The sequence below is a fragment of the Oncorhynchus masou genome, unplaced genomic scaffold (genome assembly GCF_036934945.1).
Source record: "Oncorhynchus masou masou isolate Uvic2021 unplaced genomic scaffold, UVic_Omas_1.1 unplaced_scaffold_949, whole genome shotgun sequence".
In the NCBI taxonomy this organism is placed as follows: Eukaryota; Metazoa; Chordata; class Actinopteri; order Salmoniformes; family Salmonidae; genus Oncorhynchus; species Oncorhynchus masou.
The window spans coordinates 73712-145800 of NW_027015986.1; the positions used below are offsets into that span (position 1 = coordinate 73712).

Here is a 72089-nt window from a genome sequence, read left to right on the forward strand (position 1 = left end):
CGGACAGAGAGAGCGAGAGGGGCGGACAGAGAGAGCGAGAGGGGCGGACAGAGAGAGAGAGGGGCGGACAGAGAGAGAGGGGGACGGACAGAGAGAGAGGGGGGCGGACAGAGAGAGAGGGGGACGGACAGAGAGAGAGGGGGACGGACAGAGAGAGAGAGGGGGGGACGGACAGAGAGAGAGAGGGGGACGGACAGAGAGAGAGAGGGGGACGGACAGAGAGAGAGAGGGCGGACAGAGAGAGAGAGAGGCGGACAGAGAGGGGGCGGACAGAGAGAGAGAGAGGGGGCGGACAGAGAGAGAGAGAGAGGGGGCGGACAGAGAGAGAGAGAGAGGGGGCGGACAGAGAGAGAGAGAGAGAGGGGCGGACAGAGAGAGAGAGAGAGGGGGCGGACAGAGAGAGAGAGAGAGGGGGCGGACAGAGAGAGAGAGGGGGGGACGGACAGAGGGGGCGGACAGAGAGAGAGAGAGGGGGACGGACAGAGAGAGAGAGAGAGGGGCGGACAGAGAGAGAGAGAGAGAGGGGGCGGACAGAGAGAGAGAGGGGGACGGACAGAGAGAGAGAGAGAGGGGGGCGGACAGAGAGAGAGAGAGGGGGACGGACAGAGAGAGAGAGAGGGGGACGGACAGAGAGAGCGAGAGGGGGACGGACAGAGAGCGAGAGGGGGACGGACAGAGAGCGAGAGGGGGACGGACAGAGAGCGAGAGGGGGACGGACAGAGCGAGAGGGGGACGGACAGAGAGAGCGAGAGGGGGACGGACAGAGAGCGAGAGGGGCGGAGAGAGAGAGAGAGAGGCAGAGAGAGAGAGAGAGAGGGGCAGAGAGAGAGAGAGAGAGGGGCAGAGAGAGAGAGAGAGAGAGAGAGAGAGGGGGACGGACAGAGAGAGAGAGGGGCAGAGAGAGAGAGAGAGAGAGAGAGAGAGAGAGAGGGGGCGTGAGAGAGAGAGAGAGAGAGGGGGACGGACAGAGAGAGGCGAGAGAGAGAGGGGCGGACAGAGAGAGCGAGAGGGGCGGACAGAGAGAGCGAGAGGGGCGGACAGAGAGAGCGAGAGGGGCGGACAGAGAGAGCGAGAGGGGCGGACAGAGAGAGCGAGAGGGGCGGACAGAGAGCGAGAGGGGCGGACAGAGAGAGCGAGAGGGGCGGACAGAGAGAGCGAGAGGGGCGGACAGAGAGAGCGAGAGGGGCGGACAGAGAGAGCGAGAGGGGCGGACAGAGAGAGCGAGAGAGGCGGACAGAGAGCGAGAGGGGCGGACAGAGAGCGAGAGGGGAGGACATAGAGGGAGAGGGGAGGACAGAGAGAGAGAGGGGAGGACAGAGAGAGAGAGAGGGGAGGACAGAGAGAGAGAGGGGCGGAAAGAGAGAGAGAAGGGCGGACAGAGAGAGAGGGGGGCGGACAGAGAGAGAGAGGGGCGGAAAGAGAGAGAGAAGGGCGGACAGAGAGAGAGGGGGCGGACAGAGAGAGAGAGAGAGGGGGACGGACAGAGAGAGAGAGAGAGGGGGACGGACAGAGAGAGAGAGAGGGGGACGGACAGAGAGAGAGAGAGAGAGAGAGAGAGAGGGGGACAGACAGACAGAGAGAGAGGGACGAACGGACAGAGAGAGAGGGGCGGACAGAGAGAGAGAGAAGGGGACAGACAGACAGAGAGAGAGGGACGAACGGACAGAGAGAGAGGGGCGGACAGAGAGAGAGAGAGAGAGAGAGAGAGAGAGAGAGGGGGACAGACAGAGAGAGCGAGAGGGGCGGACAGAGAGAGCGAGAGGGGCGGACAGAGAGAGCGAGAGGGGCGGACAGAGAGAGCGAGAGGGGCGGACAGAGAGAGCGAGAGGGGCGGACAGAGAGAGCGAGAGAGGAGGACAGAGAGCGAGAGGGGAGGACAGAGAGCGAGAGGGGAGGACATAGAGGGAGAGGGGGAGGACAGAGAGAGAGAGGGGAGGACAGAGAGAGAGAGAGGGGAGGACAGAGAGAGAGAGAGGGGCGGAAAAGAGAGAGAAGGGCGGACAGAGAGAGAGGGGGCGGACAGAGAGAGAGGGGGCGGACAGAGAGAGAGGGGGGCGGACAGAGAGAGAGAGGGGCGGAAAGAGAGAGAGAAGGGGCGGACAGAGAGAGAGGGGGCGGACAGAGAGAGAGAGAGAGGGGGACGGACAGAGAGAGAGAGAGGGGGACGGACAGAGAGAGAGAGAGGGGGACGGACAGAGAGAGAGAGAGAGAGAGAGAGAGAGAGAGGGGGACAGACAGACAGAGAGAGAGGGACGAACGGACAGAGAGAGAGGGGCGGACAGAGAGAGAGAGAGAGAGGGGCGGACAGAGAGAGCGAGAGGGGCGAACAGAGAGAGCGAGAGGGGCGGACAGAGAGAGCGAGAGGGGCGGACAGAGAGAGCGAGAGGGGCGGACAGAGAGAGCGAGAGGGGCGGACAGAGAGAGCGAGAGGGGCGAACAGAGAGAGCGAGAGGGCGGACAGAGAGAGCGAGAGGGGCGGACAGAGAGAGCGAGAGGGGCGGACAGAGAGAGCGAGAGGGGCGGACAGAGAGAGCGAGAGGGGCGGACAGAGAGAGCGAGAGGGGCGGACAGAGAGAGCGAGAGGGGCGGACAGAGAGAGCGAGAGGGGCGGACAGAGAGAGCGAGAGGGCGGACAGAGAGAGCGAGAGGGGCGGACAGAGAGAGCGAGAGGGGCGGACAGAGAGAGCGAGAGGGGCGGACAGAGAGAGCGAGAGGGGCGGACAGAGAGAGCGAGAGGGGCGGACAGAGAGAGCGAGAGGGGCGGACAGAGAGAGCGAGAGGGGCGGACAGAGAGAGCGAGAGGGGCGGACAGAGAGAGCGAGAGGGGCGGACAGAGAGAGCGAGAGGGGCGGACAGAGAGAGCGAGAGGGGCGGACAGAGAGAGCGAGAGGGGCGGACAGAGAGAGCGAGAGGGGCGGACAGAGAGAGCGAGAGGGGCGGACAGAGAGAGCGAGAGGGGCGGACAGAGAGAGCGAGAGAGAGAGAGAGAGAGAGAGAGAGAGAGAGAGAGAGGGGCGGACAGAGAGCGAGAGAGGCGGACAGAGAGAGAGAGGGGAGGACAGAGAGCGAGAGGGGAGGACATAGAGGGAGAGGGGAGGACAGAGAGAGAGAGGGGCGGACAGAGAGAGAGAGGGGCGGACAGAGAGAGAGAGGGCGGACAGAGAGAGAGAGGGGCGGACAGAGAGAGAGAGAGAGGGGGGGACAGAGAGAGAGAGAGAGGGGGACGGACAGAGAGAGAGAGAGGGGGACGGACAGAGAGAGAGAGAGGGGGACGGACAGAGAGAGAGAGAGGGGGACGGACAGAGAGAGAGAGAGAGAGAGAGAGAGAGGGGGACAGACAGACAGAGAGAGAGGGACGAACGGACAGAGAGAGAGGGGCGGACAGAGAGAGAGAGAGGGGGACAGACAGACAGAGAGAGAGGGACGAACGGACAGAGAGAGAGGGGCGGACAGAGAGAGAGAGAGAGAGAGAGAGAGGGACAGACAGAGAGAGCGAGAGAGGGGGACGGACAGAGAGAGAGAGAGAGGGGGACGGACAGAGAGAGAGAGAGAGAGAGAGAGAGAGAGAGAGAGGGGGACAGACAGAGAGAGCGAGAGGGGCGGACAGAGAGAGCGAGAGGGGCGGACAGAGAGAGCGACGGATAGAGAGAGCGAGAGGGGCGGACCGAGAGAGCGACGGACAGAGAGAGCGAGAGGGGCGGACAGAGAGAGCGAGAGGGGCGGACAGAGAGAGCGACGGACAGAGAGAGCGAGAGGGGCGGACAGAGAGAGCGACGGACAGAGAGAGCGAGAGGGGCGGACAGAGAGAGCAACGGACAGAGAGAGCGAGAGGGGCGGACAGAGAGAGCGACGGACAGAGAGAGCGAGAGGGGCGGACAGAGAGAGCGAGAGGGGCGGACAGAGAGAGAGAGGGAGGGACAGAGAGAGAGAGGGAGGGACAGAGAGAGAGAGGGAGGGACAGAGAGAGAGAGGGAGGGACGGACAGACAGAGAGAGAGAGAGAGGGACGGACAGACAGAGAGAGAGAGGGACGGACAGACAGACAGAGAGAGAGGGACGGACAGACAGAGAGAGAGAGGGACGGACAGACAGAGAGAGAGAGGGACGGACAGACAGAGAGAGAGCGCGAGAGAGAGAGAGGGAGGGAGAGAGAGAGAGAGAGAGAGAGAGAGAGAGAGAGAGAGGGGGACAGACAGACGAACGGACAGAGAGAGAGGGGCGGACAGAGAGAGAGGGACGGACGGACAGAGAGAGAGAGGGAGGGACGGACAGAGAGAGAGAGAGGGACGGACAGACAGACAGACAGAGAGAGAGAGAGAGGGATAGACAGACAGACAGAGAGAGGGACGGACAGACAGAGAGAGAGAGAGGGACGGACAGACAGACAGAGAGAGAGAGAGAGAGAGAGAGAGGGAGGGACAGAGAGAGAGAGAGAGAGAGAGAGAGAGAGGGGGACAGACAGATGAACGGACAGAGAGAGAGGGGCGGACAGAGAGAGAGGGACGGACGGACAGAGAGAGAGAGGGAGGGACGGACAGACAGAGAGAGAGAGGGACGGACAGAGAGAGAGAGAGCGCGAGAGAGAGAGAGAGGGAGGGACAGACAGAGAGAGAGAGAGAGAGAGGGGCGGACAGAGAGACAGGGACGGACAGACAGAGAGGGACGGACAGACAGACAGACAGACAGAGAGGGACGGACAGACAGACAGAGAGGGACGGACAGACAGACAGACAGAGAGGGACGGACAGACAGACAGAGAGAGAGGGACGGATAGACAGACAGAGAGGGACGGATAGACAGACAGAGAGGGACGGACAGGACAACATAATGATTGAGATGAATAGTTTCACATGAAGTTAATTTCATATCACATGTAACAAGACAGTTTAGTTACCTGGAGGAAATGGATGTGATCCTCTGTGTGTGAGAGCTGCTCCAGCTCAGTGCTTCTCTTCCTCAGCTCAGCGATCTCCTGCTTCAGTTGCTCCAGGAGTCCTTCAGCTTGACTCACTTGAGCCTTCTCTTGGGCTCTGATCAGCTCCTTCACCTCAGAGCTCCTTCTCTCAATGGAGCGGATCAGCTCAGTAAAGATCTGATCACTGTCCTCCACTGCTGACTGTGCAGAGCGCTGGAGAGAGAGAGAGAGAGACAGATTTGGCTAAAAATACTTGAATCAGTCATAGAGCCCATTGCCCTTTATGGTTGTGAGGTCTGGGGTCCGCTCACCAACCAAGATTTTACAAAATGGGACAAACACCAAATTGAGACTCTGCACGCAGAATTCTGCAAAAATATCCTCAGTGTACAACGTAGAACACCAAATAATGCATGCAGAGCAGAATTAGGCCGATACCCACTAATTATCAAAATCCAGAAAAGAGCTGTTAAATTCTATAACCACCTAAAAGGAAGCGATTCCCAAACCTTCCACAACAAAGCCATCACCTACAGAGAGATGAACCTGGAGAAGAGTCCCTAAGCAAGCTGGTCCTGGGGCTCTGTTCACAAACACACCCTACAGAGCCCCATGACAGCAGCACAATTAGACCCAACCAAATCATGAGAAAACAAAAAGATATTTACTTGACACACTGGAAAGAATTAACAAAAAAACAGAGCAAACTAGAATGCTATTTGGCCCTACACAGAGAGTACACAGCGGCAGAATACCTGACCACTGTGACTGACCCAAAATTAAGGAAAGCTTTGACTATGTACAGACTCAGTGAGCATAGCCTTGCTATTGAGAAAGGCCGCTGTAGGCAGACATGGCTCTCAAGGGAAGACAGGCTATGTGCTCACTGCCCACAAAATGAGGTGGAAACTGAGCTGCACTTCCTAACCTCCTGCCCAATGTATGACCATATTAGAGAGACATATTTCCCTCAGATTACACAGATCCACAAAGAATTCGAAAACAAATCCAATTTTGATGAACTCCCATACCTACTGGGTGAAATTCCACAGTGTTCAATCACAGCAGCAAGATTTGTGACCTGTTGCCACGAGAAAAGGACCACCAGTGAAGAACAAACACCTTTGTAAATACAACCCATATTTATGCTTATTTATTTTTCATTTTGTACGTGAACTATTTGCACATTGTTAAAACACTGTATATATATAATATGACATTTGTAATCTCTTCACTGTTTTAGAACTTGTGTGATATTTACTGTTTACTTCATATTTTAGTTTTTTTTAAATTGTTTTTTAAATTGTTTAATTCACTTTTGTTTTTTATCCTTTTAACTTGCTTTGGCAATGTTAAGATATGTTTCCCCAAGCCAATAAAGCCCCTTGAACTGAATTGAGAGACAGAGAGAGAGGGGGGGTTAGAGGAGAGGAGAGGGAGAGAGAGAGAGGTGGTGAGAGGTTTAGAGGAGAGGGAGAGAGAGGGGTGGGGAGAGGGAGAGAGGAGAGGGAGAGAGAGGGGGTGGGGGGAGAGAGAGAGGGAGAGAGAGAGGTGGTGAGAGGGTTAGATGAGAGGGAGAGATAGAGAGGTGGGGAGGTGGGGAGAGGGTTAGAGGAGAGGGGGAGAGAGGGGTGGGGAGAGGGAGAGAGGAGAGGGAGAGAGAGGGGGTGGGGGGAGAGAGAGAGGGAGAGAGAGAGGTGGTGAGAGGGTTAGATGAGAGGGAGAGATAGGGAGGTGGGGAGAGGGTTAGAGGAGAGGGGGAGAGAGGGGTGGGGAGAGGAGGAGGGGAGAGGGTTAGAGGAGAGGGGGAGAGAGGGGTGGGGAGAGGAGGAGAGGGAGAGAGAGGGTGGAGAGGGAGAGAGAGAGGGGGAGAGGGAGAGAGGAGAGGAGAGAGAGAGGGAGGGGGGGAGGGTTAGAGGAGAGAGAGAGAGAGGGGGAGAGGGTTAGAGAGGAGGAGAGAGAGGTGGGGAGAGAGTTAGAGGGGAGAGAGAGAGGGGTGGGGGGAGGGAGAGAGAGGGGGGAAAGGGTTAGAGGAGAGGGAGAGAGAGGTGGGGAGAGGGGGAGAGAGAGAGAGAGAGAGAGAGAGAGAGAGGGTGTGGAGAGGGGGAGAGTGAGAGGGGGGAGAGGAGAGGAGAGGGAGAGAGAGAGATAGGTGGGGAGAGGGTTAGATGAGAGAGGGGTGGGGGAGGTTTGGAGGAGAGGGAGGGAGAGAGAGAGATAGAGAGATAATATTACAATCTTTAAACTTTATGGAAAGAAATACTGATAAGGAGGAACTGTAATCGCAATAAAAAGGCACACGCTCACTTACTGTATGACCTTACTACACACAGATATTGGCACATGAAGTTGTTTTCAACCTCAGCTCACTACAGTCTGTTTTATATTAGGAGGGAATGTATTTTTGTCCTCCCCATTCTTCACAGTATTTCTTCCTGCCGCTCTCTCTCTCTCTCTCTCTCTCTCTCTCTCTCTGTTCTCTCTCTCTGTTCTCTCTCTCTCTGTTCTCTCTCTCTGTTCTCTCTCTCTGTTCTCTCTCTCTCTGTTCTCTCTCTCTGTTCTCTCTCTCTCTGTTCTCTCTCTCTCTGTTCTCTCTCTCTCTGTTCTCTCTCTCTCTGTTCTCTCTCTCTCTCTGTTCTCTCTCTCTGTTCTCTCTCTCTCTGTTCTCTCTCTCTCTGTTCTCTCTCTCTCTGTTCTCTCTCTCTCTGTTCTCTCTCTCTCTCTGTTCTCTCTCTCTGTTCTCTCTCTCTCTGTTCTCTCTCTCTGTTCTCTCTCTCTGTTCTCTCTCTCTCTGTCTCTCTCTCTCTGTTCTCTCTCTCTCTCTGTTCTCTCTCTCTCTCTGTTCTCTCTCTCTGTTCTCTCTCTCTCTGTTCTCTCTCTCTCTGTTCTCTCTCTCTGTTCTCTCTCTCTCTGTTCTCTCTCTCTCTCTGTTCTCTCTCTCTGTTCTCTCTCTCTCTGTTCTCTCTCTCTCTCTGTTCTCTCTCCCTGTTCTCTCTCTGTTCTCTCTCTCTCTGTTCTCTCTCTGTTCTCTCTCTGTTCTCTCTCTCTCTGTTCTCTCTCTGTTCTCTCTCTCTGCTCTCTCTCTCTATTCACTCTCTCTCTGTTCTCTCTCTTGCTGTTCTCTCTCTCTCTGTTCACTCTCTCTCTCTGTTCTCTCTCTCGCTGTTCTCTCTCTCTCTGTTCACTCTCTCTCTGTTCTCTCTCTCTGTTCTCTCTCTCTCCGTTCTCTCTCTCTCTGTTCTCTCTCTCTCTGTTCTCTCTTGCTCTCTGTTCACTCTGTCTGTTCACTCTGTCTGTTCTCTCTGTCTGTTCTCTCTGTTCTCTCTCTGTTCTCTCTCTCTCTCTCTGTTCTCTGTCTGTTCTCTGTCTCTGTTCTCTCTCTCTCTCTGTTCTCTCTCTCTCTCTGTTCTCTCTCTCTCTCTGTTCTCTCTCTCTCTGTTCTCACCCACCATAGTATTTTATTCTGTTACTCCCCCCCCTCTCTCTCTCTCTCTCTCTCTCTCTCCCACAGTATTTCTTCCTGCTACTCTGTATATTCTTGCTGGAGATTGTAGCTGGAGTCCTGGCCTATATCCAATATCAGGAGGTATGTACATACCAGCGTTTCCCAAACTGGGTCCTGGGGACCCAAGGGGTGCACATTTTTTGTTTGTTTTTTTGCACTACCACTACAAAGTTGATTCAAATGATGAACTCATCATCAAGCTTGATTCTTTGAATCAGCTGTGTAGAGCTAGCCAAAAACAACAATGTCCACCCGTTGGGTATGGAGCCGAGTTTGAGAAACGCTGTCTTATACCATATTACGAGACCTGGGTTCAAATACTATTTACAATATTTCCAAATACATTATCTGTGCTTGATTTGAACTTGCCTGTCCTAATGGAATCGATAGAAAAGTCCCCCTAGACACCTGGCACTCCGGGCAAGCTGAAGCACACTCTCAAAGTATCCAAAAGATGTCAAATAGTATTTGAACCCAGGTCTACACATTGCAACAACAACAACAACAACAAAAATGTACTAGTTACACATAGCTGCTGCAACCCGGCTGTGTACCAAACGGCACCCTATTCCTTACGTAGTGCACTACTGTTAACCAGAGCCCTGTGGGCGTGTGGCCAAAAAGTAGTGCACTATATAGGGGATAGGGTGCTATTTAGGGATGCTGGATGGGCCTATATCCAGTGTTAGGAGGTCCTAGAATACCGTGTTCTCCTCAGACATGCCAGGAATTCTGGTTGGCATCACCTGACCTCCTCTTACCAGACCTGGGTTCAAATGGTATTTCAAATCCTTCATGTATTTTTAGCGTTTGCTTTGGCCTGCGTGGAGAGCCTGGTTGACCCCAGGGGAGGAGTTTTCTTTCAGTTTCATCAAGCAGGTTCTGTGTTGGAAATGATTTCCCAGGTTGGATTTACCAGACTCACTACTCTACTAGATGTTTTGTTTCGTTTCTCGGGGGTAACAGTTTGGTTAAGGTTTATACCGTAACATGTAAAACTAATTCCCATTCAACATGTGGGCAACTCTGTGACTTGTTACAGTTGATTCCTGAAATGCCGTTCATAGGTATATTTAGATGACGACTATGGCAAGAAGGTCTATTTGAAGCACGATTAGTCATAGTTATGTCATGTAGGATACAGTTACATCCATCCTTGTGTAGTTATCAGACAAGTAAACCTACTGTATTCTAAGCTAATTCAGTCACTGACAGAAACCACGTTCTTGTATGATCTAAAACGTTCTGGCATGATCTAAAACGTTCTGGTATGATCTAAAATGTTCTGGCATGATCTAAAACGTTCTGGCATGATCTAAAACGTTCTGGTATGACCTAAAACGTTCTTGTATGATCTAAAACGTTCTGGTATGACCTAACACATTCTGGTATGATCTAAAACGTTCTGGTATGACCTAAAACGTTCTGGTGTGATCTAAAACGTTCTGGTTTGACGTAAAACGTTCTGGTATGACCTAACACATTCTGGTATGATCTAAAACGTTCTGGTATGACCTAAAACGTTCTGGTGTGATCTAAAACGTTCTGGTTTGACGTAAAACGTTCTGGTATGACCTAAAACATTCTGGTATGATCTAAAACGTTCTGGTATGACCGAAAAACGTTCTGGTATGATCTAAAACGTTCTGGTATGACCGAAAACGTTCTGGTATGACCTAAAACATTCTGGTATGACCTAAAACGTTCTGGTATGACCTAAAACATTCTGGTATGATCTAAAACGTTCTGGTATGACCGAAAACGTTCTGGTATGATCTAAAACGTTCTGGTATGACCGAAAACGTTCTGGTATGACCTAAAACATTCTTCTACTATATTAAACCTTCTTGTATTTCCTAAAACTTTATTATAATAACTATTACAATCAAACAATATCTCCTGAATATTTGATTTATTTATTAAATCTTTATTTATTCCCGAATAACACACATCTTCCTGCATGTCCACAATTGTTTTATATTCCTGTTTGCTCCTCTGCATACATTCATCCCTGTTTCCCGTCTTTTTCAAATTCCTATTTTTCTTTCTTCTTTTGTGGTTTTCTTGCCCGTCCAGTGTTTCCCTTTCTGTCAGCAGGTAATTATCCTCCTGTTTGATTCCTCCTTTTCTATCAAACTCTGTGTCTCTGATCTCACTGTTCAGAATATTCTTCTCCTGTGATTTCTGATCCAATCACATCTCCTTACTGCTCTATGAACAATTAGCATACAGTACCAGTCAAAGGTTTGGACCTTAAACCATGTTAATAGAATGAAATGGATCCAGGTTCCATTTATTCTACATCAGATTTACTGCCTGTGGAACACTTCTCCATAGTGTCTGAAATCAAGATGACTGCAGGTCTGAATCCCAAACTAATGGGGGGAAATGGATCCATCTAATAAGATGGTATTTAGAGGTATGGACCTTTCTATTGGGGTGAATCATCCCCTTAACATACAGTACCAGTCAAAAGTTTGGACACCCATACTCATTCAAGGGTTTTTCTTTATTTTTACTATTTTCTACATTGTAGAATAATAGTGAAGACATCAACACTATGAAATAACACATATGGAATCATGTAGTAACCAAAAAAGTGGTGTGGTTTCTAGTAGTAGTGGTTTCTTTGCAGCAATTCGACCATGAATGCTTGATTCACAGTCTCCTCTGAACAGTTGATGTTGAGATGTGTCTGTTACTTGAACTCTGTGAAGCATTTATTTGGGTTGAAACTTATCCTCTGTAGCAGAGGTAACTCCGGGTCTTCCTTTCCTGTGACGGTCCTCACGAGAGCCAGTTTCTTGAGCTTGATGGTTTTTGCGACTGTACCTGAAAAAACGTTCAAAGTTCTTGACATTTTCCATATTGACGGACCTTCATGTCTTAAAGTAATGACGGACTGTCATTTCTCTTTGCTTATTTGACATGTTCTTGCCATAATATGGACATAATTTAATAAGATGTCACAACACAACAGATTGGTTCGAACACATTAAGAAGGAAATAAATTCCACAAATTAACTTTTAACAAGGAACACCTGTTAATTGAAATGCATTCCAGGTGACTACCTCATTAATCTGGTTGAGAGAATACCAAGAGTGTGCAAAGGTGTCATCAAGGCAAAGGGTGGCTACTTTGAAGCATCTCAAATATAAAATATATGTTTGATTGAACACTTTTTTGGTTACTATATGATTCCATATGTGCTATTTCATAGTTTTGACGTCTTCACTATTATTCTACAATGTTGAAAATAGTCAAAATATAGAAAAACCCTGGAATGAGTAGGTGTGTCCAAACTTTGGACTGGGGCTGAATAACTGTACATCTGGGCCTTTGTTCAAATACCAGGGTTGGGGTCAATTCAAATTCATGAACGTGAAGGCAAAATATAGATTTCCGCCTAAATAATCAAAATTAAAACACAATAACTGGTAATGCTGCATAGGTATAGAAAGGTTTGGAATTCACCTTTCTGGTAAAAATAAATATAGTTATAAATTGATGAGGTGTACTCATCTTTGAGGATACAAGCTCAAGTACATTAGTACAAATATTTTGAAAATATATTAATTTTTTAAAACATTTCTTTTTCCTATTCAACAAAAGGCAATAGGGAAATTAAATAAATGCTTTATAAATATAGTAACAATCAAAATGATAAACTACTTACTATAAGATTTCACCTTTCTTATAACTGTAAAATACATTTTATGTATGTGACTGTACATTATTAGCACAATTTTCAAAGAACTGACGACAGATGCCAAACGTCCTCTGAGTGAGTCAGAGGCATCATTCAAATGTGAGTCGCTACAGCTTTAAGCTCAAAGTCATTTTGTCTGTCTGTGACCAAGATAAAGTAGTCTTGTTTCAATTCCACCAAATTATTTATTATATTTCCTGTTGAGAGTTATGAATCCATCTGAGAACATCATAGCGAGATTATCTTGCTATTGTTGAATCCACTAGACTCTCCACTTCATATGCTCTATTCAGGGCTGGCTCTAGCCTTTTAGGGGCTCTAAGTGAGATTTTGTTGGGGGGCTCCCCACCTCACTTTGCCATGGGGTGGAGATAAATCTTTGCTTTTATAAAGCCAATTCCCAACAATTCTATACATTTTTCCATGGGGTGGAGATACATTTTTGCTGTTTTAAAGCTAATTCCCAACAATTCTATACATTTTGCAATGTTTATATATACTTTGGTTTGGGGCCTCCTAGTGGCCGGAGTCCTTAACGACAGCTTACGGTCACTTATGCCTGGAGCCGGCCCTGTCGCTATTGCAAGCACAGCTACCAGGTTCACAGGCACCTGAAATCATTCCTTTGTCCGGATAGGCCAGAAAATGTGACGTGTCACTCCCTATGCAAATGTACGATTTCCTGTGTCTGTGACCCTCAAAGCTGCGCTTGCAATAGCGCAGGTGAATCCAAATAACCAGTGCTTTTAGGGAGTGTAAAGCAATTGATGTTGCACTCACAAAGCGCGCTGTACAAAGAAATATCGGTTGGAACTGGTCCAGTCAAAGAAATATCGGTTGGAACTGGTCCAGACAAAGAAATGGAACTGGTCCAGACAAAGAAATATCAGTTGGAACTGGTCCAGATAAAGAAATATCGGTTGGAACTGGTCAAGTCAAAGAAATATCGGTTGGAACTGGTCCAGATAAAGAAATATCGGTTGGAACTGGTCCAGACAAAGAAATATCGGTTGGAACTGGTCAAGTCAAAGAAATATTGGTTGGAACTGGTCCAGATAAAGAAATATCGGTTGGAACTGGTCAAGTCAAAGAAATATCGGTTGGAACTGGTCAAGTCAAAGAAATATCGGTTGGAACTGGTCCAGTCAAAGAAATATCGGTTGGAACTGGTCAAGTCAAAGAAATATCGGTTGGAACTGGTCAAGTCAAAGAAATATCGGTTGGAACTGGTCAAGTCAAAGTAATATCGGTTGGAACTGGTCAAGTCAAAGAAATATCGGTTGGAACTGGTCAAGTCAAAGAAATATCGGTTGGAACTGGTCCAGATAAAGAAATATCGGTTGGAACTGGTCCAGATAAAGAAATATCGGTTGGAACTGGTCAAGTCAAAGAAATATCGGTTGGAACTGGTCAAGTCAAAGAAATATCGGTTGGAACTGGTCCAGACAAAGAAATATCGGTTGGAACTGGTCAAGTCAAAGAAATATCGGTTGGAACTGGTCCAGTCAAAGAAATATCGGTTGGAACTGGTCCAGACAAAGAAATATCGGTTGGAACTGGTCAAGTCAAAGAAATATCGGTTGGAACTGGTCAAGTCAAAGAAATATCGGTTGGAACTGGTCAAGTCAATGAAATATCGGTTGGAACTGGTCCAGACAAAGAAATATCGGTTGGAACTGGTCCAGATAAAGAAATATCGGTTGGAACTGGTCCAGACAAAGAAATATCGGTTGGAACTGGTCCTGTAAAAGTCACCTAAAAAGGGGACTTCAAAGTTTAGTTAAATTCATTCAATTCAGGAAGTGATTTGAATTTAAAATATGAAACATTTTACTTTTAAAATAAAAAAAACGTATTGTTTTCATTTTGATTTATTTATCAGTTTTATGTAAGCTTTATTTAACTAGGCAAGTCAGTTAAAAGAACAAATTCTGATTTACAATGACGGACTACCAAAATGCAAAAGGCCTCCTTAGGGGACAGGGGCTGGGATTAAAAATGTAAAATAAATAAAATATAAATATAGGACAAAACACACATCACGACAAGAGAGACACAACACAACACTACATAAAGAGAGACACCACAACACTACATAAAGAGAGACACCACAACACTACATAAAGACAGACACCACAACACTACATAAAGACAGACACCACAACACTACATAAAGAGAGACACCACAACACTACATAAAGAGAGACAACCCAACACTACATAAAGAGAGACAACACAACACTACATAAAGAGAGACACCACAACACTACATAAAGAGAGACCTAAGACAATATTTATTGAGAAATATTGAAAATAAATTCTATATGTTTTATTACTGAATTCGATTCTAATTGACCCCAACCCTGTCGAACCCTGTCCATCCTCCTATACAGTGGCATGACTGTCTCAGTGTTGGTAAGTTGTAGATTTCATAGATTGTCATTGGCTCCTGTGTACCTAAAGAGAGACCTAAGACAATATTTATTGAGAAATATAGATTTGTTTATATATATGTGTAATTACTGAATTCGATTCAAAATGAACCCAACCCTGTCGAACCCTGACCATCCTCCTTTACAGTTGCATGACTGTCTCAGTGTTGGTAAGTTGTAGATTTCATAGATTGTCATTGGCTCCTGTGTATGTCTCTACACAGCTGGATAAGGAGCTGCAACACAACCTGAAGGAGACCATGGTTCAGAAATACCAGCAGTCTGGAGAGGAGAGCATCACCAGTGCAGTGGACAAGCTGCAGCAGGAGGTAAATGAATGACAGAAGCTTACTGTAAATGCTGTTCCCACCACCATGTTCCATTCAGATAGAGGTCATGGTTTAGGCTGCTTGGTTTGGAGTGCATATTGTAACGAATCAGACGTTGATAAGACAGATAACTCCTCCCCCTTTCTTGGAGCAGGGGTTACTGGCGCATCACATTAAATACATCACATTATATACATCACATTATTGTCACAGCTTTCGTCTGTAGAAGGAGGAGCGGACCAAAATGCAGCGTGGTTGTTATTCATTTTATTTTAATAAAGAAACTATACACGAATAAACAAACAAAATAACAAACGTGCGAAAACCTAAAACAGCCCTATCTGGTGCAAAACACAGAGACAGGAACAATCACCCACAAACACACAGTGAAACCCAGGCTACCTAAATATGGTTCCCAATCAAATCAAATCAAATCAAATTTTATTTGTCACATACACATGGTTAGCAGATGTTAATGCGAGTGTAGCGAAATGCTTGTGCTTCCAGTTCCGACAATGCAGTAATAACCAACAAGTAATCTAACTATCAATTCCAAAACTAATTTCTTATACACAGTGTAAGGGGATAAATAATATGTACATAAAGATATGAATGAGTGATGGTGCAGAGCAGCATAGGCAAGATACAGTAGATGGTATCGAGTACAGTATATACATGAGTATAGATGAGATGAGATGAGTATGTAAACAAAGTGGCATAGTTAAAGTGGCTAGTGATACATGTATTACATAAGGATGCAGTAGATGACAGAATACAGTATATACGTATACATATGAGATGAATAATGTAGGGTATGTAAACATTATATTAGGTAGCATTGTTTAAAGTGGCTAGTGATATATTTTACATCCTTTCCCATCAATTTCCATTATTGAAGTGGCTGGAGTTGAGTCAGTGTGTTGGCAGCAGCCACTCAATGTTAGTGGTTGCTGTTTAACAGTCTGATGGCCTTGAGATAGAAGCTGTTTTTCAGTCTCTCGGTCCCAGCTTTGATGCACCTGTACTGACCTCTCCTTCTGGATGATAGCGGGGTGAACAGGTAGTGGCTCGGGTGGTTGATGTCCTTGATGATCTTTATGGTCTTCCTGTAACATCGGGTGGTGTAGGTGTCCTGGAGGGCAGGTAGTTTGCCCCCGGTGATACGTTGTGCAGACCTCACTACCCTCTGGAGAGCCTTCCGGTTGTGGGCGGAGCAGTTGCCGTACCAGGCGGTGATACAGCCCACCAGGATGCTCTCGATTGTGCATCTGTAGAAGTTTGTGAGTGCTTTTGGTGACAGGCCAAATTTCTTCAGCCTCCTGAGGTTGAAGAGGCGCTGCTGCGCCTTCTTCACGATGCTGTCTGTGTGAGTGGACCAATTCAGTTTGTCTGTGATGTGTATGCCGAGGAACTTAAAACTTACTACCCTCTCCACTACTGTTCCATCGATGGGGATAGGGGGGTGTTCCCTCTGCTGTTTCCTGAAGTCCACAATCATCTCCTTAGTTTTGTTGACGTTGAGTGTGAGGTTATTGTCCTGACACCACACTCCGAGGGCCCTCACCTCCTCCCTGTAGGCCGTCTCGTCGTTGTTGGTAATCAAGCCTACCACTGTTGTGTCGTCCGCAAACTTGATGATTGAGTTGGAGGCGTGCGTTGCCGCGCAGTCGTGGGTGAACAGGGAGTACAGGAGAGGGCTCAGAACGCACCCTTGTGGGGCCCCAGTGTTGAGGATCAGCAGGGTGGAGATGTTGTTGCCTACCCTCACCACCTGGGGGCGGTACCCAGTTGTCCAGTACCCAGTTGCACAGGGCGGGGTCGAGACCCAGGGTCTCGAGCTTGATGACGAGCTTGGAGGGTACTATGGTGTTAAATGCCGGGCTGTAGTCGATGAACAGCATTCTCACATAGGTATTCCTCTTGTCCAGATGGGTTAGGGCAGTGTGCAGTGTGGTTGAGATTGCGTCGTCTGTGGACCTATTTGGGCGGTAAGCAAATTGGAGTGGGTCTAGGGTGTCAGGTAGGGTGGAGGTGATATGGTCCTTGACTAGTCTCTCAAAGCACTTCATGATGACGGAAGTGAGTGCTACGGGCGGTAGTCGTTTAGCTCAGTTACCTTAGCTTTCTTGGGAACAGGAACAATGGTGGCCCTCTTGAAGCATGTGGGAACAGCAGACTGGTATAGGGATTGATTGAATATGTCCGTAAACACACCAGCCAGCTGGTCTGCGCATGCTCTGAGGGCGCGGCTGGGGATGCCGCCTGGGCCTGCAGCCTTGCGAGGGTTAACACGTTTAAATGTTTTACTCACCTTGGCTGCAGTGAAGGAGAGACTGCATGTTTCCGTTGCAGGCCGTGTCAGTGGCACTGTATTGTCCTCAAAGCGGGCAAAAAAGTTATTTAGTCTGCCTGGGAGCAAGACATCCTGGTCCGTGACTGAGCTGGATTTCTTCTTATAGTCCGTGATTGACTGTAGACCATGCCACATACCTCTTGTGTCTGAGCCGTTGAATTGAGATTCTACTTTGTCTCTATACTGACGCTTAGCTTTTTGATAGCCTTACGGAGGGAATAGCTGCACTGTTTGTATTCGGTCATATCACCAGTCACCTTGCCCTGATTAAAAGCAGTGGTTCGCGCTTTCAGTTTCACGCGAATGCTGCCATCAATCCACGGTTTCTGGTTAGGGAATGTTTTAATCGTTGCTATGGGAATGACATCTTCAACTCACGTTCTAATGAACTCGCACACTGAATCAGCGTATTCGTCAATGTTGTTGCCTGACGCAATACGAAACATGTCCCAGTCCACGTGATGGAAGCAGTCTTGGAGTGTGGAATTCAGCTTGGTCGGACCAGCTTTGGACAGACCTCAGCGTGGGAGCTTCTTGTTTCAGTTTCTGTCTGTAGGCAGGGATCAGCAAAATGGAGTCGTGGTCAGCTTTTCCGAAAGGGGGGCGGGGCAGGGCCTTATTGGCGTTGCGGAAGTTAGAATAACAGTGATCCAAGGTTTTGCCAGCCCTGGTGGCGCAATCGATATGCTGCTACATTTTAGGGAGTCTTGTTTTCAGATTCGCCTTGTTAAAATCCCCAGCTACAATGAATGCAGCCTCAGGATGTATGGATTCCAGTTTGCAAAGACTCAAATAAAGTTCGTTCAGAGCCATCGATGTGTCTGCTTGGGGGGGAATATATACGGCTGTGATTATAATCGAAGAGAATTCCCTTGATTGTGAGGAATTCTAAAAAAATTCTAAATCAGGTGAACAGAAGGATTTGAGTTCCTGTATGTTTCTGTGATCACACCACGTCTCGTTAGCCATAAGGCATACGCCCCCGCCCCTCTTCTTACCAGAAAGCTGTTTGTTTCTGTCGGCGCAATGCGTGGAGAAACCCGCTGGCTGCACCGCCACCGAAAGCGTCTCACCAGTGAGCCATGTTTCCTTGAAGCAAAGAACGTTACAGTCTCTGATGTCCCTCTGGAATGCTACCCTTGCTCGGATTTCATCAACCTTGTTGTCAAGAGACTGGACATTGGTGAGAAGAATGCTAGGAAGTGGGGCACGATGTGCCCGTCTACGTAGTCTGACCAGAAGACCGCCTCGTTTCCCTCTTTTACGAAGTCGTTTTTTTGGGTCGCCGGCTGGGATCCATTCCGTTGTCCTGGTTGAAAGGCAGAACACAGGATCCGCTTCGCGAAAGTCATATTCTTGGTCGTACTGATGGTGAGTTGACGCTGATCTTATATTCAGAGGTTCTTCTCGACTGTATGTAATGAAACCTAAGATGACCTGGGGTACTAATGAAAGAAATAACACAAAAACTGCATAGTTTCCTAGGAACGCGAAGCGAGGCGGCCATCTCTGTCGGCGCCGGATGCTAGACTGAGACAATGACTAACACCTGCCTCTGATTGAGAACCATATCAGGCCAGACATAGAAATAGACAAACAAGACATCCAACATAGAATGCCCACTCAGATCACACCCTGACCAACCAAAACATAGAAACATACAAAGTAAACTATGGTCAGGGTGTGACAATTATATACATCACAATATATTATATACATCACATTATATTATATACATGACATTATATTATATACATCACATTATATTACATACATCACATTAAATACATCACATTATGTACATCACAATAAATACATCACATTATATTATATACATCACATTATATTATATACATCACATTATATTAAATACATCACATTATATACATCACATTATATTATATACATCACATTATATTAAATACATCACATTAAATACTTCACATTATATTAAATACATCACATTAAATACATCACATTATATTAAATACATCACATTATATTAAATACATCACATTATATTAAATACATCACATTAAATATATCACATTATATTAAATACATCACATTATATTATATACATCACATTATATACATAACATTATATTAAATACATCACATTAAATACATCACATTATATTAAATATTTCACATTAAATACATTATATTATATACATCACATTATATTCAATACATCACATTAAATACATCACATTAAATTAAATACATCACATTAAATACATCACATTATATGAAATACATCACATTATATGAAATACATCACATTATATACATCACATTATATACATCACATTATATTAAATAAATCACATTAAATTAAATACATCACATTATATTAAATACATCACATTAAATACATCACATTGTATACATCACATTATTTTAAATACGTCACATTAAATACAACACATTATATTAAATACATCACATTACATACATCACATCACATTAAATACATCACATTATATTAAATACATCACATTACATACATCACAACACATTAAATACATCACATTATATTAAATACCTCACATTATATACATCAAATTATATACATCACATTATATTAAATACCTCACATTATATACATCAAATTATATACATCACATTAAATACATCACATTATATACATCACATTAAATACATTATATTAAATACATTATATTAAATACATCACATTATATTAAAGACATCACATTATATTAAATACATCACATTAAATACATCACATTATATTAAATACATCACATTATATTATATACATCACATTAAATACTTCACATTATATTAAATACATCACATAAATACATCACATTATATTAAATACATCACATTATATTAAATACATCACATTATATTAAATACATCAAAATAAATATATCACATTATATTAAATACATCACATTATATTATATACATCACATTATATACATAACATTATATTAAATACATCACATTAAATACATCACATTATATTATATACATCACATTATATTCAATACATCACATTAAATACATCACATTATATTAAATACATCACATTAAATACATCACATTATATGAAATACATCACATTATATGAAATACATCACATTATATACATCACATTATATACATCACATTATATTAAATAAATCACATTAAATTAAATACATCACATTATATTAAATACATCACATTAAATACATCACATTGTATACATCACATTATTTTAAATACGTCACATTAAATACAACACATTATATTAAATACATCACATGACATACATCACATCACATTAAATACATCACATTATATTAAATACATCACATTAAATACATCACATTATATACATCACATTAAATACATTATATTCAATACATCGCATTATATTAAATACATCACATTATATTAAATACATCACATTAAATACATCACATTATATTAAATACTTCACATAAAATCATCACATTATATACATCACATTAAATACATTATATTAAATACATCACATTATATTAAATACATCACATTATATTAAATACATCACATCACATTAAATGCATCACATTATATTAAATACATCACATTATATTAAATACATCACATTAAATGCATCACATTATATTAAATACATTACATCATATTAAATACATCACATTAAATACATCACATCACATTAAATACATCACATTATATACATCACATTATATACATCACATTATATTAAATAAATCACATTAAATTAAATACATCACATTACATTAAATACATCACATTAAATACATCACATTGTATACATCACATTATTTTAAATACGTCACATTAAATACAACACATTATATTAAATACATCACATTACATACATCACATCACATTAAATACATCACATTACATACATCACAACACATTAAATACATCACATTATATTAAATACCTCACATTATATACATCAAATTATATACATCACATTAAATACATCACATTATATACATCACATTAAATACATTATATTAAATACATTATATTAAATACATCACATTATATTAAAGACATCACATTATATTAAATACATCACATTAAATACATCACATTATATTAAATACATCACATTATATTATATACATCACATTAAATACTTCACATTATATTAAATACATCACATAAATACATCACATTATATTAAATACATCACATTATATTAAATACATCACATTATATTAAATACATCACATTAAATATATCACATTATATTAAATACATCACATTATATTATATACATCACATTATATACATAACATTATATTAAATACATCACATTAAATACATCACATTATATTAAATATTTCACATTAAATACATTATATTATATACATCACATTATATTCAATACATCACATTAAATACATCACATTATATTAAATACATCACATTAAATACATCACATTATATGAAATACATCACATTATATGAAATACATCACATTATATACATCACATTATATACATCACATTATATTAAATAAATCACATTAAATTAAATACATCACATTATATTAAATACATCACATTAAATACATCACATTGTATACATCACATTATTTTAAATACGTCACATTAAATACAACACATTATATTAAATACATCACATTACATACATCACATCACATTAAATACATCACATTATATTAAATACATCACATTACATACATCACAACACATTAAATACATCACATTATATTAAATACCTCACATTATATACATCAAATTATATACATCACATTATATTAAATACCTCACATTATATACATCAAATTATATACATCACATTAAATACATCACATTATATTAAATACCTCACATTAAATACATCACATTAAATACATTACATTATATACATCACATTAAATACATTATATTAAATACATTATATTAAATACATCACATTATATTAAATACATCACATTATATTAAATACATCACATTAAATACATCACATTATATTAAATACATCACATTATATTATATACATCACATTATATACACAACATTATATTAAATACATCACATTAAATACATCACATTATATTCAATATTTCACATTAAATACATTATATTATATACATCACATTATATTCAATACATCACATTAAATACATCACATTATATTAAATACATCACATTAAATACATCACATTATATACATCACATTAAATACATTATATTCAATACATCGCATTATATTAAATACATCACATTATATTAAATACATCACATTAAATGCATCACATTATATTAAATACTTCACATAAAATCATCACATTATATACATCACATTAAATACATTATATTAAATACATCACATTATATTAAATACATCACATTATATTAAATACATCACATCACATTAAATGCATCACATTATATTAAATACATCACATTATATTAAATACATCACATTAAATGCATCACATTATATTAAATACATCACATCATATTAAATACATCACATTAAATACATCACATCACATTAAATACATCACATCACATTAAATACATCACATTATATTATATACATCACATCACATTAAATACATCACATTATATTAAATACATCACATTAAATGCATCACATTATATTTTATACATCACATTATATTAAATACATCACATTATATTTTATACATCACATTATATTAAATACATCACATCATATTAAATACATCACATTATATTAAATACATCAGCTTATATACCGTGCATTCAGAAATTATTCAGACCCCTTGACCTTTTCCACATTTTGTGAAGATACAGCCTTATCTAAAATGGATTAAATAAAAACATTTCCTCGTCAATCTACCCACAATACCCGATAATGACAAAGCGAAAACACGTTCTTAGAATTTTTTACAAATGTATTAAGAAAATAACTTATTTACATAAGTATTCAGACCCTTTGCTATGAGACTCAAAATTGAGCTCAGGTGCATCCTGTTTCAATTGATCATCATTAATATGTTTATACAACTGGATTGGAGTCCACCTGTGGTAAATTCAATTGATTGGACATGATTTGGAAAGGCACACACCGGTCTATATAAAGGTCCCCACGGCTGACAGTTCATGTCAGAGCAAAAACCAAGCCATGAGGTCAAAGGAATTGTCCTTGGAGCTTCGAGACAGGATTGTGCCGAGGCACAGTTCTGGGGAAGGGTACCAAAATTTTTTTTGCAGCATTGAAGGTCCCGAGAACACAGTGGCCTCCATCATTTTTAAATGGAAGAAGTTTGGGACCATCTAGACTCTTCCTAGAGCTGGCTGCGCGGCAAAACTGAGCAATCGAGGAGAAGGGCTTTGGTCAGAGAGGTGACCAAAAACCAGATGGTCACTCTGACAGAGCTCCAGAGTTCCTCTGTGGAGATGGAAGTACCTTCCTGAAGGACAACCATCTCTGCAGCACTCCACCAATCAGGCCTTTATGGTAGAGTGGCCAGATGGAAGCCATTGGTGTCTAGATGGAATTTGAATTTGTATTTTTGGACTGAGATGTACTGTCAGGGCCCAGGTCTGACAGAATCTGTGCAGCAGATCTTGGTGCTGCCGAAGGCCTTCCTTGGTTGGTGACAGAAGCACCAGATCATCATCAGCAAACAGTAGACATTTGGCTTCAGATTCTAATAGGGTGAGGCCGGGTGCTGCAGACTGTTCTAGTGGTCTCGCCCATTCGATGGTATCTATGTTTGGTATTTTATTAGGATCCCCATTTGCTGTTGCAAAAGCAGCAGCTACTCCTCCCGGGGTCCACACAGAACATGAAACACAATACAGAATGACATAATACAGAACATCAATAGACAAGAACAGCTCAAGGACAGAACTACATACATTTTTAACAAGGCACACATAGCCTCCATATCAATACATACACACACACTATCTATGTCAAATAGGGGAGAGGCATTGTGTCACAAGTTGTTGCTTTATCTGTGTATTTTTCAAACCAGGTTTGCTGTTTATTTGAGCAAATTGAGATGGAAGTTCCACACAATAAGGGCTCTATATAATACTGTACACTTTTGGAAATTGTTCAAGATTTGGGGACTGTGAAAAGACCCTGGTGGCACGTCAGGTGGGATAAGTGTGTGTGTCAGAGCTGTGTGTAAGTTGACTATGCAAACAATTTGGGATTTTCAACACATTAATGTTTTTTATAAAAAAGAAGAAGTGATGCAGACAGTCTCTCCTCAACTCTTCGCCAAGAGAGACTGGCAGCATAGTATTTATATCAGCCCTCTGATTGCAGTTAAGAGCAGAACGTGCTGCTCTGTTCTGGACCAGCTGCAGCTTAACTAGGTCTTTCCTTGCAGCACTGGACCACATACTGGACAATAATCAAGATTAGACACAACTAGAACTTGCTTTTAGGAGTGTGGCGTCAAAAAAGCAGAACACATCTTTATTACGGCTAGACGCCTCCCAATCTTTACAACCATTGAATCTATATATTTTGACAATGACAGTTTACAATCTAAGGTAACGGCAAGTAATTTAGTCTCATCAACTTGTTCAACAGCCACACCATTCATTACCAGATTCGGCTGAGGTCTAGTACTTAAGGAATGATTTGTACCAAATACAATACTCTTAGTTTTAGAGATGTTCAGGACCAGTTTATTACTGGCCACCCATTCCAAAACAGACTGCAACTCTTTGTTAAGGGTTTCAGTGACTTCATTAACTGTAGTTGCTGATGTGTATATGGTTGAATCATCAGCATACATGGACACACAGGCTTTGTTTAATGCCAGTGGCAGGCCATTGGTAAAAATAGAAAAGAGTTGAGGGCCTAGAGAGCTGCCCTGCGGTACACCACACTTTACATGTTTGACATTAGAGAAGCTTCCATTAAAGAAAAACCTTTGAGTTCTATTAGATAGACAGCTCTGAATCCACAACATGGCAGAGGTTGAAAAGCCGTAGCAGGTAAATGGTCATTAATATTAAAAGGCTGCACTGAAATGTAACAGTACAGCGCCCACAATCTTCTTATTATCAATTTTTCTTTCAACCAATCATCAGTCATTTGTGTCAGTGCAGTACATGTTGATTAAATCCAGTTTTGTGGATTGGGGTGATTAATCATTTGTTCCAAACATCGCTCTCTCTTTCTCTCTCTCTCTCTCTCTGTCTCTCTCACTGTCTCTGTCTCTGTCTCTCTCTGTCTTTCTGTCTCTGTCTCTCTCTCTGTCTTTCTCTCTCTCTCTCTCTCTCTCTGTCTTTCTCTCTGTCTCTCTCTCTCTGTCTCTCTGTCTCTGTCTCTGTGTCTCTCTCTCTCTTTCTCTGTGTCTCTCTCTCTCTCTCTCTCTGTCTCTCTCTCTCTCTCTCTCTCTCTCTCTCTCTCTCTCTCTCTCAGTTTAAGTGTTGTGGTAGTAACAGCTCGTCAGACTGGTCAGACAGTGTGTGGATCCTGACACCTAGCAACGAGAGACTGGTCCCAGACAGCTGCTGCAAGACTCCCAGTAACCTCTGTGGCCGCAGAGACCACCCCTCTAATATCTACAAGGTGGAGGTGAGTAAGGCCACACACACACATCCTACAGTACATATCAAACAATAGACAATAAGGTAATGTGTAAAATCCCTGATAGTAGCTGATTGTTCAAGATGACATGAGTATCCTCCTCTCGTCTCTCTTTAGGGAGGGTGCATCACAAAGCTGGAGACCTTCATTCTGAGCCAACTGCAGATCCTGGGAGCAGTGGCGATCGGCATCGCCTTCCTCCAGGTAAAGTCCTTGATACTTGCCACGCGTTAATGTAGACATGGGGGAACTTAGTGCACATTATTCATATTAATGTAGACTTGAGAGAACTTAGTGATATTCATGTAGACTTGGGGGAACTTAGTGATATTAATGTAGACACGGGGGAACTTAGTGATATTAGTGTAGACACGGGGGAACTTAGTGATATTAGTGTAGACACGGGGGAACTTAGTGATATTAATGTAGACACGGGGGAACTTAGTGATATTAATGTAGACATGGGGGAACTTAGTGATATTAATGTAGACTTGGGGGAACTTAGTGATATTAATGTAGACGTGGGGGAACTTACAACGCGTTAATGTAGACACGGGGGAACTTAGTGATAGTAATGTAGACTTGGGGGAACTTAGTGATATTAATGTAGACTTGGGGGAACTTAGTAACGTTAATGTAGACACGGGGGAACTTAGTGATATTAATGTAGACTTGGGGGAACTTAGTGATATTAATGTAGACACGGGGGAACTTAGTGATATTAATGTAGACTTGGGGGAACTTAGTGATATTAATGTAAACTTGGGGGAACTTAGTAACGTTAATGTAAACTTCGGGGAACTTAGTAACGTTAATGTAGACTTGGGGGAACTTAGTAACGTTAATGTAGACTTGGGGGAACTTAGTAACATTAATGTAGACTTGGGGGAACTTAGTGATATTAATGTAGACTTGGGGGAACTTAGTAACGTTAATGTAAACTTGGGGGAACTTAGTAACGTTAATGTAGACTTGGGGGAACTTAGTAACGTTATTCATATTAATGTAGACTTGGGGGAACTTAGTACACATTATTCATATTAATGTAGACTTGAGAGAACTTAGTGACATTAATGTAAACTTGGGGGAACTTAGTAACGTTAATGTAGACTTGGGGGAACTTAGTAACATTAATGTAGACTTGGGGGAACTTAGTAACGTTAATGTAGACTTGGGGGAACTTAGTAACGTTAATGTAGACTTGGGGGAACTTAGTAACGTTAATGTAGACTTGGGGGAACTTAGTAATGTTGATGTAGACTTGGGGGAACTTAGTAACATTATTCATATTAAGTAGACTTGGGGGAACTTAGTGCTATTAATGTAGACTTGGGGGAACTTAGTAACTATTAATGTAAACTTGGGGGAACTTGGGGGAACTTAGTGATATTCATGTAGACTTGGGGGACCTTAGTACACATTATTCATGTAAGAGGTGTGTTAATGTAGACTTGAGGGAACTTAGTGATATTATTCATGTAAATGTCGACTTGGGGGACCTTAGTGATGTTAATGTAGACATGGGGGAACTTAGTACACATTATTCATATTAATGTAGACTTGGGGGAACTTAGTACACATTATTCACATTGTTGTGGTCCTGTGTGGCTCAGTCGGTAGAGCATGGCGCTTGCAACGCCAAGCGTCGTGGGTTTGATTCCCGCTAGGGCCACCCATATGTAAAAGTAGTGGCCCCAGCCGACTTGTAAGTCGCTTTAGACAAAAGCGTCTGCTAAATGGGATATATATATATGATATATATATATTGTTTATCTGAGTTTTACATTTGAGCGTGTTTTATTTTGAGAAACAGTCTAAAAGGTTATGTGAAGTACTAGTAATGTGAATAATATAATCAGCAAAAAAAGAAACGTCCCTTTTTCAGAACCCCGTCTTTCAAAGATAATTCGTAAAAATCAAAATAACTTCACAGATCTTCATTGTAAAGGGGTTAAACACTGTTTGCCATGCTTGTTCAATGAACCATAAACAATTAATGAACATGCACCTGTGGAACGGTCGTTAAGACACTAATTACGGTCACAGTTATGGAAACTTAGGACACTAAAGAGGCCTTTCTACTGACTCTGAAAAACACAAAGAAAGATGCCCAGGGTTCCTGCTCATCTGCGTGAACATGCCTTAGGCATGCTGCAATGAGGCATGAGGACTGCAGATGTGGCCAGGACAATAAATTGCAATGTCTGAACTGTGAGATCCCTAATACAGCGCTACAGAGAGACAGGACGGACAGCTGATCATCCTCGCAGTGGCAGACTACGTGTAAAAACACATGCACAGGATCAGTACAAACCAAACATCACACCTGCGGGAAAGGTACAGGATGGCAACAACAACTGCCCGAGTTAAACCAGGAACACACAATCCCTCCATCAGTGCTCAGACTGTCCGCAATAGGCTGAGAAAGGCTGGACTGAGGGCTTGTAGGTCTGTTGTAAGGCAGATCCTCACCAGACATCACCGGCAACAACGTCGCCTATGGGCACAAACCCACCATCGCTGGACCAGACAGGACTGGCAAAAAGTGCTCTTTACTGACGAGTCACTGTTTTGTCTCACCGGGGGTGATGGTCGGATTTGCATTTATCGTTGAAGGAATGAGCGTTACAGCGAGGCCTGTACTCTGTGCTGGGATCGATTTGGAGGTGGAGGGTCCAGCATAATCGGACTGTTGTTGTCATTGCAGGCAATAACGCTGTGCGTTACAGAGAAGACATCCTCCTCCCTCATGTGGTACCCTTCCTGCATTCTCATCCTGACATGACCCTCCAGCATGACAATGCCACCAGCCATACTGCTCGTTCTGTGCGTGATTTCCTGCAAGACAGGAATGTCAGTGTTCTGCCATGGCCAGCAAAGAGCCCGGATCTCAATCCCATTGAGCACTTCTGGGACCTGTTGGACCGGAGAGTGAGGACTAGGGCCATTCCCCCCCAGAAATGTCTGGGAACTTGCAGGTGCCTTGGTGGAAGAGTGGGGTAACATCTCACACCAAGAACTGGCAAATCTGGTGCAGTCCATGAGGAGGAGATGCACTGCAATACTTAATGCAGCTGGTGGCCACACCGAATAATGACTGTTACTTTTGATTTTGATCCCCCCTTTGTTCAGGGACACATTATTCCATTTCTGTTTGTCACATGTCTGTGGAACTTGTTCGGTTTATGTCTCAGTTGTTGAATCTTGTTATGTTCATACAAATATTTACACATGTTAAGTTTGCTGTTAATAAACGCAGTTGACAGTGAGAGGACGTTTTTCTTTTTTTCTGAGATTATTGTTTCCATCGTCTCTTTATGTCTTTCAGCTCGTAGGGATGATTCTTGTTTGCTGCCTGTATCGAGGTCTGAAGGAGGAGTCATACTGAGCATGGCTGATGGCACAACTACAACAGCAAGAAGACAACAACAACAACAACAACAACAACCACAACTACACAACCACAACAACACAACCACAACTACAACAGCAAGAAGACAACAACAACAACAACAACAACACAACCACAACAACACAACCACAACTACAACAGCAAGAAGACAACAGCAAGAAGACAACAACAACAACACAACCACAACAACATATTTACCAGTATTTAGATATGCTTTCTCTCTGTCTCGGACGCTACATACATCTCATGTAGATATTTGGAATGAAAGTCGGTTTTTTTTTCAAAGACAAATTTAATCTATGTAGAAGTTTAGGTAAGGCAGGCAAAGAGGCAGGCAGACAGACAGACAGACAGGCAGGCAGCAGGCAGTCAGACAGACAGGACAAAATTTAATCTATGTAGAAGTTTAGGTAAGGCAGGCAAAGAGGCAGGCAGACAGACAGACAGACAGGCAGGCAGCAGGCAGTCAGACAGACAGGCAGGCAGCAGGCAGTCAGACAGGCAGGCAAAGAGGCAGACAGACAGACAGACAGACAGACAGACAGACAGACAGACAGACAGACAGACAGACAGACAGACAGACAGACAGACAGACAGACAGACAGGCATGATGTGGGACAGCCAGACGGACAGGAAGGAAGACGAGCTGTGGGACGACAGTGTTATAGAGTTGGATAGCGTCTAGCCTGTATTGTATGAGTTTCTATTCCATGTTTTATTTTCTCTTCCTGCCATAGTCTATTCTGCCTTGGATAGATGCTGGTCTATTCTGCCTTGGGTAGATGCTGGTCTATTCTGCCTTGGGTAGATTCTGGTCTATTCTGCCTTGGGTAGATGCTGGTCTTTTCTGCCTTGGGTAGATGCTGGTCTATTCTGCCTTGGGTAGATGCTGGTCTATTCTGCCTTGGGTAGATGCTGGTCTATTCTGCCTTGGGTAGATGCTGGTCTATTCTGCCTTGGGTAGATGCTGGTCTATTCTGCCTTGGGTAGATGCTGGTCTATTCTGCCTTGGGTAGATGCTGGTTTATTCTGCCTTGGGTAGATGCTGGTCTATTCTGCCTTGGGTAGATGCTGGTCTATTCTGCCTTGGGTAGATGCTGGTCTATTCTGCTTGGGTAGATGCTGGTCTATTCTGCCTTGGGTAGATGCTGGTCTATTCTGCCTTGGGTAGATGCTGGTCTACTCTGCCTTGGGTAGATGCTGGTCTATTCTGCCTTGGGTAGATGTTGGTTGATTTTGACATGTACAGGGCCTTCAGAAAGTATTCATACCCCTTGACTTATTCCACATTTTGTTGTGTTACAGCCTGAATTCAACATGGATTAAATATATTTTCCTCATCAATCTACACACAATACCACATAATGATAAACTGAAAACATGTTTTTGGAAATGTTGAGAAAAAAGTGTTGAAAATTAAATATAAAAATATCTAATTTACACAAGTATTCACACCCCTGAGTCAATACTTTGTAGAAACAACTTTAGCAATGCTTACGGCTGTGAGTCTTTCTGGGTGAGTCTTTACAATCAGATTTTTAAGTCAAAACTGTAACACGGCCACTCAGGAACATTAACTGTCTTCGTGTTAAGCAACTCCGGTGTAGATTTGGCCTTGTGTTTCAGGTTATTGTCCAGCAGAAAGGTGAATTCATCTCCCAGTGTCTGGTGAAAAACAGACTGAACCAGGGTTTTCCTCTGGGATTTTGCCTGTGCTTCATTCCATTTGTTACTGAGAAACACTCCCCAGTCCTTAATTAACAATTACAAGCATACCCATAACATGATGCAGCCACCACTATGCATGAAAATATAAAGAGTGCTACTCAGCTACTCAGTAATGTGTTGTATTGGATTTACCACAAACATAATAATATATCCCATTTAGCAGACGCTTTTGTCCAAAGCGACTTACAAGTCGGCTGGGGCCACTACTTTTACATATGGGTGGCCCTGGCGGGAAATGAACCCACGACGCTTGGCGTTGCAAGCGCCATGCTCTACCGACTGAGCCACACAGGACCCTTGATGTAAAATGTAATTACTTTGCAACATTTTTTGCAATATTACTTTAGTGCCTTGACATTTTTTTTAGGCTTCCTTCTTTTCACTCTGTCATTTATGTTAGTATTGTGGAGTATCTACAATCCATCCTCAGTTTTCTCCTATCACAGCCATTAAACTCTGTAACTGGTTTAAAGTCATCATTGGCCTCATGGTGAGATCCATGAGCGGTTTCCTTCCTCTCTGGCAACTGAGTTAGGAAGGACGCCTGTATCTTTTTAGTGACTGGTTGTATTGATACACTATCCAACGTGTAATTAATAACTTCACCATGATGAAAGGGATATTCAATGTCTGTTCCTATTATGTTTAGCTTCCTACCAATAGGTGCCATTCTTTGTGAGGCATTGGAAAACCTTCCTGGTCTTTGTGGTTGAATCTGTGTTTGAAATACAGGAGCCTTACAGATAATTGTATGTGTGGGGTACAGATATGAGGTAGTCCATTCAAAAATCATGTTAATCCCTGTTATTGCACACTGAGTGAGTCCATGCAACTTATTATGTGACTTGTTAAGCACATTTTTACTCCTAAACTTATTTAGGTTTCCCATAACCAAGCGATTGAATAATTATTGACTTATTGAAACGTCTCATGTTTTATTAATTTGTAAACATTTAGGAAACATAATTCCACTTTGACATTATGGGGTATTGTGTGTAGGCCAGCGAGATTTTTTTTTTTTGCAATTCAATCCATTTTATTTCAGTCTGTAACACAACAAAATATGTAAAAAGTCAAGGGGTGTGATTACTTTCATGTATATGCCCCATGACCTTAGCTAAAAAGGCGAGTTTTCGGCCTTAAATAGGATTATATTGAAGCTGTTTATGCAGAAGTTCAAATGAGTCTGTTACATTTGTTTATTTAGCATTACTTTTGTGCCTTATATTCAACACACATTTATTTTCAGATTGTTATAAATCATCTTATTTGCATTATTTAATCCTCACTTGCTACTGTACACATTACTTTTATTTTGAAATTCGTTCAGAGAGAGAAAACCTGTGTTGAACTGTCATTGGCTAGATGAAACGGAGGTCGCACTATCATTGGCTGGATTTCCAAACCAGTTCTTGTTTTCATTTTTATAATGAGTCATTAAGTTCTCCTGGCAGCAAGATATTATGCTGGCAGTACATGGCGGAATTCTTTTTTCAAAATAAGAGTCCTCCTACAAAGACATGCTAAACTTTGGGAATATCTCTATTTTTTTTTACAGTAGTACAGTATAACTGTTTTTCACAGCATTTCAATCACATTTAATAAAATATATGGATAATCTGACACACTTTTGTTTGTAATATTGATTTATTCATACCAACATTTCTCTAGAAAGTTTACACCCATACTGGCATGTTGAACGCTGTTGTTTAGGCTATATGTAAAGAAGTACACTTTTAATAAAATACAAATATATGTAATGGGAATTACTCAAGAGTCTACAAAACTTAAATCGGTCTTTTCTGCTGGGCAACAGGTTTAATACAGAGTGCCGGTGAGTTCTTACTCCACCCACTATATTCAATACACTGCTTGCGAAAAGAAATATCCTATACATGTACCATTTACTCCATATAATTGTAGTATGTCTGTCGAGAAAATTTGAATTCAAGATACCACCAAATTTAAAGTGATGGTTTTCGATAAATGTACTGAAAACTACACGTGAAAATCTGTTGGCCAGTAAGTGGGATGGTTTTCAGTGGTTGAATTACATGTTTTCAGCACTGCAAGATAACTACACCCGTGAAGCCCGTTACGCACTTCTAAGCAGTCGGGATATTCAGACCTTATGAAGATGCATAACGGACTTTGCAGGCGTGGTTCCCTTGCGCTCGCGAGCTGTCACCTGTGCAACTGACTCTGTACCGTAATACACTGTATATAGCCTCCACATTGACTCTGTACCGTAATACCCTGTATATAGCCTCCACATTGACTCTGTACCGGTACCCCCTGTATATAGCCTCCACATTGACTCTGTACCGTAATACCCTGTATATAGCCTCCACATTGACTCTGTACCGTAATACCCTGTATATAGCCTCCACATTGACTCTGTACCGTAATACCCTGTATATAGCCTCCACATTGACTCTGTACCGGTACCCCCTGTATATAGCCTCCACATTGACTCTGTACCGTAATACCCTGTATATAGCCTCCACATTGACTCTGTACCGGTACCCCCTGTATATAGCCTCCACATTGACTCTGTACCGTAATACCCTGTATATAGCCTCCACATTGACTCTGTACCGTAATACCCTGTATATAGCCTCCACATTGAGTCTGTACCGTAACCCCCTGTATATAGCCTCCACATTGACTCTGTACCGGTACCCCCTGTATATAGCCTCCACATTGACTCTGTACCGTACCCCCTGTATATAGCCTCCACATTGACTCTGTACCGGTACCCCCTGTATATAGCCTCCACATTGACTCTGTACCGGTACCCCCTGTATATAGCCTCCACATTGACTCTGTACCGTAATACCCTGTATATAGCCTCCACATTGACTCTGTACCGGTACCCCCTGTATATAGCCTCCACATTGACTCTGTACCGTAATACCCTGTATATAGCCTCCACATTGACTCTGTACCGGTACCCCCTGTATATAGCCTCCACATTGACTCTGTACCGGTACCCCCTGTATATAGCCTCCACATTGACTCTGTACCGTAATACCCTGTATATAGTCTCCACATTGACTCTGTACCGGTACCCCCTGTATATAGCCTCCACATTGACTCTGTACCGGTACCCCCTGTATATAGCCTCCACATTGACTCTGTACCGGTACCCCCTGTATATAGCCTCCACATTGACTCTGTACCGGTACCCCCTGTATATAGCCTCCACATTGACTCTGTACCGGTACCCCCTGTATATAGCCTCCACATTGACTCTGTACCGGTACCCCCTGTATATAGCCTCCACATTGACTCTGTACCGGTACCCCCTGTATATAGCCTCCACATTGACTCTGTACCGGTACCCCCTGTATATAGCCTCCACATTGACTCTGTACCGGTACCCCCTGTATATAGCCTCCACATTGACTCTGTACCGGTACCCCCTGTATATAGCCTCCACATTGACTCTGTACCGGTACCCCCTGTATATAGCCTCCACATTGACTCTGTACCGGTACCCCCTGTATATAGGGGTGGTGTTGAATGCTGAGCTGTAGTCAATGAATGGCATTCTCACATAGGTGTTCCTTTTGCCCAGGAGGGAAAGGACAGTGTTGAGTGCAATAGAGACTGCATCATCTGTGGATGTGTTGGGGCGATATGCAAATTGGAGTGGGTCTAGTGTTTCTGGGATGATGGTGTTGATGTGAGCCGTGACCAGCCTTTCAAAGCACTTCGTGGCTACAGACGTGAGTGCTCCGGGTCGGAGGTCATTCAGGCAGGTTACCTTAGTGTTCTTGGTCACAGGTACGACTTAAAACATGTTGGTATTACAGACTCGGACAGGGAGAGGTTGAAAATGTCAGTGAAGACACTTGCCAGTTGGTCAGCGCATGCTCGTAGTACACGTCCCGGTAATATGTCTGGCCCCCGGCTTTGTAAATGTTGACCTGTTTAAAGGTCTTACTCGCATCAGCTTTTTCAAATGATCACTTTTACACTCAACATAGTCACTTCCTATGCGCAAATCTCCTTTCTATTTTATTCAGATAAGTTAAATTATATTCTTCTTACTATGAAATGTAATTATTTTGTAACTCCTCTGTGTAACTGTGTCATAACTCCTCCATGTAACTGTGTTGTAACTCCTCTATGTAACTGTGTAACTGTGTTATAACTCCTCTATGTAACTGTGTTATAACTCCTCTATGTAACTGTGTCATAACTCCTCTATGTAACTGTGTTATAACTCCTCTATGTAACTGTGTCATAACTCCTCTATGTAACTGTGTTGTAACTCCTCTATGTAACTGTGTTGTAACTCTGTACCTCTATGTAACTGTGTTGTAACTCCTCTATGTAACTGTGTCATAACTCCTCTATGTAACTGTGTTGTAACTCCTCTATGTAACTGTGTTGTAACTCCTCTATGTAACTGTGTTGTAACTCCTCTGTGTAACTGTGTTGTAACACCTATATGTAACTGTGTTGTAACTCCTCTATGTAACTGTGTTATAACTCCTCTGTGTAACTGTGTAACTGTGTTGTAACTCCTCTATGTAACTGTGTTGTAACTCCTCTATGTAACTGTGTAACTGTGTCATAACTCCTCTATGTAACTGTGTTGTAACTCCTCTATGTAACTGTGTTGTAACTCCTCTATGTAACTGTGTTGTAACTCTGTACCTCTATGTAACTGTGTTGTAACTCCTCTATGTAACTGTGTCATAACTCCTCTATGTAACTGTGTTGTAACTCCTCTATGTAACTGTGTTGTAACTCCTCTATGTAACTGTGTTGTAACTCCTCTGTGTAACTGTGTTGTAACACCTATATGTAACTGTGTTGTAACTCCTCTATGTAACTGTGTTATAACTCCTCTGTGTAACTGTGTAACTGTGTTGTAACTCCTCTATGTAACTGTGTTGTAACTCCTCTATGTAACTGTGTAACTGTGTCATAACTCCTCTATGTAACTGTGTTGTAACTCCTCTATGTAACTGTGTTGTAACTCCTCTGTGTAACTGTGTAACTGTGATGTAACTCCTCCATGTAACTGTGTTGTAACTCCTCTATGTAACTGTGTAACTGTGTTGTAACTCCTCTATGTAACTGTGTTTCAACTCCTCTATGTAACTGTGTTGTAACTCCTCTATGTAACTGTGTTGTAACTCTATGTAACTGTGTTGTAACTCCTCTATGTAACTGTGTTGTAACTCCTCTATGTAACTGTGTTGTAACTCTGTACCTCTATGTAACTGTGTTGTAACTCCTCTATGTAACTGTGTCATAACTCCTCTATGTAACTGTGTTGTAACTCCTCTATGTAACTGTGTTGTAACTCCTCTATGTAACTGTGTTGTAACTCCTCTGTGTAACTGTGTTGTAACACCTATATGTAACTGTGTTGTAACTCCTCTATGTAACTGTGTTATAACTCCTCTGTGTAACTGTGTAACTGTGATGTAACTCCTCCATGTAACTGTGTTGTAACTCCTCTATGTAACTGTGTAACTGTGTTATAACTCCTCTATGTAACTGTTATAACTCCTCTATGTAACTGTGTTATAACTCCTCTATGTAACTGTTATAACTCCTCTATGTAACTGTGTTTTAACTCCTCTATGTAACTGTGTTGTAACTCCTCTATGTAACTGTGTTATAACTCCTCTATGTAACTGTGTTGTAACTCCTCTATGTAACTGTGTCATAACTCCTCTATGTAACTGTGTAACTGTGTTGTAACTCCTCTATGTTACTGTGTTGTAACTCCTATGTAACTGTGTTATAACTCCTCTATGTAACTGTGTTGTAACTCCTCTATGTAACTGTGTTGTAACTCCTCTATGTAACTGTGTAACTGTGTCGTAACTCCTCTATGTAACTGTGTTGTAACTCCTCTATGTTACTGTGTTATAACTCCTCTATGTAACTGTGTTGTAACTCCTATGTAACTGTGTAACTGTGTTGTAACTCCTCTATGTAACTGTGTTGTAACTCCTCTATGTAACTGTGTCGTAACTCCTCTATGTACCTGTGTTGTAACTCCTCTATGTAACTGTGTAACTGTGTCATAACTCCTATGTAACTGTGTACCTGTGTTGTAACTCCTCTATGTAACTGTGTTGTAACTCCTCTATGTACCTGTGTTGTAACTCCTCTATGTAACTGTGTAACTGTGTTGTAACTCCTCTATGTAACTGTGTTGTAACTCCTCTATGTAACTGTGTTGTAACTCCTCTATGTAACTGTGTCGTAACTCCTCTATGTAACTGTGTCATAACTCCTCTATGTAACTGTGTAACTGTGTTCTAACTCCTCTATGTAACTATGTAACTGTGTTGCAACTCCTCTATGTAACTATGTAACTGTGTTGTAACTCCTCTATGTAACTGTGTCGTAACTCCTCTATGTAACTGTGTTATAACTCCTCTATGTAACTGTGTTGTAACTCCTCTATGTAACTGTGTTGTAACTCCTATGTAACTGTGTTGTAACTCCTATGTAACTGTGTTGTAACTCCTATGTAACTGTGTTGTAACTCCTCTGTGTAACTGTGTTGTAACTCCTCTATGTAACTGTATTGTAACTCCTCTATGTAACTGTGTTGTAACTCCTCTATGTAACTGTGTTGTAACTCCTCTATGTAACTGTGTTGTAACTCCTCTATGTAACTGTGTGTGTAACTCCTCTATGTAACTGTGTCGTAACTCCTCTATGTAACTGTGTTGTAACTCCTCTATGTAACTGTGTCATAACTCCTCTATGTAACTGTGTCATAACTCCTCTATGTAACTGTGTGTAACTCCTCTATGTAACTGTGTTGTAACTCCTCTATGTAACTGTGTTCTAACTCCTCTATGTAACTGTGTAACTGTGTTCTAACTCCTCTATGTAACTATGTAACTGTGTTGCAACTCCTCTATGTAACTATGTAACTGTGTTGTAACTCCTCTATGTAACTGTGTTGTAACTCCTCTATGTAACTGTGTTGTAACTCCTCTATGTAACTGTGTTGTAACTCCTCTATGTAACTGTGTCATAACTCCTCTATGTAACTGTGTCGTAACGCCTCTATGTAACTGTGGTGTAACTCCTCTATGTAACTGTGGTGTAACTCCTCTATGTAACTGTGTTCTAACTCCTCTATGTAACTGTGTTGTAACTGTGTTGTAACTCCTCTATGTAACTGTGTTGTAACTCCTCTATGTAACTGTGTTGTAACTCCTCTGTGTAACTGTGTTGTAACTCCTCTATGTAACTGTGTTGTAACTCCTCTATGTAACTGTGTCGTAATTCCTCTATACCTGTGTGTAACTCCTCTATGTAACTGTGTTGTAACTCCTATGTAACTGTGTTGTAACTCCTCTGTGTAACTGTGGTGTAACTCCTCTATGTAACTGTGTTGTAACTCCTCTATGTAACTGTGTTATAACTCCTCTATGTAACTGTGTTGTAACTCATCTATGTAACTGTGTCGTAACTCCTCTATGTAACTGTGTCATAACTCCTCTATGTAACTGTGTTGTAACTCCTATGTAACTGTGTTGTAACTCCTATGTAACTGTGTTGTAACTCCTCTATGTAACTGTGTTGTAACTCCTCTATGTAACTGTGTTGTAACTCCTCTATGTAACTGTGTGTTCTATGTAACTCCTCTATGTAACTGTGTCGTAACTCCTCTATGTAACTGTGTCGTAACTCCTCTATGTAACTGTGTCATAACTCCTCTATGTAACTGTGTAACTGTGTCATAACTCCTCTATGTAACTGTGTCATAACTCCTCTATGTAACTGTGTTCTAACTCCTCTATTTAACTGTGTTCTAACTCCTCTATATAACTGTGTTGTAACTCCTCTATGTAACTGTGTTGTAACTCCTCTATGTAACTGTGTAACTGTATTGCAACTCCTCTATGTAACTGTGTTGTAACTCCTCTATGTAACTGTGTTGTAACTCCTCTATGTAACTGTGTTGTAACTCCTCTATGTAACTGTGTTGTAACTCCTCTATGTAACTGTGTTGTAACTCCTCTATGTAACTGTGTTGTAACTCCTCTATGTAACTGTGTTGTAACTCCTCTATGTAACTGTGTTGTAACTCCTCTATGTAACTGTGTTATAACTCCTCTATGTAACTGTGTTGTAACTCCTCTATGTAACTGTGTCGTAACTCTATGTAACTGTGTCGTAACTCCTCTAACTGTGTCGTAACTCCTCTGTAACTGTGTAAACTGCTCTATGTAACTGTGTTATAACTCCTCTATGTAACTGTGTTGTAACTCCTCTATGTAACTGTGTTATAACTCCTCTATGTAACTGTGTTGTAACTCCTCTATGTAACTGTGTCATAACTCCTCTATGTAACTGTGTAACTGTGTCGTAACTCCTCTATGTATCTGTGTTGTAACTCCTCTATGTTACTGTGTTATAACTCCTCTATGTAACTGTGTTGTAACTCCTATGTAACTGTGTAACTGTGTTGTAACTCCTCTATGTAACTGTGTCGTAACTCCTCTATGTACCTGTGTTGTAACTCCTCTATGTAACTGTGTAACTGTGTCATAACTCCTATGTAACTGTGTACCTGTGTTGTAACTCCTCTATGTAACTGTGTTGTAACTCCTCTATGTACCTGTGTTGTAACTCCTCTATGTAACTGTGTAACTGTGTTGTAACTCCTCTATGTAACTGTGTTGTAACTCCTCTATGTAACTGTGTTGTAACTCCTCTATGTAACTGTGTCGTAACTCCTCTATGTAACTGTGTCATAACTCCTCTATGTAACTGTGTAACTGTGTTCTAACTCCTCTATGTAACTATGTAACTGTGTTGCAACTCCTCTATGTAACTATGTAACTGTGTTGTAACTCCTCTATGTAACTGTGTCGTAACTCCTCTATGTAACTGTGTTGTAACTCCTCTATGTAACTGTGTTGTAACTCCTATGTAACTGTGTTGTAACTCCTATGTAACTGTGTTGTAACTCCTATGTAACTGTGTTGTAACTCCTCTGTGTAACTGTGTTGTAACTCCTCTATGTAACTGTATTGTAACTCCTCTATGTAACTGTGTTGTAACTCCTCTATGTAACTGTGTTTTAACTCCTCTATGTAACTGTGTTGTAACTCCTCTATGTAACTGTGTTGTAACTCCTATGTAACTGTGTTGTAACTCCTATGTAACTGTGTTGTAACTCCTATGTAACTGTGTTGTAACTCCTCTGTGTAACTGTGTTGTAACTCCTCTATGTAACTGTATTGTAACTCCTCTATGTAACTGTGTTGTAACTCCTCTATGTAACTGTGTTGTAACTCCTCTATGTAACTGTGTTGTAACTCCTCTATGTAACTGTGTAACTGTGTCATAACTCCTCTATGTAACTGTGTCGTAACTCCTCTATGTAACTGTGTTGTAACTCCTCTATGTAACTGTGTCATAACTCCTCTATGTAACTGTGTCATAACTCCTCTATGTAACTGTGTCGTAACTCCTCTATGTAACTGTGTTGTAACTCCTCTATGTAACTGTGTTCTAACTCCTCTATGTAACTGTGTAACTGTGTTCTAACTCCTCTATGTAACTATGTAACTGTGTTGCAACTCCTCTATGTAACTATGTAACTGTGTTGTAACTCCTCTATGTAACTGTGTTGTAACTCCTCTATGTAACTGTGTTGTAACTCCTCTATGTAACTGTGTTGTAACTCCTCTATGTAACTGTGTTGTAACTCCTCTATGTAACTGTGTCGTAACTCCTCTATGTAACTGTGTCGTAACGCCTCTATGTAACTGTGGTGTAACTCCTCTATGTAACTGTGGTGTAACTCCTCTATGTAACTGTGGTGTAACTCCTCTATGTAACTGTGTTCTAACTCCTCTATGTAACTGTGTTGTAACTGTGTTGTAACTCCTCTATGTAACTGTGTTGTAACTCCTCTATGTAACTGTGTTGTAACTCCTCTGTGTAACTGTGTTGTAACTCCTCTATGTAACTGTGTTGTAACTCCTCTATGTAACTGTATCGTAATTCCTCTATACCTGTGTCGTAACTCCTCTATGTAACTGTGTTGTAACTCCTATGTAACTGTGTTGTAACTCCTCTGTGTAACTGTGGTGTAACTCCTCTATGTAACTGTGTTGTAACTCCTCTATGTAACTGTGTTATAACTCCTCTATGTAACTGTGTTGTAACTCATCTATGTAACTGTGTCGTAACTCCTCTATGTAACTGTGTCATAACTCCTCTATGTAACTGTGTTGTAACTCCTATGTAACTGTGTTGTAACTCCTCTATGTAACTGTGTTGTAACTCCTATGTAACTGTGTTGTAACTCCTCTATGTAACTGTGTTGTAACTCCTCTATGTAACTGTGTCGTAACTCCTCTATGTAACTGTGTCGTAGCTCCTATGTAACTGTGTCGTAACTCCTCTATGTAACTGTGTCGTAACTCCTCTATGTAACTGTGTCATAACTCCTCTATGTAACTGTGTAACTGTGTCAAAACTCCTCTATGTAACTGTGTCATAACTCCTCTATGTAACTGTGTTCTAACTCCTCTATTTAACTGTGTTCTAACTCCTCTATATAACTGTGTTGTAACTCCTCTATGTAACTGTGTTGTAACTCGTCTATGTAACTGTGTAACTGTATTGCAACTCCTCTATGTAACTGTGTTGTAACTCCTCTATGTAACTGTGTTGTAACTCCTCTATGTAACTGTGTTGTAACTCCTCTATGTAACTGTGTTGTAACTCCTCTATGTAACTGTGTTGTAACTCCTCTATGTAACTGTGTTGTAACTCCTCTATGTAACTGTGTTGTAACTCCTCTATGTAACTGTGTTGTAACTCCTCTATGTAACTGTGTTGTAACTCCTCTATGTAACTGTGTTATAACTCCTCTATGTAACTGTGTCGTAACTCCTCTATGTAACTGTGTCGTAACTCTATGTAACTGTGTCGTAACTCCTCTAACTGTGTCGTAACTCCTCTGTAACTGTGTAAACTCCTCTATGTAACTGTGTTATAACTCCTCTATGTAACTGTGTCATAACTCCTCTGTAACTGTGTCGTAACTCCTCTGTAACTGTGTCATAACTCCTCTATGTAACTGTGTAACTGTGTCATAACTCCTCTATGTAACTGTGTTGTAACTCATCTATGTAACTGTGTCGTAACTCCTCTATGTAACTGTGTCATAACTCCTCTATGTAACTGTGTTGTAACTCCTATGTAACTGTGTTGTAACTCCTATGTAACTGTGTTGTAACTCCTCTATGTAACTGTGTTGTAACTCCTATGTAACTGTGTTGTAACTCCTCTATGTAACTGTGTTGTAACTCCTCTATGTAACTGTGTCGTAACTCCTCTATGTAACTGTGTCGTAGCTCCTATGTAACTGTGTCGTAACTCCTCTATGTAACTGTGTCGTAACTCCTCTATGTAACTGTGTCATAACTCCTCTATGTAACTGTGTAACTGTGTCATAACTCCTCTATGTAACTGTGTCATAACTCCTCTATGTAACTGTGTTCTAACTCCTCTATTTAACTGTGTTGTAACTCCTCTATGTAACTGTGTTGTAACTCCTCTATGTAACTGTGTAACTGTATTGCAACTCCTCTATGTAACTGTGTTGTAACTCCTCTATGTAACTGTGTTGTAACTCCTCTATGTAACTGTGTTGTAACTCCTCTATGTAACTGTGTTGTAACTCCTCTATGTAACTGTGTTGTAACTCCTCTATGTAACTGTGTTGTAACTCCTCTATGTAACTGTGTTGTAACTCCTCTATGTAACTGTGTTGTAACTCCTCTATGTAACTGTGTTATAACTCCTCTATGTAACTGTGTTGTAACTCCTCTATGTAACTGTGTCGTAACTCTATGTAACTGTGTCGTAACTCCTCTAACTGTGTCGTAACTCCTCTGTAACTGTGTAAACTCCTCTATGTAACTGTGTTATAACTCCTCTATGTAACTGTGTCATAACTCCTCTGTAACTGTGTCGTAACTCCTCTGTAACTGTGTCATAACTCCTCTATGTAACTGTGTAACTGTGTCGTAACTCCTCTATGTAACTGTGTAACTGTGGTGTAACTCCTCTATGTAACTGTGTTGTAACTCCTCTATGTAACTGTGTTGTAACTCCTCTATGTAACTGTGTTGTAACTCCTCTATGTAACTGTGTTGTAACTCCTCTATGTAACTGTGTAACTGTGTTGTAACTCCTCTGTGTAACTGTGTTGTAACTCCTCTATGTAACTGTGTTGTAACTCCTCTATGAAACTGTGTTGTAACTCCTCTATGTAACTGTGTTGTAACTCCTCTATGTAACTGTGTTGTAACGCCTCTATGTAACTGTGTTGTAACTCCTCTATGTAACTGTGTTGTAACTCCTCTATGTAACTGTGTTGTAACTCCTCTGTGTAACTGTGTTGTAACTCCTCTATGTAACTGTGTAACTGTGTTGTAACTCCTCTATGTAACTGTGTAACTGTGTCATAACTCCTCTATGTAACTGTGTCGTAACTCCTCTATGTAACTGTGTTGTAACTCCTCTATGTAACTGTGTCATAACTCCTCTATGTAACTGTGTCATAACTCCTCTATGTAACTGTGTCGTAACTCCTCTATGTAACTGTGTTGTAACTCCTCTATGTAACTGTGTTCTAACTCCTCTATGTAACTGTGTAACTGTGTTCTAACTCCTCTATGTAACTGTGTTGCAACTCCTCTATGTAACTATGTAACTGTGTTGTAACTCCTCTATGTAACTGTGTTGTAACTCCTCTATGTAACTGTGTTGTAACTCCTCTATGTAACTGTGTTGTAACTCCTCTATGTAACTGTGTTGTAACTCCTCTATGTAACTGTGTAACTGTGTTGTAACTCCTCTGTGTAACTGTGTTGTAACTCCTCTATGTAACTGTGTTGTAACTCCTCTATGAAACTGTGTTGTAACTCCTCTATGTAACTGTGTTGTAACTCCTCTATGTAACTGTGTTGTAACGCCTCTATGTAACTGTGTTGTAACTCCTCTATGTAACTGTGTAACTGTGTTCTAACTCCTCTATGTAACTGTGTTCTAACTCCTCTATGTAACTGTGTAACTGTGTTCTAACTCCTCTATGTAACTGTGTTGCAACTCCTCTATGTAACTATGTAACTGTGTTGTAACTCCTCTATGTAACTGTGTTGTAACTCCTCTATGTAACTGTGTTGTAACTCCTCTATGTAACTGTGTTGTAACTCCTCTATGTAACTGTGTCATAACTCCTCTATGTAACTGTGTCGTAACTCCTCTATGTAACTGTGGTGTAACTCCTCTATGTAACTGTGGTGTAACTCCTCTATGTAACTGTGTTCTAACTCCTATGTAACTGTGTTGTTACTCCTCTATGTAACTGTGTTCTAACTCCTCTATGTAACTGTGTTGTAACTGTGTTGTAACTCCTCTATGTAACTGTGTTGTAACTCCTCTATGTAACTGTGTTGTAACTCCTCTGTGTAACTGTGTTGTAACTCCTCTATGTAACTGTGTCGTAACTCCTCTATGTAACTGTGTCGTAACTCCTCTATACCTGTGTCGTAACTCCTCTATGTAACTGTGTCATAACTCTTCTATGTAACTGTGTTGTAACTCCTATGTAACTGTGTTGTAACTCCTCTGTGTAACTGTGGTGTAACTATGTAACTGTGTTGTAACTCCTCTATGTAACTGTGTTGTAACTCATCTATGTAACTGTGTCGTAACTCCTCTATGTAACTGTGTCATAACTCCTCTATGTAACTGTGTTGTAACTCCTATGTAACTGTGTTGTAACTCCTATGTAACTGTGTTGTAACTCCTCTATGTAACTGTGTTGTAACTCCTATGTAACTGTGTTGTAACTCCTCTATGTAACTGTGTTGTAACTCCTCTATGTAACTGTGTCGTAACTCCTCTATGTAACTGTGTCGTAGCTCCTATGTAACTGTGTCGTAACTCCTCTATGTAACTGTGTCGTAACTCCTCTATGTAACTGTGTCATAACTCCTCTATGTAACTGTGTAACTGTGTCATAACTCCTCTATGTAACTGTGTCATAACTCCTCTATGTAACTGTGTTCTAACTCCTCTATGTAACTGTGTAACTGTGTCATAACTCCTCTATGTAACTGTGTCATAACTCCTCTATGTAACTGTGTTCTAACTCCTCTATATAACTGTGTTGTAACTCCTCTATGTAACTGTGTTGTAACTCCTCTATGTAACTGTGTAACTGTATTGCAACTCCTCTATGTAACTGTGTTGTAACTCCTCTATGTAACTGTGTTGTAACTCCTCTATGTAACTGTGTTGTAACTCCTCTATGTAACTGTGTTGTAACTCCTCTATGTAACTGTGTTGTAACTCCTCTATGTAACTGTGTTGTAACTCCTCTATGTAACTGTGTTGTAACTCCTCTATGTAACTGTGTTGTAACTCCTCTGTAACTGTGTTATAACTCCTCTGTAACTGTGTAAACTCCTCTATGTAACTGTGTTATAACTCCTCTATGTAACTGTGTCATAACTCCTCTGTAACTGTGTCGTAACTCCTCTGTAACTGTGTCATAACTCCTCTATGTAACTGTGTAACTGTGTCGTAACTCCTCTATGTAACTGTGTAACTGTGTTGTAACTCCTCTATGTAACTGTGTTGTAACTCCTCTATGTAACTGTGTTGTAACTCCTCTATGTAACTGTGTTGTAACTCCTCTATGTAACTGTGTAACTGTGTTGTAACTCCTCTATGTAACTGTGTTGTAACTCCTCTATGTAACTGTGTTGTAACTCCTCTATGTAACTGTGTTGTAACTCCTCTGTGTAACTGTGTTGTAACTCCTCTATGTAACTGTGTTGTAACTCCTCTATGTAACTGTGTCGTAACTCCTCTATGTAACTGTGTTGTAACTCCTCTATGTAACTGTGTTGTAACTCCTCTATGTAACTGTGTCGTAACTCCTCTATGTAACTATGTAACTCCTCTATGTAACTGTGTAGTAACTCCTCTATGTAACTGTGTAGTTGTGTTATAACTCCTCTGTAACTGTGTTTTAACTCCTCTGTGTAACATCTCCTCTAGGTCCATGGGTGTGGAGACCAAGCCAGGATGAGAATCAGTAAAGAAGGGGTTCTGTATGCTGGTGGTGGACACAAGGACAAGTCTGTACATCCTAACAACAAGGCCCATCTACACAGGAAGCTGGACTCCAAACTCAAAGAAATGGACAAGTTGAAGAAGACCAAACCCAAAGAGAAAGAGGATTATTGACCTTTTTAAATACAATAGTATTTTAGTTTTATTTAAATCGATTACTGCTAAATTAGTTCAACCTGTTCGTCAGTATCTTCTATAACTACACCATATAAGGGTACCTTCTATAAGTACACCATATAAGGGAATCTTCTATAAGGGTATCTTCTATAAGTATACCATATAAGGGTATCTTTTATAAGTACACCATATAAGGGAATCTTCTATAAGGGAATCTTCTATAAGTACACCATATAAGGGTATCTTCTGTAAGTATACCATATAAGGGTATCTTTTATAAGTACACCATATAAGGGAATCTTCTATAAGGGAATCTTCTATAAGTATACCATATAAGGGTATCTTCTGTAAGTATACAAAGTTTATTATAAACACACATGGTCACAAATACACAAGATCAACTAGTTGGTTTGCTACTAAACATTTTCTGACCTCTGACCTTTATCAATGGCTATAATTATAATATGGTTGACTATTCTTCTTTTGCACACTTGAGTACTGAATAGTGATGGTGATTACAAATGGCTGGTCAGGGGACAGATGGTGAGAGGACAGATGGTGAGGGGACAGATGGTGAGGGGACAGATGGTGAGGGGACAGATGGTGAGGGGACAGATGGTCAGGGACAGATGGTCAGGGGACAGATGGTCAGGGGACAGATGGTCAGGGGACAGATGGTGAGGGGACAGATGGTCAGGGGACAGATGGTCAGGGGACAGATGGTCAGGGGACAGATGGTGAGGGGACAGATGGTGAGGGGACGGATGGTCAGGGGACTGGAGGTGTTATGATAGTATAATCTGGTCCAGTACCTCTATAGATATGGTCAGGGGACAGATGGTGAGGGGACGGATGGTCAGGGGACTGGAGGTGTTATGATAGTATAATCTGGTCCAGTACCTCTATAGATATAGTCAGGGGACTGGAGGTGTTATGGTAGTATAATCTGGTCCAGTACCTCTATAGATATAGTCAGGGGACAGATGGTCAGGGGATGGGAGGTGTTTCCCTCCTCATACATCCCAGGAGCAAAATAAGGAAAGATCCTCTCAGTGAACTTCTCTTTGAACATGTGTATCAGCGTTGAGTCTACTGCGTTCAGAAACAGCACCTTCCCTCGGTCGTAGTCCAGCTCTATAGTGATTCTCCACGGCTTCCTCTCTCTCTTCACGTCCAGGCGCGTCCGCGGGGACGTCTGGGCCCAGTACGTCTCCCCGTTACACAACCCGATTACCCAGAATCCCTCAGCAGGGTTGAGGAAGATGGTGGACTTGCGTTTGATGGACTCTCGGGCGACTCCGATGTACCAGTCTCTGCTCTGGCCCACCTCTACGGTCCAGCTGTGTCTTCCGGAGGTGAAACCTGTCGCTCCCAGGACAGAGATGCGGCTAGTTAGGCGCTCGGGGTTGTCTGGCAGGAGCTTCTTTTTGCTGTACCTCACCATGCTGAACTCCTTAGAGAAGCTGAGGTTGGGCTGGGCTGTGTTGGGGTCCAGGGTTATGGGGACTGGAAGGAGGAGAAATATCTATTACTTCAGAGTATGATAATTGGTAGAGCAGAAGGTGTGTGTTAATTGGTAGAGCAGAATGACTGTGTTAATTGGTAGAGCGGAATGACTGTTAATTGTTAGAGCAGCATACAGTTATACAGATGCAGTGGGAATCCAAAAACATGTTTTAATGTCTAACTGACTGCCTGACAGACTGCCTGACAGACTGCCTGACTGACTGCCTGACAGACTGCTTGACAGACTGCCTGACAGACTGCCTGACAGACTGCCTGACAGACTGCCTGACTGAATGTCTGATTGATTGTCTGACTGAATGTCTGCCTGCACCACTGAGCTCTGTATCAACAGGTTGCACAAACATACATTTGGTTTATGTATAATGCCATTTTCTCTACCTCATCAAAATGGTAGTCTGTCGCATGGGAGATTTGATTCTGGATACCAAAACTATCTAAATGGTTTTTGGAATTTACACAAATAGCTGTGAGAAAAAAAAACCCGTGTAGCTCACCCCAGTGGACAATGTCTGCCATCTTCTTCCAGATTCCAAACTTGAGTGATTGCAGATGTTTGGCAGCGTCTATGAGGATTCCTCTGATACACTCTGGCTCTCCCAGGGGACCTTTTGTCCTGAAACACGACGGATTTATCATCAATAAAAACAGAATGTAAACAATTGTTGACTTTATTTAGTAATGGTTGTTGGCAACAGTAGGTAAGGGATACCTAGTCCGTTGTTCAACTGAAATGTGTTCAACTGAAATGTGTTCAACTGAAATGTATCTTTCCGCATTTAACCCAACGCCTCTGAATCAGAGAGGTGCAGGGGAGCTGCCTTAAATTAACATCCACGCCTTCGGTGGTCAGGGACCAGTGGGTTAACTGCCTTGTTCAGGGGAACAGTGGGTTAACTGCCTTGCTCAGGGGAACAGTGGGTTAACTGCCTTGTTCAGGGGAACAGTGGGTTAACTGCCTTGCTCAGGGGAACAGTGGGTTAACTGCCTTGCTCAGGGGAACAGTGGGTTAACTGCCTTGCTCAGGGGAACAGTGGGTTAACTGCCTTGCTCAGGGGAACAGTGGGTTAACTGCCTTGCTCAGGGGAACAGTGGGTTAACTGCCTTGCTCAGGGGAACAGTGGGTTAACTGCCTTGTTCAGGGGAACAGTGGGTTAACTGCCTTGCTCAGGGGAACAGTGGGTTAACTGCCTTGCTCAGGGGAACAGTGGGTTAACTGCCTTGCTCGGGGGCAGAATGACAGATTTATGTTGTCAGCTCAGGGGAAGCAACCTTGGGTTACTGGCCCATCGCTTTAACCACTAGGTAGTAGTAGTAGGTAGTAATACCTGTACACCGGACTCGCCACCTTGTCGCGGACATTCTGTTTTCGAACTCTCTCTCTCCCCTGCACTGTCTCTAACTGAATGTGGCTATTAAAAGCCAACTGACATTTACTCTGAGGTACTGAACTGTGGGTCTACAACCACTGTGATTATTATTAGTAGTAGTAGTAATAGTAATTAGTAATAGTAGTTAGTAAAAGTAGTAACATGAGTTATTAATAGTAGGTAGTGGGTTTAGTATTGGTTATAGTAGTATATAGTAATTGTAGGGAATAGTAGTAAAATTATTATATAGTAATTCAGGAATAGTATTATATAGTACTTGTAGGTAGGAATAGTAGTATATAGTAATTGTAGGTAGGAATAGTAGTAAAATTATTATATAGTAATTGTAGGTAGTAATAGTATTATATAGTAATTCTAGGTAGGAACAGTATTATATAGTAATTGTAGGTAGGAACAGTAGTAATAGTAGACAGTTATAGTGGTCATAGAAGGTATTAATAATACGAACTAGTAGTAGTAATAGTTGTTTGTAATAGTAGGTAGTAATAGCAGTAATAGGAGGGATTACTAGTAGGTATTAGTAGCCGGTATCAGTAGTAGTAATAGTAGTAATGGAAGGTAACAAACAGTAGTTATAGTACGTAGTAATAGTAGAAATAGTATGTAGTAATAGTACAATGAAATAGTAGGTAGTAATAGTAGCAATAGTAGGCAATAATAGTAGTAAATAGTAGGTAGTAATGGTAGTAATACAATGTAATGATGGAAGGAAGTAATAGTAAGTAGTAATATTGGTAGTAATAGTAGTACTTAGTACTTAGTAATAGTACTTAGCAATAGTAGGTAGTAGTAATATTGGTAGTACTAGTAGGTAGTAGTAATAAGCAGTAATAGTAGGTAGTAATTGTAGTTAGAAGTAGGAGGTGGCAATAATAATTAGAAATAGTAGGTAGTCGTAGTAGGTAGTGATATTAGGTAGCAATAGTAGAGTGCAGTCATAGTAGTAGTAGGTAGTAATAGTAGTAGTAGTAGGTGGTTATAGTAGGTAGTAATAGTAGTAGTAGTAGGTGGTTATAGTAGGTAGGAATAGTAGTAATATTATTATATAGTAATTGGAGGTAGGAATAGTAGTATATAGTAATTGTAGGTAGGAACAATATTATATAGTACTTGTAGGTAGGAATAGTAGTATATAGTAATTGTAGGTAGGAATAGTAGTAAAATTATTATATAGTAATTGTAGGTAGGAATAGTATTATATAGTACTTGTAGGTAGGAATAGTAGTATATAGTAATTGTAGGTAGGAATAGTAGTAAAATTATTATATAGTAATTGTAGGTAGTAATAGTATTATATAGTAATTCTAGGTAGGAACAGTATTATATAGTAATTGTAGGTAGGAACAGTAGTAATAGTAGACAGTTATAGTGGTCATAGAAGGTATTAATAACACGAACTAGTAGTAGTAATAGTTGTTTGTAATAGTAGGTAGTAATAGCAGTAATAGGAGGTATTACTAGTAGGTATTAGTAGCCGGTATCAGTAGTAGTAATAGTAGTAATGGAAGGTAACAAACAGTAGTTATAGTACGTAGTAATAGTAGAAATAGTATGTAGTAATAGTACAATGAAATAGTAGGTAGTAATAGTAGCAATAGTAGGCAATAATAGTAGTAAATAGTAGGTAGTAATGGTAGTAATACAATGTAATGATGGAAGGAAGTAATAGTAAGTAGTAATATTGGTAGTAATAGTAGTACTTAGTACTTAGTAATAGTACTTAGCAATAGTAGGTAGTAGTAATATTGGTAGTACTAGTAGGTAGTAGTAATAAGCAGTAATAGTAGATAGTAATTGTAGTTAGAAGTAGGAGGTGGCAATAATAATTAGAAATAGTAGGTAGTCGTAGTAGGTAGTGATATTAGGTAGCAATAGTAGAGTGCAGTCATAGTAGTAGTAGGTAGTAATAGTAGTAGTAGTAGGTGGTTATAGTAGGTAGTAATAGTAGTAGTAGTAGGTGGTTATAGTAGGTAGTAATAGTAGTAGTAGTAGGTGGTTATAGTAGGTAGTAATAGTAGTAGTAGGTGGTTATAGTAGGTAGTAATAGTAGTAGTAGTAGTAGGTGGTTATAGTAGGTAGTAATAGCAGTAGTAGTATGTGGTTATAGTAGGTAGTAGTAGTATTAGTAGTAGTAGTATGTGGTTATAGTAGGTAGTAATAGTAGTAGTAGCAGTATGTGGTTATAGTAGGTAGTAATAGTAGTAGTAGTAGGTGGTTATAGTAGGTAGTAATAGTAGTAGTAGTATGTGGTTATAGTAGATAGTAATAGTAGTAGTAGTAGTAGTATGTGGTTATAGTAGGTAGTAATAGTAGTAGGTGGTTATAGTAGGTAGTAGTAGTAGTAGGTGGTTATAGTAGGTAGTAATAGTAGTAGTAGTAGTATGTGGTTATAGTAGGTAGTAATAGTAGTAGTAGTATGTGGTTATAGTAGGTAGTAATAGTAGTAGTATGTGGTTATAGTAGGTAGTAATAGTAGTAGTAGTAGGTGGTTATAGTAGGTAGTAATAGTAGTAGTATGTGGTTATAGTAGGTAGTAATAGTAGTAGTATGTGGTTATAGTAGGTAGTAATAGTAGTAGTAGTAGGTGGTTATAGTAGGTAGTAGTAATAGTTGTATGTGGTTATAGTAGGTAGTAATAGTAGTAGTAGGTGGTTATAGTAGTAGTAGTAGGTGGTTATAGTAGATAGTATTAGTAGTAGTAGTATGTGGTTATAGTAGGTAGTAATAGTAGTAGTAGTAGTATGTGGTTATAGTAGGTAGTAATAGTAGTAGTAGTAGGTGGTTATAGTAGGTAGTAATAGTAGTAGTAGTATGTGGTTATAGTAGATAGTAATAGTAGTAGTAGTAGTATGTGGTTATAGAAGGTAGTAATAGTAGTAGGTGGTTATAGTAGGTAGTAGTAGTAGTAGGTGGTTATAGTAGGTAGTAGTAGTAGTAGGTGGTTATAGTAGGTAGTAATAGTAGTAGTAGTAGGTGGTTATAGTAGGTAGTAATAGTAGTAGTAGTATGTGGTTATAGTAGGTAGTAATAGTAGTAGTAGTATGTGGTTATAGTAGGTAGTAATAGTAGTAGTATGTGGTTATAGTAGGTAGTAATAGTAGTAGTAGTAGGTGGTTATAGTAGGTAGTAATAGTAGTAGTAGTAGGTGGTTATAGTAGGTAGTAATAGTAGTAGTAGTAGGTGGTTATAGTAGGTGGTTATAGTAATAGTTGTATGTGGTTATAGTAGGTAGTAATAGTTGTATGTGGTTATAGTAGGTAGTAGTAGTAGTAGTAGGTGGTTATAGTAGGTAGTAGTAGTAGTAGGTGGTTATAGTAGGTAGTAATAGTAGTAGTAGTAGGTGGTTATAGTAGGTAGTAATAGTAGTAGTAGTATGTGGTTATAGTAGGTAGTAATAGTAGTAGTAGTATGTGGTTATAGTAGGTAGTAATAGTAGTAGTATGTGGTTATAGTAGGTAGTAATAGTAGTAGTAGTAGGTGGTTATAGTAGGTAGTAATAGTAGGCAGTACTAGTAGTAGTATGTGGTTATAGTAGGTGGTTATAGTAATAGTTGTATGTGGTTATAGTAGGTAGTAATAGTTGTATGTGGTTATAGTAGGTAGTAATAGTTGTATGTGGTTATAGTAGGTAGTAATAGTTGTATGTGGTTATAGTAGGTAGTAATAGTAGGCAGTACTAGTAGTAGTATGTGGTTATAGTAGATAGTATTAGTAGTAGTAGTATGTGGTTATAGTAGGTAGTAATAGTAGTAGTAGTAGTATGTGGTTATAGTAGGTAGTAATAGTAGTAGTAGTAGGTGGTTATAGTAGGTAGTAATAGTAGTAGTAGTATGTGGTTATAGTAGATAGTAATAGTAGTAGTAGTAGTATGTGGTTATAGTAGGTAGTAATAGTAGTAGGTGGTTATAGTATAGTAGTAGTAGTAGGTGGTTATAGTAGTAGTAGTAGTAGGTGGTTATAGTAGGTAGTAATAGTAGTAGTAGTAGGTGGTTATAGTAGGTAGTAATAGTAGTAGTAGTATGTGGTTATAGTAGGTAGTAATAGTAGTAGTAGTAGGTGGTTATAGTAGGTAGTAATAGTAGGCAGTACTAGTAGTAGTATGTGGTTATAGTAGGTGGTTATAGTAACAGTTGTATGTGGTTATAGTAGGTAGTAATAGTTGTATGTGGTTATAGTAGGTAGTAATAGTTGTATGTGGTTATAGTAGGTAGTAATAGTTGTATGTGGTTATAGTAGGTAGTAATAGTAGGCAGTACTAGTAGTAGTATGTGGTTATAGTAGGTAGTAATAGTAGTAGTAGTATGTGGTTATAGTAGGTAGTAATAGTAGTACTAGTATGTGTTTATAGTAGGTAGTAATAGTAGGTAGTAGTAGTAGTATGTGGATATAGTAGGTAGTAGGCAGTACTAATAGTAGTATGTGGTTATAGTAGGTAGTAATAACAAGTAGTAATAGTAGTAGTTGTATGTGATTATAGTAGGTAGTAATAGTTGTATGTGGTTATAGTAGGTAGTAATAGTAGTAGTAGTATGTGGTTATAGTAGGTAGTAATAGTAGGCAGTAGTAGTAGTATGTGGTTATAGTAGGTAGTAATAGTTGTATGTGGTTATAGTAGGTAGTAATAGTAGTAGTAGTAGTAGGTGGTTATAGTAGGTAGTAATAGTAGTAGTAGTAGGTGGTTATAGTAGGTAGTAATAGTAGTAGTAGGAGGTTATAGTAGGTAGTAATAGTAGTAGTAGTATGTGGTTATTGTAGGTAGTAATAGTATTAGTAGTATGTGGTTATAGTAGGTAGTAATAGTAGTAGTAGTATGTGGTTATTGTAGGTAGTAATAGTATTAGTAGTATGTGGTTATAGTAGGTAGTAATAGTAGTAGTAGTATGTGGTTATAGTAGGTAGTATTAGTAGTAGTAGTAGTATGTCGTTATAGTAGGTAGTAATAGTAGTAGTAGTAGTAGTAGTAGTAGTATGTGGTTATAGTATGTAGTAATAGTAGTAGTATGTGGTTATAGTAGGTAGTAATAGTAGCAGTATGAGGCTACTGTAGGTAGTAATAGTAGTAGTATGTGGTTATAGTAGGTAGTAATAGTAGTAGTAGTAGTAGGTAGTAATAGTGGTAGTAATAGTAGGTAGTAATAGTAGTAGTAATAGTAGTAGTAGTAGTAGTAGGTAGTAATAGTGGTAGAAATAGTAGGTAGTAATAGTAGTAGTAGCAGTATGTGGTTATAGTAGGTAGTAATAGTAGTAGTATGTGGTTATAGTAGGTAGTAATAGTAGGTAGTAATATAGTAGTAATAGTAGGTAGTAAATAGGTAGTATATAGTAATATTAGGTAGTAATAGGTAGTAATAGTAGTAGTAATAGTAGGTAGTAACAGTAGGTAGTAATAGTAGGTAGTAATAGTAGTAATATTAGGTAGTAATATTAGGTAGTAATAGTAGGTAGTAATAGTAGTAGTAGGTGGTTATAGTAGGTAGTAATAGTAGTAGTAGTATGTGGTTATAGTCGGTAGTAATAGTAGTAGTATGTGGTTATAGTAAGTAATAATATTAGGTAGTAGTAGGTAGTAATAGTAGGTAGTAATAGTAGGAAGTGATAGTAGGAAGTGATAGTAGGTAGTAATAGTAGGTAGTGATATTAGGTAGTAGTAGTAGTAATAGTAGGTAGTAATAGTAGGTAGTAATAGTAGGTAGTAATATTAGGTATTAATAGTAGGTAGTAATAGTAGGTAGTAATAGTAGGTAGTAATAGTAGTAGTAATAGTAGGTAGTGATATTAGGTAGTAATAGTAGGTAGTAATAGTGATATTAGGTAGTAATAGTAGGTAGTAATAGTAGGTAGTAATAGTAGTTAGTAATAGTAGTAGTAATAGTAGGTAGTAATAGTGATATTAGGTAGTAATAGTAGGTAGTAATAGTAGGTAGTAATATTAGGTAGTAATAGTAGGTAGTAATAGTAGTGATATTAGGTAGTAATAGTAGTAATAGTCTGTAATAATATTAGGTAGTAATAGTAGTGATATTAGGAATTAATAGTAGTAGTAGTAGGTGGTTATAGAAGTATTAGTAGGTGGTTATAGTAGGTAGTAATAGTTGTATGTGGTTATAGTAGGTAGTAATAGTAGTAGTATGTGGTTATAGTAGGTAGTAATAGTAGTAGTATGTGGTTATAGTAGGTAGTAATAGTAGTAGTATGTGGTTATAGTAGGTAGTAATAGTAGGTAGTAATAGTAGTAATAGTAGGTAGTAATAGTATGTGGTTATAGTAGGTAGTAATAGCAGTAGTATGTGGTTATAGTAGGTAGTAATAGTAGTAGTAGTAGGTGGTTATAGTAGGTAGTAATAGTAGTAGTTGTGTGTGGTTATAGTAGGTAGTAATAGTAGTAGTAGTTGGTAGTAATAGTTGGTAGTAGTAGTAGGTGGTTATAGTAGGTAGTAATAGTAGTAGTAGTTGGTAGTAGGTAGTAATAGTAGTAGTAGTAGGTGGTTATAGTAGGTAGTAATAGTAGTAGTAGTAGGTGGTTATAGTAGGTAGTAATAGTAGTAGTAGTAGTAGGTGGTTATAGTAGGTAGCAATAGTAGGTAGTAATAGTAGTAGTGATATTAGGTAGTAATAGTAGGTAGTAATATTAGGTAGTAATAGTAGGTAGTAATATTAGCAATAGTAGGTAGTAATAGTAGGTAGTAATAGTAGGTAGTAATAGTTGGTAGTAATAGTAGGTAGTAATAGTAGGTAGTAATAGTAGTGATAGTAGGTAGTAATAGTAGGTAGTAATAGTAGTAGTAGTATTAGGTAGTAATAGTAGTAGTGATATTTGGTAGTAATAGTAGGTACTAATAGTAGTAGTGATATTAGGTAGTAATAGTAGGTAGTAATAGTAGGAAGTAATATTAGGTAGTAATAGTAGGTAGTATTATTAGTGATATTAGGTAGTAATAGTAGGTAGTAATAGTAGTAATAGTAGGTAGTAATAGTAGGTAGTAATAGTAGTAGTGATATTAGGTAGTAATAGTAGTAGTGATATTAGGTAGTAATAGTAGTGATATTAGGTAGTAATAGTAGTAGTGATATTTGGTAGTAATAGTAGTAGTGATATTAGGTAGTAATAGTAGGTAGTAATAGTAGGTAGTAATAGTAGTAATATTAGGTAGTGATAGTAGGTAGTGATAGTAGGTAGTAATAGTAGGTAGTAATAGTAGGTAGTAATATTAGGTAGTAATAGTAGGTAGTAATAGTAGGTAGTAATAGTAGTAGTGATATTAGGTAGTAATAGTAGTAGTGATATTAGGTAGTAATAGTAGTGATATTAGGTAGTAATAGTAGTAGTGATATTTGGTAGTAATAGTAGATGTGATATTAGGTAGTAATAGTAGGTAGTAATAGTAGTAGTGATTTTAGGTAGTAATAGTAGGTAGTAATAGTAGGCAGTAATAGTAGGTAGTAATAGTAGTAATATTAGGTAGTGATAGTAGGTAGTGATAGTAGTAATATTAGGTAGTAATAGTAGGTAGTAATAGTAGGTTGTAATATTAGGTAGCAATAGTAGTAATGTTAGGTAGTAATATTAAGTAGTAATAGTAGTAATAGTAGGTAGTAATAGTAGGTAGTAATATTAGGTAGTAGGTAGTAAAGTAGTAATATTAGGTAGTAATAGTAGGTAGTAATAGCAGTGATATTAGGTAGTAATAGTAATATTAGGTAGTAATAGTAGGTAGTAATAGTAGGTAGTAATAGTAGGTAGTAATAGTAGTGATATTAGGTAGTAATAGTAGGTAGAAAGAGTAGTAATAGTAGGTAGTAATAGTAGGCAGTAATATTAGGTAGTAATAGTAGTGATATTAGGTAGTAATAGTAGGTAGTAATAGTAGTGATATTAGGTAGTAATAGTAGGTAGAAAGAGTAGTAATAGTAGGTAGTAATAGTAGGCAGTAATATTAGGTAGTAATAGTAGTGATATTAGGTAGTAATAGTAGTAATAGTAGGTAGTAATAGTAGGTAGTGATAGTAGGTAGTAAGAGTAGGTAGTAATTTTAGGTAGTAATATTAGGTAGTAATAGTAGTAATAATAGGTAGTAATAGTTGTAATAGTAGGTAGTAATAGTAGGTAGTAATAGTAGGTAGTAATAGTAGGTAGTAATAGTAGTGATATTAGGTAGTACTAGTAGGTAGTAATATTATGTAGTAATATTAGGTAGTAATAGTAGGTAGTAATAGTAGTGATATTAGGTAGTAATAGTAGGTAGAGATATTAGGTAGTAATATTAGGTAGTAATAGTAGGTAGTAGTATAGTAGGTAGTAATATAGGTAGTAGTAGTAATAGTAGGTAGTAATATAGGTAGTAGTAGGTGGTTATAGTAGGTAGTAATAGTAGTAGTAGTAGGTGGTTATAGTAGGTAGTAATAGTAGTAGTAGTAGTAGGTGGTTATAGTAGGTAGCAATAGTAGGTAGTAATATTAGGTAGTAATAGTAGGTAGTATTATTAGTGATATTAGGTAGTAATAGTAGGTAGTAATAGTAGGTAGTAATAGTAGCAATAGCAGGTAGTAATAGTAGTGATATTAGGTAGTAATAGTAGTAGTGATATTTGGTAGTAATAGTAGTAGTGATATTAGGTAGTAATAGTAGGTAGTAATAGTTGTAGTGATATTAGGTAGTAATAGTAGGTAGTAATAGTAGGAAGTAATATTAGGTAGTAATAGTAGGTAGTAGTGATATTAGGTAGTAATAGTAGGTAGTAATAGTAGTAATAGTAGTAATAGTAGGTAGTAATAGTAGTGATATTAGGTAGTAATAGTAGGTAGTAATAGTAGTGCTATTAGGTAGTAATAGTAGTAGTGATATTTGGTAGTAATAGTAGTAGTGATATTAGGTAGTAATAGTAGGTAGTAATAGTAGGTAGTAATAGTAGGTAGTAATAGTAGTAATATTAGGTAGTGATAGTAGTAGTTATAGTAGGTAGTAATATAGGTAGTAGGTAGTAATAGTAGGTAGTAATAGTAGGTAGTAATAGTAGTAGTGATATTAGGTAGTAATAGTAGTAGTGATATTAGGTAGTAATAGTAGTGATATTAGGTAGTAATAGTAGTAGTGATATTTGGTAGTAATAGTAGTAGTGATATTAGGTAGTAATAGTAGGTAGTAATAGTAGTAGTGATATTAGGTAGTAATAGTAGGTAGTAATAGTAGGCAGTAATAGTAGGTAGTAATAGTAGGTAGTAATAGTAGTAATATTAGGTAGTGATAGTAGGTAGTGATAGTAGTAATATTAGGTAGTAATAGTAGGTAGTAATAGTAGGTTGTAATATTAGGTAGTAATAGTAGTATGTTAGGTAGTAATATTAAGTAGTAATAGTAGTAATAGTAGGTAGTAATAGTAGGTAGTAATATTAGGTAGTAATAATAGGTAGTAATAGTAGTAATATTAGGTAGTAATATTAGGTTGTAATAGCAGTGATATTAGGTAGTAATAGTTGGTAGTAATATTAGGTAGTAATAGTAGGTAGTAATAGGTGGTAGTAGTAGGTAGTAATAGTTGGTAGTAGTAGTAGGTGGTTATAGTAGGTAGTAATAGTAGTAGTAGTAGGTGGTTATAGTAGGTAGTAATAGTAGTAGTGATATTTGGTAGTAATAGTAGGTACTAATAGTAGTAGTGATATTAGGTAGTAATAGTAGGTAGTAATAGTAGGAAGTAATATTAGGTAGTAATAGTAGGTAGTATTATTAGTGATATTAGGTAGTAATAGTAGGTAGTAATAGTAGTAATAGTAGGTAGTAATAGTAGGTAGTAATAGTAGTAGTGATATTAGGTAGTAATAGTAGTAGTGATATTAGGTAGTAATAGTAGTGATATTAGGTAGTAATAGTAGTAGTGATATTTGGTAGTAATAGTAGTAGTGATATTAGGTAGTAATAGTAGGTAGTAATAGTAGGTAGTATATAGTAATATTAGGTAGTGATAGTAGGTAGTGATAGTAGGTAGTAATAGTAGGTAGTAATAGTAGGTAGTAATATTAGGTAGTAATAGTAGGTAGTAATAGTAGGTAGTAATAGTAGTAGTGATATTAGGTAGTAATAGTAGTAGTGATATTAGGTAGTAATAGTAGTGATATTAGGTAGTAATAGTAGTAGTGATATTTGGTAGTAATAGTAGATGTGATATTAGGTAGTAATAGTAGGTAGTAATAGTAGTAGTGATTTTAGGTAGTAATAGTAGGTAGTAATAGTAGGTAGTAATAGTAGGTAGTAATAGTAGTAATATTAGGTAGTGATAGTAGGTAGTGGTAGTAATATTAGGTAGTAATAGTAGGTAGTAATAGTAGGTTGTAATATTAGGTAGCAATAGTAGTAATGTTAGGTAGTAATATTAAGTAGTAATAGTAGTAATAGTAGGTAGTAATAGTAGGTAGTAATATTAGGTAGTAATAATAGGTAGTAATAGTAGTAATATTAGGTAGTAATAGTAGGTAGTAATAGCAGTGATATTAGGTAGTAAAAGTTGGTAGTAATATTAGGTAGTAATAGTAGGTAGTAATAGTAGGTAGTAATAGTAGGTAGTAATAGTAGTGATATTAGGTAGTAATAGTAGGTAGAAAGAGTAGTAATAGTAGGTAGTAATAGTAGGCAGTAATATTAGGTAGTAATAGTAGTGATATTAGGTAGTAATAGTAGGTAGTAATAGTAGTGATATTAGGTAGTAATAGTAGGTAGAAAGAGTAGTAATAGTAGGTAGTAATAGTAGGCAGTAATATTAGGTAGTAATAGTAGTGATATTAGGTAGTAATAGTAGTAATAGTAGGTAGTAATAGTAGGTAGTGATAGTAGGTAGTAAGAGTAGGTAGTAATTTTAGGTAGTAATATTAGGTAGTAATAGTAGTAATAATAGGTAGTAATAGTTGTAATAGTAGGTAGTAATAGTAGGTAGTAATAGTAGGTAGTAATAGTAGGTAGTAATAGTAGTGATATTAGGTAGTACTAGTAGGTAGTAATATTATGTAGTAATATTAGGTAGTAATAGTAGGTAGTAATAGTAGTGATATTAGGTAGTAATAGTAGGTAGAGATATTAGGTAGTAATATTAGGTAGTAATAGTAGGTAGTAATATTAGGAAGTAGTAGTAGGTAGTAATAGTAGGTAGTAGTAGTAGGTGGTTATAGTAGGTTGTAATATCCGGTAGTAGTAGGTGGTTATAGTAGGTAGTAATAGTAGTAGTAGTAGGTGGTTATAGTAGGTAGTAATAGTAGTAGTAGTAGTAGGTGGTTATAGTAGGTAGCAATAGTAGGTAGTAATATTAGGTAGTAATAGTAGGTAGTAGTGATATTAGGTAGTAATAGTAGGTAGTAATAGTAGGTAGTAATAGTAGCAATAATAGTAATAGTAGTGATATTAGGTAGTAATAGTAGTAGTGATATTTGGTAGTAATAGTAGTAGTGATATTAGGTAGTAATAGTAGGTAGTAATAGTTGTAGTGATATTAGGTAGTAATAGTAGGTAGTAATAGTAGGAAGTAATATTAGGTAGTAATAGTAGGTAGTATTATTAGTGATATTAGGTAGTAATAGTAGGTAGTAATAGTAGTAATAGTAGGTAGTAATAGTAGGTAGTAATAGTAGTGATATTAGGTAGTAATAGTAGGTAGTAATAGTAGTGCTATTAGGTAGTAATAGTAGTAGTGATATTTGGTAGTAATAGTAGTAGTGATATTAGGTAGTAATAGTAGGTAGTAATAGTAGGTAGTAATAGTAGGTAGTAATAGTAGTAATATTAGGTAGTGATAGTAGTTAGTTATAGTAGGTAGTAATATTAGGTAGTAATAGTAGGTAGTAATAGTAGGTAGTAATAGTAGTAGTGATATTAGGTAGTAATAGTAGTAGTGATATTAGGTAGTAATAGTAGTGATATTAGGTAGTAATAGTAGTAGTGATATTTGGTATTAATAGTAGTAGTGATATTAGGTAGTAATAGTAGGTAGTAATAGTAGTAGTGATATTAGGTAGTAATAGTAGGTAGTAATAGTAGGTAGTAATAGTAGGTAGTAATAGTAGGTAGTAATAGTAGTAATATTAGGTAGTGATAGTAGGTAGTGATAGTAGTAATATTAGGTAGTAATAGTAGGTAGTAATAGTAGGTTGTAATATTAGGTAGTAATAGTAGTAATGTTAGGTAGTAATATTAAGTAGTAATAGTAGTAATAGTAGGTAGTAATAGTAGGTAGTAATATTAGGTAGTAATAATAGGTAGTAATAGTAGTAATATTAGGTAGTAATATTAGGTTGTAATAGCAGTGATATTAGGTAGTAATAGTTGGTAGTAATATTAGGTAGTAATAGTAGGTAGTAATAGTAGGTAGTAATAGTAGGTAGTAATAGTAGTGATATTAGTTAGTAATAGTAGGTAGAAAGAGTAGTAATAGTAGGTAGTAATAGTAGGCAGTAATATTAGGTAGTAATAGTAGTGATATTAGGTAGTAATAGTAGTAATAGTAGGTAGTAATAGTAGGTAGTGATAGTAGGTAGTAAGAGCAGGTTGTAAGAGTAGGTAGTAATTTTAGGTAGTAATATTAGGTAGTAATAGTAGTAATAATAGGTAGTAATAGTAGGTAGTAATAGTAGTTAGTAATAGTAGGTAGTAATAGTAGTGATATTAGGTAGTAATAGTAGGTAGTAATATTATGTAGTAATATTAGGTAGTAATAGTAGGTAGTAATAGTAGGTAGTAATAGTAGTGATATTAGGTAGTAATAGTAGGTAGTGATATTAGGTAGTAATATTAGGTAGTAATAGTAGGTAGTAATATTAGGTAGTAGTAGTAGGTAGTAATAGTAGGTAGTAGTAGGTAGTAATATTCGTTAGTAGTAGGTAGTAATATTAGGTAGTATATAGGAAGAAATAGGTAGTAATATCAGGTAGTAATAGTAGGTAGTAATAGTAGGTAGTAATATTAGGTAGTTGTAGTAGGTAGTAATAGTAGTAGTAGTAGTAGTAGGTGGTTATAGTAGGTAGTAGTAGTAGTAGTAGTAGTAGTAGTAGTATAGTAGGTAGTAATAGTAGGTAGTAATATAAGTAGTAATAGTAGTAGTATGTGGTTATATAGTAATAGTGGTGGTAGTATGTGGTTATAGTAGGTAGTAATATAGTAGTCGTATGTGGTTATAGTAGGTAGTAATAGTAGTAGTAGTAGGTGGTTATAGTAGGTAGTAATAGTAGTAGTTGTAGTGGTTATAGTAGGTAGTAATAGTAGTAGTATAGTAATAGTTGGTAGTAGTAGGTGGTTATAGTAGGTAGTAATAGCAGCAGTAGTAGGTGGTTATAGTAGGTAGTAATAGTAGTAGTAGTAGTTGGTTATAGTAGGTAGCAATAGTAGTAGTAGTAGGTGGTTATAGTAGGTAGCAATAGTAGGTAGTAATAGTAGTAGTGATATTAGGTATTAATAGTAGGTAGTAATATTAGGTAGTAATAGTAGGTAGTATTATTAGTGATATTAGGTAGTAATAATTGTTAGTAATAGTAGTAATAGTAGGTAGTAATAGTAGTGATATTAGGTAGTAATAGTAGGTAGTAATAGTAGGTAGTAATATTAGGTAGTAATAGCAGGTAGTATTATTAGTGATATTAGGTAGTAATAGTAGGTAGTAATAGTAGTAATAGTAGGTAGTAATAGTAGGTAGTAATAGTAGTGATATTAGGTAGTAATAGTAGGTAGTAATAGTAGTGATATTAGGTAGTAATAGTAGTAGTGATATTTGGTAGTAATAGTAGTAGTGATAGTAGGTAGTAATAGTAGGTAGTAATAGTAGGTAGTAATAGTAGGTAGTAATAGTAGTAATATTAGGTAGTGATAGTAGGTAGTGATAGTGGGTAGTGATAGTAGGTAGTAATAGTAGGTAGTAATAGTAGGTAGTAATGGTAGGTAGTAATATTAGGTAGTAATAGTAGGTAGTAATAGTAGGTAGTAATAGTAGTAATAGTAGGTAGTAATAGTAGGTAGTAATAGTAGGTAGTAATAGTAGGTAGTAATAGTAGTGATATTAGGTAGTAATAGTTGGTAGTAATATTAGGTAGTAATAGTAGGTAGTAATAGTAGGTAGTAATAGTAGGTAGTAATAGTAGTGATATTAGGTAGTAATAGTAGGTAGAAAGAGTAGTAATAGTAGGTAGTAATATTAGGTAGTAATATTAGGTAGTAATAGTAGTGATATTAGGTAGTAATAGTAGTAATAGTATGTAGTAATAGTAGTTAGTGATAGTAGGTAGTAAGGGTAGGTAGTAAGAGTAGGTAGTAAGAGTAGGTAGTAATATTAGGTAGTAATATTAGGTAGTATTATTAGGTAGTAATAGTAGTAATAATAGGTAGTAATAGTAATATTAGGTAGTAATAGTAGGTAGTAATAGTAGGTAGTAATAGTAGGTAGTAATAGTAGTGATATTAGGTAGTAATAGCAGGTAGTAATATTAGGTAGTAATAGTAGGTAGTAATATTAGGTAGTAGTAGTAGGTAGTAATATTCGGTAGTAGTAGGTAGTAATATTCGGTAGTAGTAGGTAGTAATATTCGGTAGTAATATCAGGTAGTAATAGTATGTAGTAATATTAGGTAGTAATAGTAGTGATATTAGGTAGTAATATTAGGTAGTAATAGTAGGTAGTAATAGTAGTGATATTAGGTAGTAATAGTAGGTAGTAATATTAGGTAGTAATAGTAGGTAGTAATATTAGGTAGTAATAGTCGTAATACTAGGTAGTAATAGTAGTAATATTAGGTAGTAATATTAGGTAGTAATGTTAGGTAGTAATAGTCGTAATATTAGGTAGTAATATTAGGTAGTAATATTAGGTAGTAATATTAGTTAGTGATTAGTGATATTAGGTAGTAATAGTAGTAGTGATATTAGGTAGTAGTATTAGCTAGTAATAGTAGTAATAGTAGGTAGTAGTAGGTACTAATAGTAGGTAGTAATAGTAGTAATAGTAGGTAGTAATAGTAGGTAGTAATAGTATTATAGTAGGTAGTAATAGTAGGTAGTAATAGTTGTAATAGTAGGTAGTAATAGTAGGTAGTAATAACAGGTAGTAATAGTAGGTAGTAATAGTATTAATAGTAGTAGTGATAGTAGGTAGTAATAGTAGGTAGTAATAGTAGGTTGTAATAGTAGGTAGTAATAGTAGGTAGTAATAGTATTAATAGTAGGTAGTAATAGTAGTAGTAGTGATATTTGGTAGTAATAGTAGGTAGTAATAGTAGGTTGTAATAGTAGTAGTTAGTAGTTGGTAGTGGTAGTCTTTAGTAGTAGTAGTAGTAGGTAGTAGTAGTAGTAGTAGTAGTTGGTAGTGGTAGTAGTAGGTAGTAGTAGTAGTAGTTCGTAATGGAAGTAGTAGTTGTCTGTAGTAGTAGTAGTCAGTAGTAGTAGGTGGTAGTGGTAGTAGTAGTAGTTAGTTGTAGTTAGTTGTAGTTGGTAGTAGTAGTGGTAGTGGTAGTAGTAGTAGTAGTCAGTAGTACTAGGTGGTAGTGGTATTAGTAGTAGTTAGTTGTAGTTAGTTGTAAGTAGTAGTGGCAGTGGTAGTAGCAGTAGTAGTAGTAGTCAGTAGTACTAGGTGGTAGTGGTATTAGTAGTAGTTAGTTGTAGTTAGTTGTAGTTAGTTGTAGTTGGTAGTGGTAGTGGTAGTGGTAGTGGTAGTGGTAGTAGTTAGTAGTAGTTAGTAGTAGTAGGTAGTAGTAGGTAGTAGTTGTAGGAGTTGGTAGTGGTAGTTGTTGTTAGTAGTAGTAGTTAGTAGTTAGTAGTAGTTGGTAGTGGTAGACTTTAGTAGTAGTAGTAGTAGAAGTTAGTAGTAGTAGTAGTAGTAGTTCGTAGTGGAAGTAGTAGTTGTCTGTAGTAGTAGTAGCAGTAGTAGTAGGTGGTAGTGGTATTAGTAGTAGTTAGTTGTAGTTAGTTGTAGTAGGTAGTAATAGTAGGTAGTAGGTAGTGGTAGTAGTAGTTAGTAGTCGTTGGTAGTAGTAGTAGTGGTAGTAGTAGTAGTTGGTAGTAGTAGTTGGTAGTAGTAGTAGTAGTAGTTGGTAGTCGTAGTAGTTAGTAGTAGTAGTAGTAGTGGTAGTAGTAGTAGTTGGTAGTCGTAGTAGTTAGTAGTAGTAGATGTTGGTAGTTGTCAGTAGTAGTAGTAGGTGTTGGTATTTGTAGTAGTTAGTAGTAGTAGTAGTAGTTGGTCGTCTTAGTAGTAGTAGTTGTTGGTAGTAGTTAGTAGTAGTAGTTAGTCAGTAGTAGTTAGTGGTAGTTGGTTTTAGTAGTTAGTAGTAGTTGGTAGTTAGTCAGTAGTAGTTAGTTGTAGTAGTGGTCGTAGTTGGTAGTTAGTCAGTAGTAGTAATTGTAGTAGTTGGTAGTCGTAATAGTTAGTAGTTTGTAGTAGTAGTAGTTGGTAGTTAGTCAGTAGTAGTAATTGTAGTAGTTGGTAATCGTAATAGTTAGTAGTAGTAGCCCTTCACATACCTGCTCTTTGTCTTCTTGTAGTCCTAAAGAAGTAGAGCAAAACAATGTGATGTTATTGAATAGATTTATATGTATAATAATTCACTTTATTTACGGGGCGGCAGGTACTCTAGTGGTTAGAGCGTTGGGCCAGTAACCGAAAGGTTGCTGGATAGAATCCCTGAGCTGACAAGGTGAAAATCTGTCGTTCTGCCCCTGAACTAGGCAGTTAACCCACTGTTCCTAGAGTAGGCAGTTAACCCACTGTTCCTAGAGTAGGCAGTTAACCCACTGTTCCTAGAGTAGGCAGTTAACCCACTGTTCCTAGAGTAGGCAGTTAACCCACTGTTCCTAGAGTAGGCAGTTAACCCACTGTTCCTAGAGTAGGCAGTTAACCCACTGTTCCCAGAGTAGGCAGTTAACCCACTGTTCCCAGAGTAGGCAGTTAACCCACTGTTCCCAGAGTAGGCAGTTAACCCACTGTTCCCAGAGTAGGCAGTTAACCCACTGTTCCTAGAGTAGGCAGTTAACCCACTGTTCCCAGAGTAGGCAGTTAACCCACTGTTCCTAGAGTAGGCAGTTAACCCACTGTTCCTAGAGTAGGCAGTTAACCCACTGTTCCTAGAGTAGGCAGTTAACCCACTGTTCCCAGAGTAGGCAGTTAACCCACTGTTCCCAGAGTAGGCAGTTAACCCACTGTTCCCAGAGTAGGCAGTTAACCCACTGTTCCTAGAGTAGGCAGTTAACCCACTGTTCCCCGGTAGGCTGTCATTGTAAATAGGAACCTTGCCGAGTTAAATAAAGGTTAAACATTTTGTTTTTATTAACTTAAAATGTGGAATACATATGTCAGGCAGTCTGTATGAATTTATCATTTAATTTATACATTTCTTTTGGATGAGATACCTGTAAAAACTTCACATCATCCGCTCGTATAGACTTCTCTACTTGGCTGATGGTGTCTGTGAGGGCAGCGATCCTCTCCTTGATGAACTGCAACTTCATACACATCACCTGAGTTTTGTTCTCCTCTTCCTGCCTCAACTTGGCCACTCTGTTCTTCTCCTCCTCCCTCAAGAACTGATGGAGCCTCTCAAACTCCTCCTTCATCTGTCGCTCCGTCTGGTCCACCTGGCTCTACAGTTAATCAGATGGATCACTAACTGATTAGAAGCACATACTGGAGCAATCAATCTGCCCTGAGAAATAAAAAAGTTGTTTCCTTAAAACGCAAGTCATTTAGTAAATTACCTTTAAGTAATTTTTGGTTTCTTCCCAATCCTCTTTAGTCTTGTTGAGTATTTTCAGGTGTTTCTGCAATGAATCAAGCTTGGCTGAGACCTCTATCTGAAATAATTAGAAAAACAAAAAGCATTGATCCAAAACTCTTGATCATAACACACACATACACACACACACACACATTAAAACACACACACACACACATTAACACACACACATTAACACACACACATTCTGTTATGTACTTGAGTGAAGACCCAAAAGCGGTTTTAACAGAAAACAGAGTTCCTTTAATGAAAAAACAGGAATGGCATAGATCCTCTTCCGACGTTGTCAATGGAACAAAAGAACGTTAGTAGAGTGCAGGATGCACCTGCCAGGCAGACTCAGACAGGATAGGACAAGGTGGAAGCAAACGAGACGATAGCTTGCTTCTGGCATGAAAAACACAAACAAGAATCTGACACCGAAAGTAGCAGGAACAGAGAGAGAAATAGAGACCTAATCAGAGGGAAAAGAGGGAACAGGTGGGGAAAGGGTGAATGAGCTAGTTAGGGGAGATGTGGAACAGCTGGAGAAGGAGAGAAAGAGAAGTTAACCTAATAAGACCAGCAGAGAGAGACAGAGTGAAGAGAAAGGACAGGAACAGACATAATAAGACATGACACATTCACACACATTCACACACACCAAATTAACACACACCAAATTAACACACACACCAAATTAACACACACACCAAATTAACACACACACACACAGACACACACACACACACACACACACACACATGCACTGGGGCGGCAGTGTAGCCTAGTGGTTAGAGCATTGGACTAGTAACCAAAAGGTTGCAAGTTCAAATCCCCGAGCTGACGAGGTACAAATCTGTCGTTCTGCCAGCAGTTAACCCACTGTTCCTAGGCCATCATTGAAAATAAGAATTTGTTCTTAACTGACTTGCCTGGTTAAATAAAGGTAATAAAAATAAAAACACACACATTAATACACATTAACACAAACACACACAATCAAAAGATTAGCAGAATTAACTGCAGAATTCACAATCTGTTATTTTGTGTTTATTTTTTAATGCTGATCTTAACTTTTTTGGTGCATAATGTCTCCGGCATCATTTCTTATGACCGAAAACAGTTTTTTTGAGTGAACAGCAATTACTAACATCGATTTGGATGAAGATTTCTACTGGGGCTTTCCGTGTGATTTTGGTTTAAGACTTTTAAACAGGTTAACATTCACATGGCCTCAAGACCAGATGGATTAACCAGGACGTGTACTCAGAGCAGGCGCTGATCAGTTGGAAAGTGTCTTCACTGACATTTTCATCCTCTCCCTGACCCAATCGGTAGTACCTAAATGTGTCAAGCAGACCACCATAGTCCCTGTGTCCCAAGAACGCCAAGGTAATCTGTCTAAATGACTATCGCCCCCGGAGCACTCACGTCTGTAGCCACGAAGTGCTTTGAAAAGCTGGTCACGGCTCACATCAACACCATTATCCCAGAAACACTAGACCCACTCCAATTTGCATACCGCCCCAACAGATCCACAGAGGATGCAGTCTCTATTACACTCCACACTGCCCTTTCCCACCAGGACAGAAGGATCTACACGAGAAGGCTTTTCATTGGCTACAGCTCAGCGTTCAACACCATAGTTCCGTCCAAGCTCATCACTAAGCTCAGGACCCTGGGACTAAACACCTCCCTCTGCAACTGGATCCTGGACTTCCTGAAGGGCCATCCACAGGTGGCGAGGGTAGGCAACAACACATCCGCCACGCTGATCCTCAACACGGGGGTTGCTCAGGGGTGCGTGTTCAGCCCCCTCTTGTACTCTCTGTTCACCCACGACTGCGTGGCCGCGCACCACTACAACACCATGATTAAGTTTGCTGACAACACGATGAGCCTTCCTCCTCTCAGCTGCCTCCACTGATACACACACACACACACACACACACACACACAACACACCACACACACTTCCCAGCTCACCTTTTTCTCCAGAGCAGCCTCCTCTACAGGGCAACACACATGAACTCTGTGTTGGTTAGAAAGCTGACAGACGACACAGATTGGCTCCTCATCGTTGTGACAGAACAGTTTCAGCGTCTCGTTGTGAAGACGACACCACTCCTCCTCCGGGCTCTCCTCTCCCCTGGTCGTCCTCTGCTCTGTAAACATGTCGGCTGCGATCTTTAGGGCCAGGTTGACAGGAGGCCTCTCTGAGCTCGACGTGGTCAGACACACGGGGCATTGCCTGCCTCCCTTCCATTCCCACAGCTTCTGTAAACACACCTTACAGGAGTTATGGCCACATTTCAGCCGGACGGGGAGGCTGAATACCTCACAACACACAGGACAAAGCAGCTCCTCCTCGGAGAGTGAAGCTTGGCTCGTTGGTTTTGCAGTCATTTGATTCTATGTTCTGTTTCCTGCAACCTTACTACCCTAGAATACAGAGATTATATTCTATGTTCTGTTTCCTGCAACCTTACTACCCTAGAATACAGAGATTATATTCTATGTTCTGTTTCCTGCAACCTCACCTCTCTAACTACAAACTGTTTTGTGAACTCAGTGTTGGTGGTGTAAACCTTTATCAATGTGGACAGACCAGCTGGACTTGTTTTAGTTAAAGTTCAGAGAAAATTTGTGCATTTAAAGTATCACTTCCTCATGGCTAAATTCAATTGGTCTTTACGGTAACTTACCGTCAGGTGGAAAGGGGTGTGGCAACAGACACTGCCTGGACTGGAGTGAGTCATGACATGACATTTACAGTATGACCATATTTGGGTTGTTCTTCCTGAATACCTGTCTGTAGATGGACCTGTTTTAGACAGCTTGTAGCGTAAAGGAGTTGATAACGTAGAGAAATCACTGTGGTCAATACATCTTGAGGACATTGTTTTTATTTGATGATAGAAAGTATGCAGTACATGTAGTATGTAGTATGTAGTATGTATTATGTAGAATGTAGTACATGTAGTAAGTAGATGTAGTATGCAGTACATGTAGTATGTAGATGTAGTATGTAGAATGTAGTACATGTAGTAAGTAGATGTAGTATGCAGTACATGTAGTATGTAGATGTAGTATGTAGTATGTAGAATGTAGTACATGTAGTAAGTAGATGTAGATGTAGTATGTTGTATGTAGATGTAGTATGTCATCTGTAGATGGAGTATGCAGTACATGTAGTATGTAGATGTAGTACATGAAGTATGCAGTACATGTAGTATGTAATTGTAGTATGTAGATGTAGTATGCAGTACATGTAGATGTAGTACATGTAGAATGTAGTTGTAGTATGTGGTACACGTAGTATGTGGTACATGTAGTATGTAGATGTTGTATGTAGTTCATGTAGTATGTAGCTGTAGTATGCAGCACGTGTAGATGTAGTATGTAGTACATGTAGTATGTAGTACATGTAGTATGTAGATGTAGTATGTATTACATGTAGTATGTAGTATCTAGATGTTGTATGTAGTTCATGTAGTATGTAGCTGTAGTATGCAGCACGTGTAGATGTAGTATGTAGTACATGTAGTATGTAGTACATGTAGTATGTAGATGTAGTATGCAGCACTTGTAGATGTAGTACATGTAGTATGTAGATGCAGCACATGTAGTATGTAGATGTAGTATACAGTACATGTAGTATGTAGTACATGCAGTATGTAGATGGAGTATGTAGATGTAGTAAGCAGTACATGTAGTATGTAGATGTAGTACATGTAGATGTAGTAGGTAGTATGTAGTACATGTAGTATGTAGTACATGTAGTATGCAGCACATGTAGATGTAGTATGTATTACATGTAGTATGTAGTATGTAGTACATGTAGATGTAGTACATGTAGTATGTAGTACATGTAGATGTAGTACATGTAGTATGTAGTATGTAGATGTAGTACATGTAGTATGTAGTATGTAGATGCAGCACATGTAGTATGTGGTACATGTAGTATGTGGTACATGTAGTATGCAGCACTTGTAGATGTAGTATGTAGATGTAGTATGTAGTACATGTAGTATGTAGATGTAGATGCAGCACATGTAGTATGTAGTATGCAGAACATGTAGTATGTAGATGTAGTATGCAGTACATGCAGCATGTAGATGTAGTATGTAGTATGCAGAACATGTAGTATGTAGATGTAGTAAGCAGTACATGTAGTATGTAGATGTAGTATGTAGTACATGTAGTATGTAGCTGTAATATGCAGTACATGTAGTATGTAGCTGTAATATGCAGTACATGTAGTATGTAGCTGTAATATGCAGTACATGTAGTATGTAGTACATGCAGTATGTATATGTAGAATGTTGATGTAGTATGCAGTACATGTAAATGTAGATGTAGTATGCAGTCGATGTAGTATGTAGATGTAGTGTGTTGTATATAGATGTAGTATGAGTATATAGATGTAGAATGTAGTACATGTAGTAAGTAGATGTAGTATGCAGTACATATAGTATGTAGATGTAGTATGTAGTACATGCAGTCTGTAGATGTAGTATGCAGTACATGCAGTATGTAGATGTAGTATGTAGTACATGTAGTATGTAGCTGGAGTATGCAGCACATGTAGATGTAGTATGTAGTACATGTAGATGTAGATGTAGTATGCAGTACATGTAGCAAGTAGATGTAGTATGCAGTACATGTTGTATGTAGATGTAGTGTGTTGTATATAGATGTAGTATGAGTATATAGATGTAGAATGTAGTACATGTAGTAAGTAGATGTAGTATGCAGTACATATAGTATGTAGATGTAGTATGTAGTACATGCAGTCTGTAGATGTAGTATGCAGTACATGCAGTATGTAGATGTAGTATGTAGTACATGTAGTATGTAGCTGGAGTATGCAGCACATGTAGATGTAGTATGTAGTACATGTAGATGTAGTATGTAGTACATGTAGATGTAGTATGTAGTACATGTAGATGTAGTACATGTAGTATGTAGATGTAGTATGTAGATGCAGCACATGTAGTATGTAGTATGTAGTATGTAGTATGTAGATGTAGATGCAGCACATGTAGTATGTAGATGTAGTATGTAGTATGCAGTGCATGTAGTATGTAGATGTAGATGCAGCACATGTAGTATGTAGTTGTAGTACATGAAGTATGTAGATGTAGTATGTAGTATGCAGTGCATGTAGTATGTAGATGTAGTATGTAGTACATGTAGTAT

The 72089-nt window shown here is 39.3% G+C and overlaps 2 protein-coding genes across 2 annotated transcripts; one reads left to right on the forward strand and one right to left on the reverse strand.

The window, feature by feature from the left end:
• The first annotated feature begins 8663 nt into the window (after window positions 1-8663).
• LOC135538383 (CD151 antigen-like) lies at window positions 8664-29602 on the forward strand. Its single transcript, XM_064964289.1, has 6 exons — window positions 8664-8678; window positions 10496-10516; window positions 14786-14890; window positions 25656-25811; window positions 25941-26027; window positions 29152-29602. The coding sequence occupies exons 1-6, from the start codon at window positions 8664-8666 to the stop codon at window positions 29209-29211; spliced, it is 444 nt and encodes a 147-aa protein (XP_064820361.1). The 3' UTR covers window positions 29212-29602.
• Window positions 29603-46447: 16845 nt separating this feature from the next.
• On the reverse strand, window positions 46448-69453 carry LOC135538377 (nuclear factor 7, brain-like). Its single transcript, XM_064964284.1, has 6 exons — window positions 68874-69453; window positions 66868-66963; window positions 66523-66753; window positions 65638-65660; window positions 48270-48388; window positions 46448-47754 (listed from the first exon to the last, which is right to left on the reverse strand). The coding sequence occupies exons 1-6, from the start codon at window positions 69291-69293 to the stop codon at window positions 47180-47182; spliced, it is 1464 nt and encodes a 487-aa protein (XP_064820356.1). The 5' UTR covers window positions 69294-69453; the 3' UTR covers window positions 46448-47179.
• Between the last annotated feature and the right edge of the window lie 2636 nt (window positions 69454-72089).

Coding starts and splice junctions, on each gene's coding strand:
- LOC135538383 (XM_064964289.1), top strand. Junction 10,517..14,785: donor GTTTCCCTTTCTGTCAGCAG/GTAATTATCCTC, acceptor GTCTCTACACAG/CTGGATAAGGAGCTGCAACA. Junction 25,812..25,940: donor CTAATATCTACAAGGTGGAG/GTGAGTAAGGCC, acceptor GTCTCTCTTTAG/GGAGGGTGCATCACAAAGCT.
- LOC135538377 (XM_064964284.1), bottom strand. CDS start 69,293: ATGACTGCAAAACCAACGAGCCAAGCTTCACTCTCCGAGGAGGAGCTG. Junction 66,754..66,867: donor AAACCAAAAATTACTTAAAG/GTAATTTACTAA, acceptor GATTAACTGTAG/AGCCAGGTGGACCAGACGGA. Junction 48,389..65,637: donor TACAAGAAGACAAAGAGCAG/GTATGTGAAGGG, acceptor GTCGTGTTTCAG/GACAAAAGGTCCCCTGGGAG.